At 32.3% G+C, this 72,089-nt stretch overlaps 3 protein-coding genes across 3 annotated transcripts; 1 reads left to right on the plus strand and 2 right to left on the minus strand.

The window, feature by feature from the left end:
* Window positions 1-15,147: 15,147 nt before the first annotated feature.
* On the plus strand, window positions 15,148-21,144 carry LOC139875471 (gamma-tubulin complex component 4-like). The gene is made up of 17 exons (XM_071862808.1): window positions 15,148-15,418; window positions 15,619-15,910; window positions 15,999-16,135; window positions 16,334-16,432; window positions 16,535-16,652; window positions 16,749-16,940; window positions 17,052-17,132; window positions 17,219-17,302; window positions 18,090-18,176; window positions 18,261-18,316; window positions 18,397-18,588; window positions 19,159-19,384; window positions 19,531-19,619; window positions 19,966-20,119; window positions 20,205-20,327; window positions 20,409-20,524; window positions 20,899-21,144. Exons 1-16 carry the CDS (start codon window positions 15,255-15,257, stop codon window positions 20,472-20,474), a joined length of 2,160 nt encoding a protein of 719 aa, XP_071718909.1. The 5' UTR covers window positions 15,148-15,254; the 3' UTR covers window positions 20,475-20,524; window positions 20,899-21,144.
* Window positions 21,145-21,302: 158 nt separating this feature from the next.
* LOC139875476 (O-methyltransferase 1, chloroplastic) lies at window positions 21,303-23,869 on the minus strand. The gene is made up of 7 exons (XM_071862815.1): window positions 23,590-23,869; window positions 23,341-23,501; window positions 23,139-23,259; window positions 22,683-22,807; window positions 22,411-22,539; window positions 21,819-21,983; window positions 21,303-21,593 (listed from the first exon to the last, which is right to left on the minus strand). The coding sequence occupies exons 1-7, from the start codon at window positions 23,813-23,815 to the stop codon at window positions 21,522-21,524; spliced, it is 999 nt and encodes a 332-aa protein (XP_071718916.1). The 5' UTR covers window positions 23,816-23,869; the 3' UTR covers window positions 21,303-21,521.
* A 1,376-nt stretch (window positions 23,870-25,245) lies between these two features.
* On the minus strand, window positions 25,246-26,761 carry LOC139875485 (large ribosomal subunit protein eL22z-like). Its single transcript, XM_071862823.1, has 2 exons — window positions 26,526-26,761; window positions 25,246-25,572 (listed from the first exon to the last, which is right to left on the minus strand). Exons 1-2 carry the CDS (start codon window positions 26,759-26,761, stop codon window positions 25,428-25,430), a joined length of 381 nt encoding a protein of 126 aa, XP_071718924.1. The 3' UTR covers window positions 25,246-25,427.
* Between the last annotated feature and the right edge of the window lie 45,328 nt (window positions 26,762-72,089).

Raw genomic sequence — 72,089 nt, forward strand, 5'->3', positions numbered from 1 at the left:
GGCAGTTGACTTGTAATCATGGCCGATGAGGAACCTAAGCTGCTTAATTATGTGTTAGAGAATGTTCTGAAGAAAAGGAAAAACAATGAGGATACCGTGATAAAGTAAGTATCTTCAAAGGAAAGAACAGTTGGAACAGAGGGTCAAGAGATCCAAAAGTGATGAGTTTGTTATCAAGATCCCCGGAGAGTTTATCAGAGAATACCGTGATAAAGTATCTTCAAAGGAAACTTATAATTATACTTACATTTTTTGAAAATATTTTATGTTTTTGACATTTGAAAACCTTGTGTCCTTGCGTCTTCCGGGAAGAAAGGTCGCAAGAGACACCTTTCATCCGTGCGTATATCAGGAAGCAAGGTCACAAAGAGGACCTTGTGTGGTCAAATTGTCAACTCTTTTTAGAGGTTTTGAGTCAAAAAAAAAAAAGTGAAAAAATGGGCATTTAGGTGATAATCTCATCTCTTAAAGCCAATCATAATCTTCTAAAATAATTAAAATATTTAAATTGGTGTTCTTATTCACTCCAGCTTAAAATTTGTGTAGTAAAGCAATTCGAAATTAAAGAATATGATGATCTCTTCACAGTTGTTGAGCAATCAAGTGAGGACCTCTTCAACGTTACTCTTACTGAACTTGAGATAGGTCAAAGCTTAATATTCTTATTGTGCTGGTATTTAGAGGTTTTATTTATTTCTTTTTCTTTTTTATGTTACGTTATTATGTCCTTAAATAGTGTTAATTTGTCAATTTATTACCAGGAGCAGTCCAAGGATTTAGATGAACACTAGAGAAATATGAAGGCTTACATTGAACTTTTAAAGCTTGCGACCCTTACGGTAACTGCCTCAACACATTTAAGAAGATAATTATGTTTTTATGTTTCAATTCTTATATATTTTCGTCACATAAATGGTGGACAAAGTGTTGATAGATTTCGTAAACTGCACACTGCTGGCAAGGTTGGTGCATTTTCAATAATATATTATAACTTTTCAAACTTGATCTTATAGCATTACCTTTATTAAGTTGGGGCATGTAGTACCTTTTTATTAACTTGTTATAAAGGAGCACCAGTTTCAGACAACGTCTATACAACAAGATGGGCTTAGGGCATACTGATTATACTCTAGACCAATGATACGGTGCTACATGCCTATAATTACATTCAATATGATACATATCATCAATGATCTACACCCTTAATTTTTTCCTAATCTTCTTAATTACCTCATAAATCTAAGCTTGAATTGTTTGATTACAATAATACCCTGCAGACAAAAAAGTGACGGCCTTTTTCAAAAATTTAGGGGTTTCAATTGAGTCGCTACATGAGTCGCAGCACACAGAATTAGGGCAAAAACTCTACAACCTTCATTATACTTCCATCTTTTTTCAATAATCTAACCCAAAAAAGTGTATCAATCAAGGATAGCTGGTTGATTTCTGCTGAACAATCCATTGTTAATCATCAGCGACTATGTTAGAATCAAAAGGTAAGTATATCTGAATTGTTTAGGACATGAATATCTGTTTCGATTTTTGATATCAATTGAACATGATATCTTCATCTAGACGAATTATAATGGGATAATTAAGATTCAATTGATTGAATAATTGTCGATCCACCAAATATATATGTTCAATCTCTAGCATCCGACTATTCCGTTTGTAAAATTGTAATACCCTACAACGTTAAGGGAAGGACGACTTAGATGGTTTGGGCATGTCAGGAGGCGCCCACTTTTAGCCCCGGTTAGGAGAGTCGAGACCCTCGCCGTTGGCGGCGTAAGGAGAAGGGGTAGACCTAGACGTAGGATGGAGGATAGATTGAAGCTGGACATGAAAGAGCTTCTACTGACGGAGGACATGACTTTTGATAGGAGCCTGTGGAGGGGTAGAATTAGGATAATTGAGTAAGTTGTTGTTTTTTCTTTTCTTTTTTTTTTTCAATGTTTTTATTACATTTATTGTACAACTACATACATAACTATAACTAGTTTTTCTATAGTTACACTATATATACCCCTCCACATAGTATATATGCACCTGTATCTATTTATATGTATTTAGGCTATATACATGTACCGTTGCATATGTGTGTATCTATATATGTATCTATGTATCTAAGTAACATGTATTGGTGTATGTATGATTGTCTGTCTTGTTTATATCTACGAATTTATCTATATGCATATATGTTTAAGCATGGGTTTTTATCCATGCTTATGTGTGGTGTGTGTGTGTGTGTATATATATATATATATATATATATATATATATATATATATATATATATATATGTATATGTATATGTATTTATTTTGTTTGTCTGTATGTCTACTTGAATTTAAATGGTTTTGTGCTCTATATGATTCATGCTATTTGCCCTACTGTTGTGCAATACTGCTATATGTGTTCCCTTTTTGGTTACTGTGTTTGGTTGCATCTTGCTAGGCGCACATAACTCTTACAGGTACGTATCTTTTGCCCTATCTATTTCGTTTTTATGAGCACTTCTGGCCGGAAGTCCTTTTTGGAAGCAATCTCTTTTGCTCTAGAGTAGAGGGAGGGACGACCTTATCTAGGCGCAGGTTCTATACTCGCGGGTGGAGTAGCGACTTCCTTCTAATCTAGGGTACGAGGAATGATTGTCTACACCCACCTCTCCCATACCCCACTTTTGTGGGATTGGGTATTGTTGTTGTTGTTGTTGTTGTTGTTGTTGTTGTTAGGTTTAAATACTAAGGTAATCATATATTTACTTCAATTTCGACGATTATAATGTTTATATCGGAAACCATATGGTTTCGATTGTATGGAACCCTAAATCTATTGATAAAATAGTCATGTATTACTCATCTTTAATGTATTGATTATGTTTTAAATCATCATAGAATTACTCTATAATTTGTTAAACTGATAGATTGAGGCGTGATAAATACGTATTGATGAAGTAAATGACTTCATTCGGTTATATTGCGTTCATGTACTATTATTCATCGATGTTCGTGTACTGTTATTCATCGGCTATCACTGGACCGATAAAAAATATTGAAATCAACCTATATTTCTTGATTATGACTTATGAATGATATTTCTGTGAATTCGATATGAATAATATAATTCAAAGTAATTGAAGTAAATATCTGATTACCTTAGTATTTAAATCTGGTGTTGTAGAGTATTACAAGCGGAATAGTTGTCTGCTAGATTTTGATCAGACTTCTTTGGTGGATCGACAGTTGCTAAATTAATCGGATGTTAATTATCCAATTATATTTCGTCCCGATGAAGATATCATGTTCAACTGGAGAAACAGTGGATTTAATCGAGGGTTTGAAATTTACAATATGCGATTTACATCATGAATTGGTTTTTGATCTTGAAGATTGACGTGTATTTTTAGATGTCGAAGGTCTCTTGCTTTTTCCATTTTTCGTTTCTGAATCAAAGTAATCGGATTTTACTTGCGATTGCGATCTACGCTGCGTGTAGGGTTGATAGGAAATTAGGGTTTTTTTGTGTGTGTGTAAGAACAGAGGGAAATCCTTATTTCTTGAAAAGTACCCTGTGAGTTGCAAACCCCTAAAATTTGAATTGGAGGCCACCACTTTTTTTGTCTTCAAGGGTATTTTTATAATCAAACAAATCAAGGCCAAGATTATGAGGTCATTAGCAAGATTAGGAACAAATTGAGGGTTAAGATCATAGATGGTTAATTTAATGGGTGGATAAGATTAGTTTATGCTTTCTAAAATGACCTATTTTAGCTTTTGTTAAGTTTTTATTCGGTGTATTACATATATTTTTTTGTAGTATATTTCAGGTATGCACCGAGATGGTTATGCCAATGTCAAGTAACGGAAACTCGATCATGTTTCGAGAATGGGAATATAATTTTAGATAGTAAAACCTTTTTGTACATACAATGACAATAGAATGCAAGTATGATGCACTTGGGTGTAGTAAATCCAATATTTTTACCCATTTTCACCATTCACTACTAGAATCGGGGTCATCCCGGACGACGAATCGGGACGATTACTCGTCCCCTATAGTGTTCTCGGACGATTATTCGTCCCCAATAAGTCGTCTGGGAAAGTCCGTCCTAGAAAGTATTCCCGGACGACCACGTTTTCATCCCGGACGTACAAGTGGGCCCCACTTTGACTTTCAACGGAACGTTCGTGGACGGTTTTCCCGGACGACTCTTCCCGGACGATTCCTCGTTTCTCCGTTTATTTTATTTAATCGCTCAACAACGCTCGAATAATGACGTCATAATGACGTTGTTTGTCTTCCCGGACGACTCTTCCCAGACGACTTATCGTCTGGGAAAGCTGTTATCTGCATTTTCAGCAGTTTCTGTTTCTGCGTTTCCAGCCGAATAATACGGCACAAAATCGCAGTTTCCAGCACATTTACAAATGAAAAACCTGCTATATAATAACGATTACGAATTCACAAAATACCATAATAATACTAAACAAAAGTCTTGAAACATACACTTGTCCAAACATGCATTATTACAATATCCGAAAAACTACAAAATAAAAGATCGTTTACAAAACATACCAACCATTTCATAATTGTCTTGACGCACACCAAACAAATTACAAACCGGCAAATCCATCATTATACAAATCGTCATCAAAGTCATGGTTCGAGCTCGGGTTAGCGGAAGTGGAAGTACCGGTATTGGAAGTACCGGTAGTGGAAGTACCGGGAGGATAGCCAAATCTTGGTCGAACATCATCCGGGATTTGCATATTATTAAAAGCAATTATTCATTCAATGTCGGCCGCCGTGTAGTATGGTTGTGGTGGTATTTCGGGTTGACGACTCCGACCGGTAGACGATGAAGATTCAGAATTAGATACCGACTTTGGCATCTTCGGGCCCAATCCGCGTTGGTGTCCCGGTCGTTCGCCCAAAACTTGTTCCATGATAAGTTCCTCGTCGGTGCCGGGAAATTCTTTTAACAACCTCTTCATATCTTTCTACAAAGTTAAAAAAATATAAATATTACTAACATATCATTATTTATATATACAACATACGTATAAAAATGTATCACTTACAAGACCATTGTGTGTATATATATATATATATATATATATATATATATATATATATATATATATATATATATCGGGAGTACACCAATTGGCTTATACTTATATTTATAAGAAGTACACTATAATCTATAAAAATGTATCACTTACGTAATTTTTTTTCGGTATGAACGAATCATTCCACTTGGTAACATCCTTGGGTTTGTGCAAGAGCTTGTAATTTTTTATAGGACCGACTCTCGCATCCTTGGCTTGACGTTCGTGCTACAAACACATAAATAAATAACTTAATGTATAAAATCAAATAACCCATTTTCTTACATTTTATCATTTATATAAAACATTAAAAACAAGTAGGTGTAAGTAATTTACCAAATGTTTAACTATCGATTTGGCACCATGCAAACTGTTGTATTTGACTTCAGCCCGGTTTAATTTATTTTGAGCACAACGCTTTCGATATGTTTCGTCAAGCATCATGTCAACAAAAGGCTCCCACTCTCGGGGTTCACAATCCTCGGGTGCGTTCGCACGAATGAAATTTATATCATTCGGATATTCTTCTTCGAGGAATTCGTAATAACCAATATACTCACTTTTTGCGTTTTTCCATCGTGACGCCGCAATCTTGTTAATACCCGCTCGGATTGAAGCCGCATGCTCACCTTCTAGCCATGTATCAATTTGAAAGTAATTCTACGATAAAAAGTAATAAATATATTAAAAGATTATATATAAGAAACGCATATATATATATATATATATATATATATATATATATATATATATATATATATATGTATATATATATATGTATATATATATATATATATATATATATGTATGTATATATATACATATATGTATGTATATATATATACATATATGTATGTAATATATACATATATGTATGTATATATATATACATATATGTATGTATATATATACATATATGTATGTATATATATACATATATATACATATATAAGTGTATATATATACATATATATACATATATAAGTGTGTATATATATATATATATATATATATATATATATATATATATATATATATAAGTGGTAATTAATTAAACTTACGCGTATATCAACCCAGACGTCGTCTTTGAAAGATGATGGCACATCCGCCCAACACTTGTAATATTTTGGGAAGCTTGGTTTCCGAACAACACTAGATATCAAATTAACAAACATTGCACTATTGTCGCCTATCGGATTAATGGTTTTCAACTTAATATCAAAGTCAATCGGGAGTTTTCCATGAGCATTCCTCAACTTTCGCAAACCTATGTTTTGTGTTTTTCCCCGTTTACCCCGATTATTTTGGCCCCCGTCCCCCCCGTCCCCCCGGCCCCCCCGGCCCCCCGGCCATCATTAGGAAAAGCATAGCAAAGAAATTCATCTGCATAAATTCAAAATAAAAGTTAATAGAACAATGATATATACATATACATTTATACAAAATATAGTGAATAGAACAATAATATAGACAATGATATAGGCAATGATATAGAAATACTTATACTAATGCGGAAAATGATATATATTCATATAAATATAATATATTTACAACAACAAGCATATATATATACACACACACATATAAATATATGTGTATATATATACATATACTTATACTAATGCGGAAAATTTAAAAAGTCGTTCATAGAAATATAAATCATTTGATTACAACAAGCATTTTTAATTAACCACTAAACCAAACAATAAGCATACAACAATAAGCATAAGCATAAACATAAACATAAACATAAACATAAACATAAACATAAACCTAAGCATAAGCATAAGCATAAACATAAACATAAACATAAACATAAACATAAACATAAACCTAAGCATAGTCATAAGCATAAACATAAACATAAACAATAACATTGATAATTATATACTTATACTTGTATACTTATAATTATATACCTATACACTTATACTTGTATACTTATAATTATATAATTATATACTTATACTAAATTTTTTAATTAAACTTGTATACCTATCAATTTACTAATTAAAATTAAATTTTAGGACCAATTACAATCAAAACTTAAGCAACTTAACAAACTAAACATGAAAATTTATCAAACTTAAGCAACTAAATTCGGATTTAAGCAACTAAACATGAAAATCATCAAACTTAAGCAACTAAACATGAAAATCATCAAACTTAAGCAACTAAACATGAAAATCATCAAACTTAAGCAACTAAATTCGGATTTAAGCAACTATAATCACAACAATTATCAAATGTTAACCCAATTTTCGGATTTGGAGTTTTAACAAACTAAACATGAAAAAGAATCAAAATTAAAAAAGAAAAAAGTGAAGAACATACCTTGGTAGTGATTGGGATAAAGGATTGATGGATTTGGTGTGGAAGATGCTCGAAATCGCCGGAATATGCTTGTAATCGCCGGAATTGTTTAAGGTTTTTTGGTAGGTGAAATTGTGAAAAAGGAAGCTGAAATTCAGCTTTTCTGCGTCATTTTTTTCCGGACGACTAATCCCGGACGATAAATCGTCCGGGAAGGTGATGGAGGGAAAATGAAATAATTAGGCGCCGGATGAAATTTTTGGTGGAGTGAGTTTTTTTTTTTTTTTTTTTTTTTATTACTTATAAATTATAAAAAATTACTTAACAATAATTTTTAATTACTTAAATATTATTATTAATTACTTATAAATTATAAAATTATTTTAAATTTTAAATAAATTAATAATTTAAAAAACAATATAATTACTTAAGTTATTAATTAAAAATTACTTAATAATAATTTTTGCATAATTTTAAAAAATTATTTTAAAAAAGTTAATTATACATCATGGGCTTACAGGGAAGTAGCTGAGTGTGATAAAGTAATTAAACCTTTTTTTTTAATTTATTTCTAAAAACGGCTATTTTTTCACCTATAAATACACCCTCTAACTCAACTCATTTCACACACTTCTCAACTCAAAATCAAAATCAAAATCAAAACACTTCCAACCAATAAAAATGTCAACACTTCCACCAATGATTGTTTCATTCGATGTTCGTTACGGAGGTGATTTCCGTAATAAAATGAAGGAATACATGTGGGGCAACACAATTTCGTTTGAAGATATCGACATTCGTGATGTTGGTTTACAAGACTTGCTAACCTTTCTGAAGGAAAAAGTTCCGTGTGAATTCACGGCTGTTTACTTTTATAAAGACGATTGTGATGCGGATTTAAGGCCAGCAAGTTATCTCTCTACCGATGACCAATGGTACTTTATAAAAGATACCATTGAAGATCGTGGTAAACGCATTTCTCTGTATGTGGTTCTTGAAGATGAAGAGACGTTAGGTTATCGTTACATCGCTGAATCAGCTGAAGCGGCCGGAGAAAAACCGATGTCTCCTGAGTACCTCACAGATGGTGAAATGACTGGTGAACTCTACTTCGCAGATGATTAATATTTTGTGTTGTATTTTAGTTTAATTTGTTTCGAGTTTAAAAAAATGTAACCGTTTGTGTGATGAATAAAAGTGTTGTTTCGCAATCTTTCCAACGGATAAAATATTTAAAAATAATAATAAATAAATGAAAGGAGGGGTGCAGTAGCTGAGTGCACTGTAAAGTAATTAAACCTTTATTTAAAGCATTGTACAATTTCAGACTAATGACAAAAAGGTGCAGTAAAAAGTTAATTATACATCACCTCGAACAGGGAAGTAGGTGAGTGTGATAAAAGAAATGACATGTCGTCACTAAATATTAAACCCTAATTAAATTCAACCTACCCCTAAACGATCCGGTCTAACTTTAGGTGGGAAATTTTGGGCGGGAAAACGATAGATGGCTTTTGGGCGGAAAAATTCTTTCTATATAATAACCCACTAATAACAACAATATGTGACTGCACAATATGAATCACCATGAATCAGATATGCTTTATTTAAAGTAATATTCAATAGCTGTATTCAATAAACGTGTTTATTGACACAACTACCTACCACCTACTACCTCTATAAATATCACCTCTTAATTATGGAGGGAAATCACCTTATACTTATACCGAGTTTTCTTTCTTCTATTTCCACATTCACACATCACCTTCTTCTTTCCCTCCCACTATCACACAATGAATCCACCAGGAATCGTTAGACCTATTAGTGAAGGTCGTGAGGTCAATGTAGAAGACCTTCCAGAAATTCTACAAGAATTCGAAAGAATGGACTGGCTTCCTTTCGTTCATGTTGATGAGTAATTTTTTCCTCCACTCGTGCGTGAATTCTATAGAAACTTTCAGTTCATTAATGAAGATACAGTGAGGTTTTGACTCTATAACGCTCAACACGAGTATACTCTCCCACAATTCGGTGCACTATTGGGCGTTCCATTTAATGGTAGAAAGATCTATAATCCCGGTTTTGAACTTGAAGGTCTTCCTGATTTTATTCCAAAATATGAAATGACCACACTTCTATGCCGTGATGTTGTTCCATACAGGACCATAGAAAATACGGGCATCATTGACGGTTATCTTCGTCCTGAAGTTGTCACAAGAAATGAAATTATCACGAGTAACATGTACCACCGTGAACCAGATGTTGATAATTTATCAATGACTGAAGCTTGTATTCACTGGTGCATGACTCACAATATTAGAGTTAATATTGCTCATTTAATCGCTTCCAGAATGAACGGGCTTTCTAACTCAACAAGACCTCTTCCATATGGAGCGTTTCTGAATCGTTTATTTACTAATATTGGTGCAGTTAATGGTCGTTTAGGATCTCGTATGTTAAGGACGGTACCTATTACTGCTGAAACTACGACAACATCGAGCTCAGGTTCTGGAAATTCGTCCACTCGGTCGGATGCTCGTAGTCATCCTCGTCACCGTCGTTAGTAGTGTGATTTAATTTGTCATTCACAATCTTTGTATAATATTCCATTTCGTAGTGTGATTTAATTTCGTAGTGTGTTTTAATTTCGTTGTGTGATTTATTTCAGGTTTGTCTTCTGTAGTGATTAATTCACAGTCTATGTATAATATTGAATTCGTGTGTGTTTACATGTGTGATTTATTTAATTTCGTTTATCCAGTGTTAATTATAGTAAATTGAAATAAAACGACAATTTTATTATATATGTGATAAAACGATACATGGCCTACCAGAAAACTAGAATTACCAAACTTAACTAAACTTAACAGTTTAGCTGACCGAAATGATACAACATAAAAACGATACTAATATTACCAAACTTAACTAAACTTAGCAGTTTAGTTGACCGAAATTAAAATACATTTCTTCATCTTCGAAAATCAAATAGAGAGAAATGCGATTGGAACGCCAGAACAGTGTCTCTTTTATACCGTTCCACTGCTCTTCGGTACGGAGATACATAGCGGACAATTCCGGAACATAGTCATCTTCGTAATACAACACATCCGTGTATTCGAACGGAACCATTTCCTGCAAAAACAAAAACAAGTCCTCTAAACTTGCGTGGCGGACGTCAATTTCTCTGAATATAGACTGACAACTACGGGCATAATCGTAATCTCTCCTCTGATTACGGAATTCTCTTCCGTAATACACTTCCAACGAGACAATCATCGGCTCAAGGGTACGCATTTTCGATGTTAATTTCGTATTTATATAGATGATGTGTATATGTGTTTGTGTATATAAATGGTTTGTATATATATATAGCAAAAATTTGGCCTGATCAAGTTTTCGTCCGGAAAGGGTATCCCGGACGATAAATCGTCCGGGAAGAAATTGGCGCGAAAAAATCCCACGTTTTGGACTCAAATGTTTTCAGGCAAAAAAAAAAAAAAAAAAAAAAAAAAATTCTTCCGGGACGATTTCTGGGTCGTCCGGGAAAAACGGTCAAACTTGCAGGTGTTAGTGGCCCCGTTTTTTGGCGTCTAGTACCTCATCCCGGACGATGCCCATCGTCCGGGAAAACCGGCGTCCATCAAAATCGTTTTTCTAGTAGTGATTACAGATTTAACATGGCTGATAATGTTCAATTACCACTTCTATAAACAAGTCTTGGACTTGCCTTAACTTTTATTTTTATTTTTTATGTAATCAGGCTAAAGAATCGCATGCCAGTTATCTCTACCTCATCCTTTTAAGCAAGTGAGTAACTTTCTTCTTTTGTGTTTTGGAAAACTAATTATATTACTTTCCTACTACCGAAGGGGATATAGAAAAACAAATGGTACATCTATGCACAATTATTTATGTTATATGGGCTGAAAGTTGTGTTCTTTATGAAATACATAAATGAAGGTTTCTTACTATATAAATTAGGGTCATAGCAAATTTTTAGGTGGTAAGCTTCTCCTAATGATTATGTTTTATTGGTCACCATTGTTTTAAGGTTTTTAGTTAAATAACAGTTCATGGTTATGTTATTTGTACAAGTCCTTACTTTCGTAAAATTGCTCATCATTTGGTATTCTCTTGTCTAATTTTCATTGTCATTCTCGATAGTATACACTTGAGGTGATGCCAACAACAATAGGAATATACATGGTAGATCAGCTTCTCAAAATGGCATAACTCAAGTACTGAAATATATGAGAAAATTCATATGTGGGCAGGATCGGGATATAATCTAGAAGGGACTAACCCTATTAGAAGAATTATTGAAAAAGATATTTTAAGAGCGAGTTCGTTACGAAGATGATGAAGAAAGATAAGAAGATGTGTAAGGCATGACTCCATTATTGGTGGTCATGAGGTTAGTTTAGTCTTTTACGATTATTAATTTGCATTTTGAAAGTGATTACTTATTAACTAATCATTCTACTTTGTTAGAAACAAATGACATTTTTGTCATCTTATTTGTTAATTTCTTAAATAACTGTAATCTCCTGAGCACTGTATTTGATATCCGTTTTTATTACCAATGAACATACAAAAAGTGTCTAAATTATTTCAAGTGATGGAGAATGATGTTAATATTATGTTTTTATTGCAATAATAACTATAATAAGATGCATTCTTAGAATTGTAGCATGCAGTTGCTTATGTAAATGGAGATGAGTATTATGGAGCTAATGCCAACATAAACTTATGGACGCCTGCAGTTACAGATCCGTATGAGTTTAGTCTTTCACAATTATGGGTCATACCCGGTTCATTTGGCAATGATCTCAATACCATACAAGTCGGTTGGCAGGTAACTTTTATATAGTATTTTTGTAGAAGTATAGTACTGTATGTATTTTACGGAGTCACAACTAAATAAGTAAATTAAGAAAATGTTGTAAGCGTAATATAGTCAAAATGGTCGAAAGTCCCTGAGTCCAGAGATTGTATACCATAACAATAAGTTTATTGGTTATTAAAATAACGTTACTGTAATCGTATTTGTCAAGTGATTATTATTTTTCTAAATAAATGTTTTGGTTAAACCCATCCGAACGAGACCTGTGCAAAAGAAGGTAAAGACCTCTATTTTGCTTATATGTTTTATGATGGTGAAAAGTAAAAAAAAGGTGACACTCAAATTCAATCTTGATAAGGAAAGGTTTGGATGAAAAATTATTCGTCAAGTTGACCATACATACTATGTATATGTTTATAAATAATACTATACACAGTTCCTTAAATCCATTGATCCATTACAATAATTTTTCTTGCAAAATCTCACGAATTCGCGCGTTATACCAAAATTTGTTTGCGAGAAACAGACTAATTAGATTTCTAATGGCTCAAAATTGTCACTTGAACTAATGCATTCGTAAGTGGTTAAAACTATGTTCCTTCTTCTATGTTCAGTCTTCTATGTTTCGTCATAGAAGACAATAAGGTGAATTCAGTTACTTACTGTACTTTTTGCTTTAATCTATTACCAGGAACATAAATTGTATCCGAAGCTACACTAGAGTCACTAAACCCGTATGTTCTCGAAGACGAAGACGAAAGCCTCTATTTGTGTGTTTCACACAAACATTGCTACATTAAGTACTTTATAATTAATACTTGCTTACTCCCATAAAGTAGCCCCGCGAATTCGCGGGCATTAAGCTAGTATTAATTTAAACTAAAAATAATTTCAACTCAAATCGAAAGAAACAGTTCAAGAGACATATATATTTTTGTTCTTCAAAAATACCCAAATCTCTCTTTAAAAAACACAAACACATAACCACTTCCAAGTTCCAAATCACAACTAAAACTTCAAATATGAGAAGTTGCTGTCAAAAAACGCATAGCATAACTTACTCGATTGTTGGAATCCGACTTAGGTTACATGCCTGTCATTGATGGCTGGGAAAAGTAAAGAATGGGATTATGTCAATTAGGATGTTATTAAGTTTTTGTTTTATACTTTTAATAATTAAAACAGTACAATAGATAAATACAATTATAAATTAAGTTTAAAATAACATTATTAATAAAAAATAATTTTATTAAATAACATAAATTTTAAAATGACAATTAAATAATTATATATAAAATAATAATAAAAAGTCATGAGATGTGCTCAAGTTAATAAAATTCGGCTAAATAAATACATCCTCTAGTTAAACCTGCAAAAATAATAATAACGAAGGTAATATAAGTATCCCATTCCACTTCATTCATCAAATTAATATGTTATCCATTGAAAAAAAGTTTAGAAAAAGAATACCATAAAAGATAAGATAATAATAAAAATGCAAAATATTTGTCCCCCCTACGGCGAAAACTCCGTAATGCACGTGTGACGATCAATTGAAACGGAGATTCGGAGTGGGAGATGTTGTCGCCAAGTAAAACGTGGCCAATGGCGGGCTCCAACTCTCACTCCCTGTGTTGTATGATTAAAGGAGACTAAGAATTATGTTATAATATGATGTGATATGATACTAAGATAACAAATAAATACGTAGATTTCTTTTTCAAGTTGCTCAAGTACGAACGAAAAGGAGGACATACTCTCTTCCACGATCCTTTTATTTCCTTTCTTTTTCCCTTAAAAAAAAATTGAATATGAATATTATTATTAAAATCAGTCAATTTCCACTCACTAAAATTTGTATGAAGATGCAGTGTTAGGGTTTTAAATTAGGAGTTGAAGTTTATGATTATATATTGAACAATTTTTATAAGTGTAACAATTTTATAGGAAAAGAAGAATATTTTGATGATCAATACGATAAATATTATACTTTATTTGTTCGAATACAATCAACTTTTTTTTGAGTTGTCTAAAATTAATAATAAACTTGTTTAAATATATAATAATAATCACATAAAATAATAGTTCATCTATTTGTGAGCTATCTTAAATTAATAATATACTTGTGTAAATATATAGAATAATAACATCAAGTTCTCTTATACTCTTATACATGTAACACAAAAAAGTAAAACTATAAATAATAAACAATATACTGTGATAATGATATTTTTTAAATTGTTTATTTTTTTCCCGTGGACCATTAAATTGTGATAAGAGAAAGTATAATTAATTTCGAGCACACTTGTCTAATAAATGCAATCGGTTATCAAAATGTATACATGATTGTTTGAAAATGACAATGATCCGTGTGTTTTTTTTTTTTTTTTTTTTGTCAAATTAGGATGTGAATGCAAACATACATCACAAAGTTAGGTGTTGTTTGTTTTTCTATACCTTATTATGTCTTTATGTTTGCGCATCCGCAGATGTTTTTACCGCAGACAGTTTGTTTTTCTGAAGACATAAGATAAAATAATGTCTTATTATATCTGCAGCCTCGCAGACTTAGAAATGTGCTGTTGCAAACATAAAAACAAACACTCTTCATTATTCAGCATACAGACTTTCAAACCACATCTTCTTAACAGACATGGTCCGCAAATCTTCAGACGAAAACATCTTAAAAAAATAAACATCACCTTACTAATACTAATTTACATTATACAAACATCTTAAACTTGGGATGAAATACTTAAAAAAAAAATAATTACATATTTACATATCTTGATTAGTGTAGAATTTTGGAGGGAACATCACAAACCCCTTAATAAATCTCAAATTAAAAATTGCTTCAAAAGACCCTCGAGCAACAATCTGAAAGAGTGAAACTGTACCTCAATTTTTCGTTTCGTTGATTATAAGCCAAGTTCCCCGTCAAGATCTGAGTGTATGTACCTATTTTAATAACTTAAATTATTGCAATGCTACACGAACTCTTACTGTCACTGTTAGGGTACACCGGTGACCTAATTATCGACGAGAGGGACCACCGATTATCCTCCGGATTATCTCCCGGCGACTCAATCTCCGATCAATGCACTTTCAAACTTGCTTCCGATATATCTTTTATCGAACCAAGCGAAAGGTATTTCCTAATTTATTGCTATTATTCTTACTTTCCCCCAAATTCTAGGGTTTTTGAACGATAATTCTGTTAATAAACCTTTTAAGGGTCAGTGTATAAGTTATATTCAATTAGCTGATCAAATATTGAAATGTAGTGGAACACTAAGTTTGGTCTTCTTCTAGATTTAATAGATGCTTGCTGGTGGTTATGAAATGCAGGGATATTATTGAGAAGACAGTTAAATTAGGGTTTTATTATCGCGAACTTGATCGATTTGCTAGTAAGTCGCGTAATTTAAGCTGGATAAGGTCTGGGAATGAGTCGTCTACGTTAAGCACTTCGGAAGTACTAGACGGAAAAAAGGAAAAGCAGAGTGTTTATAGGAGGGCCATCGCAAACGGTATTGTGGAGATTCTTTCAGTTTATCGATCTGCGGTTTTGCATATGGAGCAGAAGTTGTTATCTGATCCTTTACCTATTTTAGCAACAGTTACTCAATCCTTGAACAATGTACGTTTTTGGGATTTGGTTTTATTTTAGAGTGTTATGTTTGCATTTTCTTGTTGTTTGAGGTTTAAACGATGAAATTTTCTTGTAGTTCTTTGTTCTTTTGCCACCTCTATATGAGCTGATTTTGGAGATTGAACGAGATGATATTTGTGGAGGGAAACTTCTTAATCTTCTGCATAAACGATGCCATTGTGGGGTGCCTGAGTTGCAGGCATGCCTTCAAAGGTATTTTATATTTTCTATTTTCTATCACCAAATAGAATATAATAATACAATTTATACAAGAAAAATAAAGTACTAGGTGTTACCATCATGACATATCTAACATGCATGAACGGGTTTTTAAGGTTGTTTGATACACTGAGAATACATATTTAGTAAACTGTTGTTTCACAAAGTAATGATTGTTTCATTTTTGGACAGACTTTTATGGCATGGACACCAGGTCATGTATAACCAAATTGCTGCCTGGATGGTGTATGGGATCCTTCACGATCAATATGGAGAATTTTTCATATGCGAGTATGAGTCACCTAATTGTCTTACTTCAGTTTTTTATAAATAAGTTGAGATACGACACAATTTCAAGATGTTAACTTAGGATATTGATTTTAATGTTTTTAGGCATGAAGGGAACTCAGAGCGTGAGTCATCAAACACGAACATGGCTGAGAAGTTAGCACGCATGTCAGTCAATGATGGATCTTTAAGTGATTGGCACTTGGGTTTTCATATTTCATTGGTACTATATTGCATGTTAGTTGATGACATTTAAGAGTATAAAATGGGACCCATTTAGAACATATATAACTAACTTCTTTTATACATTTTTTGTCAGGATATGTTGCCAGAATATATACCAATGCACGTGGCAGAATCTGTTCTTTTTGCTGGAAAAGCAATTAGGGTTCTTCGTAACCCTAGTTCCGCCTTTCGCTCTGTAGATGCAAGACATAAAAAGTTGATGGGGGATGAACTACTGCCACAATCAGAGGCCGATAAGATTGAACTAATGCTTACAAATCTAAAGGTTCTTATTTCACATAAATATTATTACCATTACTTTTTACCTGAAAAGGCAGTAAATATTTGAAATGTTATTGTTCAATTTTTTTACCACCCTTGTTGTCCATTTTGGAAGGAATCATCTGAGTTTCACAAAAGATCATTTGAGGGTGCTGTTGATTCAATCAGAGCCATTGCAGCAAGTCATCTTTGGCAGGTAGAAAACTTCGCTTATTTTTCTTTCTTGTTCTTGTAGTCTTGTACAGCGAATATCAGTGTAACCTTTTCTATTCAATGATGCAGCTTGTGGTTGTACGTGCTGATCTTAATGGGCATTTGAAGGCCATCAAAGATTACTTTCTTCTAGCAAAAGGTGATTTTTTTCAGGTAATAAATGAGAAGTTTCTTATGTACCGTGGTTTGCTGATATTTCTTAAAACAAGAGCCATTTTGCATAGCATTACCAGAAACCAATTGTACCAAATAAAATTAGCATATGTGTTTGCTACACCTGGCAACCAAGACCCAAAGCCCAAAAAATGGGTTCATTGGGTTTACTTAAAGACCCAAATGAGTCGAAGCACATAATAGAAAAAAGACAAGTAGGAGTCCATCTTAAAGACTCATCAAAGTCCAAATTCTTTAAAAAGACTAATGGGTCCTAGGCTTGACCCAATTGGTCCTACTAAAATTGAATTGACCCGCGTTTATCAAAGCGCGTCTTCGGCGTGCGTATTCGACCCGCTTTTTCGACGTGCAGTTTCAACGCTCGTTTTCGACACGCATTTTCAACGCGCGTTTTCGACGCGCGATTCCAGCTCGCGGTTTCGGGGCCATTTCGCCGCCCGTTTCACCTCGCGTTTTCGCCGCGCGTTTTTGAAACGTGTTTTCGAGGCGCGCTTACGGGGCATGTGTACGGAAGAGATGCATCAAAAAATACAAACACGAACAATTTTACTAGCCCGACCCGGGTCCCGAACCAACCCGCTCGACCCATTATAATTCTGACCCGCTTCGACCCATGACCCGTTTCGACCCAAACCCATTTGATCTTTGACCCAACCCGACCCATCTCGACCCGTTTGCCAGGTATAGTGTTTGCTACCCTTCTGCATAACTTGTCAAGTTTCATATATCGTTTAAACTGCTTGACAAGATTTTAATCGTTTGACAGAGTTTTCTTGAGGAGAGTCGTCAGTTGATGCGTTTACCCCCTCGGCATTCAACTGCTGAAGCTGATCTAATGGTTCCATTCCGCCTGGTAATTAAAATATTTTGTTATTTCATATAAATATCTATAATCAGTGAGTAAATTGAAAGAAATATTTGCATACTTGTAATGCAGGCTGTAACAAAGACTATCAGTGATGATGATAAATATTTTTCAAGAGTGACATTACGGTAATTTTTTGCATTATCCTATTTTCTTACTAGAAATCGGTCGTGCGCATATACCTTTTAAAGTCCTAAGCAACTTTCAGGATGCCTGCTATTGGGAATAACATAAAACCGTCCAAAGTGGATGTATCAAAGTCTAAACATGCTGATGCTGATTCAAGTTTGTTATCTGATACATCATTAGAGATGTCCCTTGATGGCTGGGATGGTATTGCCCTAGAATATTCTGTTGATTGGCCTTTACAGTTATTCTTCACACAAGAAGTTCTCTCAAGGTATATGCTTGGCTCCCATATATATGTTGCCTTAGGGTGCGTTCGATTGCCTCTTAATTGAACGGTTCAACACTGAATGATGAACCGTTCATCATTTAGTCTGCATCTGAATGACAAATGATGTTGAATCGTTCAGCAATCCGTGTTGAATCATTTAGGGTTGAAATACTGTCTTAATCATTCAACACCTCCATTTCCTTAAATGTCTTCCTCAAATTATATCTAGAGCACTTATCAAACAATTTTATTATTTTATTTATTCATTTGTCACTTGTAAATTGTAATGCTTCTCATAATCTTCTAATTTTATTGGTCATAGGTCATAGAAAATTGCTTTTAATCAAGTTTCTCACATAATACCTAATTAGCTCTAAAAAATCCATCCAAATGTAATTCTCTAATATTTGATGATAGACTGGGTTATCACTTTGTATGATATATTAACAAACTGTTATGATTTAGACCCCAAAACTGATATAGTTATCTTATTCTTTACCTACAAACAAAAGGCTAGTCCACTTTGAGATGGAGTATATATATGTTTTTGAATAGTTTAACCTTAATGGACAGGTACCGTAGGATATTTCAGTATTTACTTCGGCTAAAGAGAACACAAATGGAATTAGAGAAGTCATGGGAATCGGTGATGCAACAAGATCACTCAAACTTTTCCAAACGTCACACTAAAAGTCCAAATGGTTCATCATCTCAACAGAGACGACAATGTTTTAGACCTATGTGGCGTGTTAGAGAGCATATGGCATTTTTGATTAGAAATCTCCAGTTTTATATTCAGGTAGGACTCATAAAAACCAGCACCTTTCAAAATGTTTCATGGAGCATATATCTATCACTGCTTTTATAATTCTTTTGGGTTTGTTTTAGCCTATCCTGACCCGTTTAGGATAATACTAATTTTTTGTTGATCGTAATGACTTTCAGGTGGATGTGATAGAATCTCAATGGAATGTGTTACAAACTCATATAGAGGAGTCACGTGATTTTGCTGAGTTGGTCGATTTCCATCAAGAGTGAGTAATGATTAGTTCCTCTTTTTCATCTTATACAATATATTACTGATGATCCCTCTGGTTTGTATCGGAAATCACTGATGGTCCCTGTACTTATTTCCGTCATGGATGGTCCTGTGATTTGCAGTTTAAATCACCGATGGTCCCTGTGGTGCATATCCACAGGGACCATCCTTGACAAATAAAAATGCAAATCACCGGGACCACCATTGATGGAAAAAAGTACAGGGACCACCGGTGATTTTTGATACTAACCACAGGGACCATTCGTGATATTTTGTCTAAATTTGGTATTAAGGTATTTCTCTTGACCATTATGAAATAATTTGCTTGAAATTATGTACAGATACTTGTCAGCTTTGATATCACAATCGTTTCTGGATATTGGTTCGGTATCAAGGATATTGGATGGAATCATGAAGCTTTGTTTGCAGTTTTGCTGGAAAATCGAGAACCAGGATACCGATGCAAGCACCAATGAATTGGAACGTATAACTGAGGTAATTAATAATTTTAATTCCTGGTTTCTAAAAAAAGAAAGTTAATTAAGGATTTGTTTTCAGCGCTTGGTTTTGTTATATGTAGGAATTTAATAAGAAGTCAAACTCGTTGTATACAATATTGCGTAGCAGTAGACTGGCTGGTAGCCAGCGAGCTCCTTTCCTTAGGCGTTTCCTTTTACGCCTAAACTTCAATTCTTTTTTTGAGGTAACAAACATTTATTATTATTGTATACCTGAGTTGATTACTAAATTTTGGTGTGTGACCTTTTGAATCTAATGTGAATAGCAAACGGCTCAAGGAGTTATGAATGTCATCAGACCACGCCCAGCAATCCCACCCTTGCAACGATAGCACTGTTATACCTTTGCAAAATTCATGTCTGGTATGTGATATGCTAAGAGGTACTAGCAATGCAGTAATCAAGTGTATACTATAAATGGGTGAAAATTACCACCTTTTTAAATTACTTTTACCGTATGGAAATTGCTATGCTTAGACCAGGGCTCTTAGTTTTAGACAAGCGTTTTTATTATACACTAACTGCTGTGATGATATAAAAAATATGCACATACTACCCCGTCCCGTTCTAAGCATCTTTTTCAAAAATACACAATATTGAAAATTTGTACACTGATTCCCAATAAATTCTTAGATTTCTCATGTAGAAACTATGTTGTTGATTGGTTATAACATCAAAGTGAACCAAAATAGCAATGTAAATATTAGAATTGGGCGGAGGGAATAATCAATTGATTTTTGTTTTGGTTTTCTCCAGACCCAGAAGTTGTAATTCGAGCCATACAGCTTTCAGATCCAAGCCTACATGGATCTCTGCTCAAGAATGAGACCCAGAAGGTAGCTCAACCTGATTTTAAGGGCGTTTTGTATTCTTTGTGGTGTGGTGTGATGATACTTCTGTCCCAGTATATTCGTACATGTTATATTCCCAGTGATTGCATCAAATTTAGTTGTAACTTAACGTGTGATATGTGTTTTTGAAGCCCTACAGATATTACTTGAAACAAATGTCTACTAATATCAAGTCATTTGAGTTAGATTGCCAAATTTATGTTTATTCACATATTCAATACCAATAAGTTATTAAATTCAAGCTATTACAAATTGAACCTTACCAAATGTAAGTGATCACTTCGAAACAATATTTTCAATATCCTGCACTACAGTAAATCTCAAAGTTTTGTACTTAGAAATTGCATATAAAATGAACTTCTGAAAAAAGAATCAGGATCCTTCATTAAGCTCTGAAAACACAGAAATTTCAGTTATACCATTCATAGTTATAGACTATAACTTATAGTTATTTTTCTCTGTAACCATATGACAAATATCTTATACATGGATTGCAAACGCTAATGAAAAATCAATATTGGAATCGATCTAGAGCTCCTCAAACCCATCTTCGTCACCATCTTCATCTATCCTCTGAAATTCTCTCCTCCAAATCTCCATCTGTCAGGTTCAAATAATCATGATCAACATTTAAGGGGCTGCATTAAATTTTATAATCACAAACATATACCCCTTGATTATAAACTTGTACCAACATTAAGCCTTTCTTGTTGATTTCGAAAGTTCATTCAATGAATTGAAATTGAATGCAAGGATATGGCATTTAAGTGCAATTATCTCTTTAGTATTTGCTCATTATTATATCTAACTGGATTGTTATCTCACCTCATCCTCAGAAAATCGTAGATGTTCTGCTACAAAAAGCAAGGTATCCGAGTCTCCGACTATATGTTGTTGACCAAGGTTTCTTGCAACATCATCATACCGTTTTATCCGTACTTGAAAACCAAAGCTCATGAAAAGCTCATCCACCCACTTCTCTACAGTTGGCTGTAAAAGAATGACATTAAATTTGTGGCCATTACACACAAAGAGGTTAGGTGAAATTGGTCGGGTACTGGGGTCAGGTTGATCTGTATATACCTAATTACCAATGTCTTCTTATAAACAATTAAATAAAGAAAACGCAGTAATTATATTCACAAAAAATATATTACCAGGATCATGATCTAAATTACTGAATAAAAATGATTAGGGGGCTGATGTGTAGAAATGGATGTTGGGTGTTTAGGAACCTATTTTGACCCATTTGACCTATTACCAATTTAGCTAATATTGTATATTTGACCCATTTGAGATATAATGCAACCCAAAATCAATTTATTCAAAAGTAAATGAGTTGAAATTGACACCCATATAGGAACAAAGAAACCATAGTGAAATAACGTGAAGCTTAGATTTTGCAGTTTGCACTAACCTTGATCTCCACTTGTGTTTCAGCCAACCAAATTGGGAATTCACACACGAACAGACACCCCTTCATGGCTAAATTACTAACCATAAACAGGATCTCTTTAAGACCAGCCAAATCTGTCACCGGAAACCCCTAAAGACCAAAGAATTCGTTGAGTCAAATTAAACTTTTAATACCATTGGTCGTATTAGCAAATACGATGACCGAAATTTGAAAACCGAGGATGAAGAATGCATGAAATTTTACAAAAAAGAAGAAAGGAGATGCTTGTTCACCTGGAACACCCATATACTTGGCCTGGATCCATTAAATCCTTTATCACGTAAAAGTTGTTGCATATCAGATGACTCCGAAGGAACATGAAGCAGCAAGCAGCCTCTCGGAACTTTAGCACCAACATCTAGCAATTTCTAGAAAAACCTTCCATTAGGTCATTTTCAGATATACAATATTCTGCATAACCGAAAAACAATTCACAACATTTGTATCTCGGCTCAAGAAATCATTAACAATATATTTATCCATTAAACAGGTAATTTCAAACTGAATCAGAAGCCATTAAATTAAATAAGTTTATGAAATCAATCATCATATGTTTAAGTTGAGATTTGTTTGGATATGCTTTTGAACTGCATAGTACATTAAAACCACATTAAGCAGTTTTAATAAGCATTTTCAAAGACCACAGAAACCCATAATTGAAACGAACGTAAAATAGCATGTTTAACAACCTTTGAGTTGTTGAGATGCTTTCTTGAATACCATTTGCGGCGATACATCATAGATTACAGTAGAAGAAGGCCAATTAAGCCTATAAGCCCTTGTATCCATTCCATCTGTAAATAAAACAACCTACACATACACATGCTCTTCAACACTCAAAAAACTTATTATCTACTGTATTTTTTATAGTTACGAATAACTAACAGTAACCTGTTTAGCTCCATCAACACCTTTAGTTGCACTAAGCAACTGATCATCAATAAATCTAGTGCCAACACAGTAATGCTTCTGCAAGTTTTGGTCCAAATATTTATCTAAGTCGACGTTAGAAGGCACAAAACAGCCAGCATACGGGTCAACGAAAAGTGGGTCTGCAGTAGACAGTCAAAGTTTAAGTTTGGTAAAACTATTGTATTGAAGGTGTTCGATGAAATGCCTGAAAGAAGATTGGTGTGTTACCTGGGCGAAGAGTTTCTTGGAATCGATATGAAGCATGAGAGAGGGCAGATTGGAATAAAGGGTGGTCGTCTTGTTGGTTGAAATCGCTGGCTTTGGCTGCAATTTTGAAGACGCCATTTTTTCTGTTTCTTATACTTAAATTTGAATAATTTGAATAATAAAAATTAGGAAAAGGTGATTGGTGTAGAGCGAGAGTTGCTTGTGGGCGTACCACCCCAATCTCCATGAAATCCAGAATGTTTCTTCTATCTGCCTGCTTCTATATTGTTTGCAATTCCATTTTTTCTTAAATTTTTATCATTTTAAATTTAAGTATTAGAAATTCAGAGAAATATTCATGTGAAACCAAATTTTAAACAAGGAACCAATCAGAGTGTGATGCAATAATCACATGTGATTGAAAAAAATTTAAAATTTTTTTTTAAATTTTTTTTTTCGAAACTTTTTTTTTTCAAATTTTTTTTTTCAATCACATGTGATTGGATTTGAAATGCAGTAAATCACATGTGATTCTCCATGCCAATCACATGTGATTGTAAAACCCAGTCACATGTGATTCTGCATGTCAAATCCAATCACATGTGATTGAAATTTTTTTTTTGGTAAAATGACGAATTTCAATAAGTTTGTACTAAAACCTTTAAACACAAAGTTTTTTATCAAAACTTGATCAAATCACCAAATTAAAGTCTGAAGTTTTGAAGATATGATCACGAAACGCTAACAAACTTGATCAAATCACTGAATTAAAGTCTGTTTTCGGTTGAAACTTTTTTTTTTTGAAAAAAAAAATTTTGAATTTTTTTCAATCAAATGATTGGATTTGACATGCAGAATCACATGTGATTGTGTTTTACAATCACATGTGATTAGGTTCTACAACCACATGTGATTGGATTTGACATCCTAAATTAAAAAAAGAAAAATTAGAAAAAAAATTTCAAAATTTTTATTTTTTATTTTTTTTCAATCACTGTGATTGTCGCGAAAATTTTTTATTTTTATTTTTTTTCAATCACTGTGATTGTCGCGTCTCATGCCGCGTTCTAATTGGTCTGTTGGATTTCAAACAAATTATTGAATTCAAGAGATTACAACTCTAGAAATTTATTTATTGTTTACGGAGTACATAATTTCACTTTTACACCAGACAAACAATAAAAAAAATCATTTAAGGGTGTGTTTGGAACACGATAAGCTGGGAGCTTATGGTAGCTTATAGAAGCTTGAGCTTATGATTTTAATAAGTTCCAAGTCATAAGCCTAGTTTGATAGGCATAAAAAGTAGAGCATATGAAAATCATAAGCTCTTATACTAGCTTATGGGTGTGTTTATGTGAAACTAGCTAGAGCTGGAGCTTATAGCCGGAGCTTATGGACTAGAGCGGGGCCTTGAGCTTATTTTTAAAGCTTTTCAACCAAAGATTTCCGAAATGCGAACAGCACTGGAAAAATCGAAGGTCGGCCAGAAACCTATATGAATGCTCTTTACTAATCATGATAATTCGTTGCCGGTTAAAGGTTAATGTTCTATGTACTATTTATAATTAATTCAACTTTTTGTTATACAAAATATTTGGCTTTCGTTGAACAGAGTAGACATAAAAACTCAGATAAATCAAAAGCTTGATAATATGAGTATGGGATAAACGAAAGTAGTTTAAAAAGTAACATCTCATAGAAGCGAAATAAAGATTCAGTGCTAAAGCACCTAAAGCTCAAAACTCTTTTACAGTAATACAGCTCTGAAAAGACCAAAGGGACTAAATAAATCTGATATAACATATTCCAAAAGCCAAACAAGGTTCAAACATAAAACAAAGTAAACTGTCTTTTGTTCAATCTTCCTCTTCACCTTCATTCTCAGCAATGTTGAAGTAACGTAACTCATACACGTTACGGTCCTTGTTAGATGAAATCACTCGAAGCCAATCTCTCACGTTGTGTTTCTTCAAGTATTTCTTCGTTAGATACTTGAGGTACCTGAAATGATAAGGCATTTAACTTTAGAAAGCAGCAAAAACTATAAAAGCAGAAGCAGAATAACATCATAAGAATTTTCAGATAATGATTACAAGAGTAAGAAATTACATAGATGCTACCCAAAGGCATCCCACTATTAATGACCATTCACATAAAAACTACAATATGACAGTGAATTCTTAACAGTTAGATGACGAAGGAAAATTATCCTATTTAACTGAGAGAGTAATCAGTTTTGATTCCAGTTTCATGCCTTTAACTAGTATACATATTAAGGAGGCGCTTGGGGCTTATTTTACAAGCTTGTTGCTTATAAGCTTTAAGCCCCTCACAAATAAGCATACTCCACGTTTGACGAAATGAGCACATCCAAACAATAAAATTACACTCATTATGTATAAATAAGCAATCAAAATAACACCACCTAAACACCATCTAAAAGTCGAAAACCATCATCACAAAACACTAGTAGCTTATACTATAACTCAATGTCAATTGACAATTATATATCATCTCACATCACTCAATTTCAGATAAAACACCAAAATCTTTAGTGCATGAACAGTTCAAAAGCAATACTTTACTATATATATATACATCAAATATACCTCAATTGTTTCATAAACTAGTGAAACATTTTACAAAGAGTAGTTTCACAAAAGCTAGTAATAAAACAGTACAGTATAAGATTGTAGCCTAGATCCACAGGTGTATATACAAAAATCAGCTACAATCATGCATAATTTATAATTTATAAATATAATCAAGTAATCAACACCAACCTACACGAAAACTATCAATTATCTATTCACCACTCAAACTAAATCCAACATCACAATACACACATTTCGCAATACTTACAAATACTATAAAAACAGCCTAACACAATAATCCACAAATTAGTCGGAAAATAATAATTCTGATTTCAATATTATTACTAAAAATTAAAGTACCTTTTCGAGAAATTGCTGTCAGCGGTAACAGAGATCTTATTCTTTTCACGTGAAATGGTAACAGAATCGCCAAGATTACCAGCTTTACCACCGACTTTAATCCTCTCTTGAAGAAACTTTTCGAGTGATGCAATCTCCATAATCTTATCTTCAACTGGCTTACCGCAATCGATTACATACGTCGATGTTTTCTTCTTTCCTGCTTTTGCTCCAGCACCGCCTGCTCCACGAACCATTTTTGATCCTAATAATTTCACAAATTCAAACAATCAAATCATAATATACACGGATAAATAGACATATTAGAAGAGAGTGATGTTCGTACCTTCTAGATTTGAGGACGGCGAATTGCAGATGATGAGTTTTGGCTGGAGGTGATATTAGGTCTTTTTAGGGCTTTAATTTAGGGTTATTTTGTGAGTTGGATTGAGAGCGGTTTAAACGGGCCTAAATATGTTGGACTATCTAGCCCAAAATTAATCTTATTTTTTATTCAGGGAAATTAACCATTTAACCCATTTTTTTTTTAAGTTTATAAAAAAATTTCCAAAAAATAATTACAAATTTCCCTCGCAAATAGAAATGGACTTGTGCATGATTCGGAAATGATTTGCGATCTTGCGACTAGTTCAAGACCTAGAATTTTTAGATCAAAATCTTGCGTTCTTGGTCACAATCAAAATTCATTGATACAAAAGTAGTAAGAAGTGTGCGTCAGTCGCAAGCAAGTCCAAAGCGATTTGCGTACTTGCGAATTGCGGTTTATGTCTTTAAGTGCGTAAACAAACAGTTTTCAAAAACCATCACACCCGACGCTTGCAATTTTTGCAACTAGTTTTGCGATCCGATCATTGTTTATTTTCGAAAAATTCACATAAACATAGCCACAAGTTCATCAATCATAACAGGCATTGCAAAATCAAAACACACCCACAGACGTACTCAAACACACATTACGAAATCAAACACACATTGCGAAAATCAAAAGGGTTTCGTGCATTTTTTCTGGATTTAAGTATAAAGGGGATTGATAGTGTACCCAATATCTCAAGCCTAATCCATAAGACATAAAACAATTGCCCGAAGACAATTGATAATGAAGACACCTTAGGTACCAATACTGAATGACTGCAACTAAGTCACATGACTACCTAGGGTGAAGAGATATGGAAAATATTCTTCCAAACAGTATACGGCGCCACCAAGACAAATGAGGAATGCATCTATATGACTTTCCTTGAGTACTGTAGCGCCGCCAACCCATATAGGGAAAGTTTACCAACATTTCCATAATCGTCTTGGAAGTTGGTCAAGACTTCGAAACTGGGGACAAGCTCTCTAACAACACTATAAGAAAAGATGCTTATTCCAGCATCAAGACATCTCATCAATCACTCATACATCAAACTCATTAAATTCGATTCAATGGCAAACAAATACCTTAACGGCGTAAAAGTTCCAAAAGTTACGTTTTTACCCCTGGTATTAAGTCCCAAAAGCATAAAAGTTCAAATCATTGTCGGCATAATAATCATTTTTCGGTTAAATTTGTAGGTAAAGTAATTACGAAGACGATGCAAAAACAATCAAGAGAATCGGAGCTAAAACGAAGATTCTAGAGCGGAAACGGTGAAAGACAAGAAATCAAGTCACGACCCAGTAAAATCAGCTGACCAAGCAAGCCAAACGGCCTGCCAAAATGCCTGCCTGGCTTGCAAACGGCCTGCCACACGCCCAAGTTAAACGGCCCCTGCAAACGGGCTGGTCTGGCAAACGGCCCTTGTAAACGGACTGCCAAACGGCCTGCCAAAATACCTGCCAGCCGTTTGCAGTCAAATTCCAAGTCTATTTAAAGGCTTTTTGGCATCCATTTTCAACACACCTCTCTTCACTCTCTCACTACAATACACTTTCTCTCACTAGAGCTTTCAAGGTCTTCTCACCTCCGAGCGGGAAATTAAGTACCCAGAGGCGAACGCTGAAGATTGTAATAGGAGTAGTCTAGAGGATGTCAGCACTTGTAATGGTCCAAATCTCGTCTGTAAACGGTGAACGCTTTCCTTAATCGAATAAAGTTATCTTAAGTTGCTTTCATCTTGCATGCTTATCTATCCGTTACAAATGTTTATTATATGTTGAATACTTTATCTGAAACTTATGCTACTGTTATGCTGAAACCTTGACGGTTTAGATGTTTAATTTATGGATCACCCTTTCCGCTTATTCATGTGACGACCCGGAAATTTCTGACCAAATTTAAACCTAATCTTAATAGGATTTCGACACGATAAGCAAAGTCTGTTAGGTTGAGTCTCAAAAAGGTTGAACTGTTTCATATATTCAATTGACCTTCGACTGCTCCCGACGATTCACGAACAATTAATTGTAAATAGATATGTGTGTATATATATATAAATAATAATTCGAAATATAATTTAAAGTATTATATGTTGTTGTTATTAAAAATTAATAAAAATAAAAATAAGATATTATAATAATTATTATTTAAAATATATCTCCATACATAAATAAAGTATATTAAAAATAAATATTAAATGATTGTAATACTCGTTTGATGTTTCGATTGATATTAACCAAGTTAAATTCAAACTTATGTAATTTTAAAATAAACGGTGATACAAAAATGAGTTCTATAAATTTTAGACTTATTAAAAATATATTTAAGAACTATTTGTTAAGTTTTAACACTTTTATATTTTACCCATAAATGAGAGGGACAGTTGATGTAATAATTATTTATTAAATTAATGATTGAATTTTATACCATAATGACTAAAATAAATAAAGATACTTAATTTAAAAATTTAGAATTTTTTCGAAGACTTTATCCGCCACTGAATTAATTAACGGAGCACGATTTAGCAGTCCGTGAAAACTGTCGGCACAATCAAACAACTTAGGGGCTTCTAATATTTATTTTCATTATTTGATTTGATTGACACGTTCTTCTATTTCTGATTGATTCAATTAGTTGTTAACCGTTTTTGTCTTTGTGTTATTCTATCAATATCAATTCATATATTATGCACTTACACCGACACCATAATATCTATCTCATCTATCCATTTCTTAATATCTATATAATATATACATATGTTGTGACGACCCGGGAATTTCTGACCAAATTTAAACTTGATCTTTATATGATTTCGATACAATAAGAAAAGTCTGTTAGGTTGAGTCTCAAGAATTTTGAACTATTTCATATATTGAATTGACCTTTCGACCATATCCGACGATTCACGAACAATTGTTTGTATATATTTATATATATATATATATATATATATATATATATATATATATATATATATATATGTATATATATATATATATATATATATATATATATATATATATATATATATATATATATATATATATATATATATAAGACAATTACATCTTCACATTTAATATGCATACACATATTATATAAAGTATTTATAATAGATATAAAACACATGTTATCATATAATATATAATGTATAATTATAATATATAATCTTAACATGTTAAGTGTAATTACAAGTTAAAAATGTAATACTAATATTATTAGTACTTTTATTAATATTAGTATTAACAATATTAACATTTAAAATCAATATTAGTTATATTAGTGAAAGTTAATACATTTAAGTTGCTTATATTATTATGAAACATGAATAATATTAATATCACTATTATTAGTATTGTTATTATTAATAATATATTAGCTTTTTTATACTTAGAATTGTTATTAGTACAATTATAATCTTAGTTATTATTATTATTACTAAAAGTATTATTGTTAATCTGAATACTAAAAAAAAAAAATTACCATTTAAGGTTATGATTATCGTTATTATTATTATTATTTTTTTTATTATTATTTTCATTAGAATTAGTTTCATTATTGTTGTTAATATTAATGTTAAATATAAATGTTGTATTATTAATAAATATTATGTTTCTTTATTATGTAGAATACACATATAAATAAAGATACAGATAAGCAGATGTACATATATATATATATATATATATATATATATATATATATATATATATATATATATATATATATATATATATATATATATATATTAATGACATATACAGATTACATGTAACCAGATAAATTAATAAATAACTATGGTTTATATATAAATATAAATACGGTTATACATAAATAAAAATAAATATAAATAGATACACATGAAACCCAGTTAATTATATATAATACAGATATATACATGATGTTACTGGTTACCAAATTCTTTATCTTTTTCTATATTTTTCTGTTGCCCTGTGAACGTTTGTCTACCACGATCATCACACAAAACAACAATTAACAGATTATATATATATATATATATATATATATATATATATATATATATATATATATATATATATATATATATATATATATATTACATTCATCCTTCAATTACAGATGGAGATTATCTGTTTGCTGTAATTCAAAAAGATTAAACCAAAGTCCAATTAAACAAAACCGACCCCTCTGTTCGTGAGCATAAATCACCATGATTTGATTTAGAACTTTTTGTCAAAATCTATAGATGCCATTGCGTTAGGAATTATCGAATTAATCTATCTGCAAGTTTTTAACTTTTAATTCTTTCTAATGGATTCGAATTACGAAGTCAAAGTTTTAAGAATAAAAAGTCAAACTATTGATTTATCATGAAATTTGTAATTGTTTTAGTGTTTCTGGTAAAATCAATGATTTATAGAGTTTCTATGAAAGATTTCAAACACAATTCATGTTGTAATGTTTATCTAAAAACATCTTAAATTCAAAATCATATTTTTTTTTTCCCTTCATATGCGACGAACAGCAGGAGCAGTTTTTTTTATTTTTCTTTTATTTTTATTTTTATTTTTTTTGCTGTTGTTTGTTGTTTAAATAAACAAGTAATCTGTAAAGGTCACTTATAATTAACATTCAAGTCTTAAATCATTGTTTGATTATGTGTTGGGATTCCTGGTCGGCAAGTATGGAAGAGGAAGGGAGACAGAAACATAAATGGGTTATATTTATCAAAAAGTAGCATATAACAGATAAACACACACAGAGGAACGGTTAAGAAGGGTGTCGGGTTAGCGAGGGGTCTTGGGTTCAAGTCTCGGCTCTGACGATTTATTTCCTTTTAAGCTTTTTAAGGTAGTTCTCATATTTATAACTATTATTATTATTATTATTATTATTATTATTATTATTATTATTATTATTATTATTATTATTATTATTATTATTATTATTATTATTATTATTATTATTATTATTATTATTATTATTATTATTATTATTATTATTTTGAGAATCATTTATATTATCATTATTATTAATGTTATTATTATGATTATTATTGTTATTATTATTATTATTGATATTATCATTATTATTAGTGTTATAACACTTATTATTATTATTATTATTATTATTATTATTATTATTATTATTATTATTATTATTATTATTATTATTATTATCGTAGTTATAAGTATTAAAAACCATTATTATTATTATTAACATTACTAATGTATTTATTATTATAAATTTGTCATGCAAGTATTAGTGATCCTTGATATTACTAAGATTATAGTACAAATAAGCATTTTTATTATTAGTAACATAAGGTTATTATAAAAATTATTATTATTATTATTATTATTATTATTATTATTATTATTATTATTATTATTATTATTATTATTATTATTATTATTATTATTATTATTATTATTATTATTATTATTATTATTATTATTATTATTAGTATTACCATTATTATTATTATTAGCATTAACATCAAAATGATTAATAAAATCAACGTTATTATAACTAACATTAGAAATATAAATATTATTATTAACATTAACAATTTTATAATTATCATATTTAGTGTTATTATAATAACTATCTTCCCAAACAAACTGATATATAATAAAAAAATATATATTAAGGCGCATAACATAACAAAAATTAATATTTTCATGTACAAAAAGAATATTTGAGACATATATATATATATATATCATTAATATAAAAATGATACAACCATTAAATTATTATATAAATATATTGTTCGATTACGATTATGTGTATTAATAAATAAACAAATGATATAGGTTCGTGAATCCGAAGTCAACCCTACACTTGTTAAATGACGTCATATGTATTTTCACTACAAAATACAGTATGGTGAGTTTTATTTGCTCCCTTTTTAATTGCTTTTACAATATATTTTTGGGCTGAGAATACATGCGCTGCTTTTATAAATGTTTACGAGATAGACACAAGTACTTAAACTATATTCTACGTTGAGTTGTACCACCCTGCATATCTTCCCTAATAGCTTGGTAACTACTATTTACATGTGGTATTGTAAACGCGAATCCTGTTGATAGATCTATCGGGCCTGACAACCCCAACCGGGCTGGACGACCAGTATTCAACGGTTGCACAGTACTTCGTTTCGTGACTACACTTGGTACAGTGTAGTGAGATTTCATAATAAAGGGAATATGCGACGTTAATTAAATGTTAAGTATGGTTACCAAGTGCTCAACCACTTAGAATATTTTTATTAAAAATGTTTGTGTATATGAAATCTTGTGGTCTATTAAGATATTGAAATGATTGTTATAATAAACCTATGAACTCACCAACCTTTTGGTTGACACTTTTAAGCATGTTTATTCTCAGGTATGAAAGAAACCTTCCGCTGTGCATTTGCTCATTTTAGAGATATTACTTGGAGTCGTTCATGGCATATTTAAGTCAACGCCTCGCAATGGGACCAAATGTTGATGACTTCGTCCAGGTGGATAAGGATGGGTTGTTAAAGTTGGTATCAGAGCAGTGGTCGTAGCGAACTAGGTCTTGCATTAGTGTGTCTAACTAGGAGTTGTTAGGATGCATTAATGAGTCTGGACTTCGACCTAGTAGTTGTTAGGTTATATTAATGAGTCTAGACTTGAACCTGGTCTGCATGTTAAAAGTTTTGCTTACCACCCTTTGTCGAGAAATATCTACTTATCATTTACAGTCTCGACGCATCTTATTGCAATTAGTGCGTAGATGGTGTACAGACAAATTCATATCCCATCACATTAAATCTTGTCTGACACGTTTCCTTAATTCCCTCCGTAATCTACGGGATCTTCTGTACTATATACATGTATCCTATGTAATTAGAATATCATCCGATATCCGAAAATAATTTCATATCAAAAACCCTTTACCTAACCATACAAGATGGAACTCGCCACTAGTTCAAGTCCCTCGGATTCCGATATGGAGTTTCACCTAAGCTCCAAAAGCAGTGTCACTATAATGAATCAACCAATCAGCCATCCCCAATTCATCTGATGGGTTCGTAGCCTTCTTAATCATTGGAGACAAGAAGAAGGTGATCCCTTCCATCCACCACATTTCCTCTTGGCGAAGAACCTGAAGTACTTACCGGCGAACCTGTTCATAATACCATTTTCTCTATCATTTCCAAAGTATCTCGTCATGATTATATACTATCTCGAATTCTAGATCTTATTCATCTGCTCGTCCGAACCGGCAATCACCCCGGTGTAATAGAAGAAGTCAACGAGTTTCGCGCTCGTGTAGTGGCTTTGGAGAATATGATGCAAAGGTTACAAGCACCAACAGCAACACCGGCAACAACGGTTCCACTATCAACAACCACATCCGCATCGCAAACCTCAACTTCACGATCTGTCCCATGAGCATCAACGTCATACGCACCGTAGATACCAAGGAGTATCAACAACAACAACCGATGAAGTATTAATCTATAACATCATTGGAGAAACATTCTGTGACGATTATATAATCTCCAAAGTCTTAGAGATTATTTATTCTAGCTCAAACCGAAAAGCAAATGAGATTAATATTATATTAACTCATTAAATCCATGATTACATCTGAAGAAAAATATATATGTATATATGTTTTCATAAAGATTGTAATTAAAAAATTCTTTTATACAAATTGTTAATGGTGAAACTATTTTAACGGGTAGGTAATACCCGAGGAATATTTAGATTTCACATTAATAAGTCACACTGTACGTTCTTCGAATCTAATTCAACAGTCAATTACTATCCTACTTACATCCACAAATATACGAATCCGTTCACCACAGAATAACCATTTTCATTCAATTTCATATTTGGATTTTGACCTATCAGAATCCAACAAGTGGCATAATGAAGAAAACATTTAACGGAATAAAATTTGTTAGAAACAAACAAATTGACCATGAGAAATTTTGTTAAGAATCCACGCTAATAAAATCCTAGCTAACTGTTCCTAGCTAACTGTTAATTTCTTATTACATTTTATTTATCGCAATTTATTTATCGCAATTTTAATTCTTGCAATTTTATTTATTGTCATTTAAATACTGTTATTTATTTTACGCACTTTACATATCGTCGGATAAATCGGGACACATGTACACAATACGTCGGATTAATTATGAGACAATAAGTTGTACAATGGGTCATGATACGTATTTATTAATTCGAATATTTGGTACATCCTAACACAACAAGTATACAATACGTTTTGATAAATCCTAAGACAATACGTACACAATACGTCTTAGTTAATTCTAAGACAATACGTATACAATACGTCTCTGGGTTGATGCAAAGACAATACGTCGTGGGATAATTCTAAGATTATACATATATAAACCGATTATTGGACTATCAACATTGGACAATTAAAAAAATGAATTAAAATATTGATTATAACATATGAAACTAAACAACTCTTCAAGTTTGCCACTTGATTTTATCTTAAATCTCATTTGTATCTTGACAATTCGAATCTGAGTTCAAACCTTTCATGATTCTTGAAAACACCTCGATCGAGAGGATGAACCAGCCGCACTTCATCTACGGAAGAAAAGATTGATGCATATAGTTATGCACTTGAAAAACCTTCAGAAACTGAGTAAACGTTTAACACGTAGCTGTGCTAATTCCTTTAGTATTATTATTACCCAAAATAATTTGGTAATCCCTTTCAAAGTAGCAAATTTTGTCACATTTCCAGCAAGTCAACTCCGACTTTTCATCCGAAACAACCTTATTATAACCTTGATATATATGCATACTCTTTATTGTTACTGGGGAACCTTTTATATTCCACCATATTACCATCAGCGTTTAATCATCTAAAAACACAATTCTTCTGAAACCACCCCGGATTGATAACCGATGATTCAGATATCGTAGCATTAAATGCAGAGGAAACAGAAAAATTGTAGATGGTCTAAACGGCCAAAAGTTTGATGATAAAGAAAGGAGTGTTTGGAAACGCTCAATAGAAAATTTAGTACTGAAAAGCGGATTATGCGAAGCTATGAAGGAAGCCGTGGACAAATCACAAAGACTAAACTTGCCTTCAAAGAATCCAAATGTAGTGACCCGAACTTTTCCATGTTTATATATATTAATTGAGATTGATATTTACATGATTAAATGTTTTCAACATGTTAAGCAATCAAACTTGTTAAGACTTGATTAATTGAAATATGTTTCATATAGACAATTGACCACCCAAGTTGACCGGTGATTCACGAACGTTAAAACTTGTAAAAACTATATGATGACATATATATGGATATATATATATAGTTAACATGATACTATGATAAGTAAACATATCATTAAGTATATTAACAATGAACTACATATGTAAAAACAAGACTACTAACTTAATGATTTTTAAACGAGACATATATGTAACGATTATCGTTGTAAAGACATTTAATGTATATATATATATCATATTAAGAGATATTCATACATGATAATATCATGATAATATAATAATTTAAAATCTCATTTGATATTATAAACATTGGGTTAACAACATTTAACAAGATCGTTAACCTAAAGGTTTCAAAACAACACTTACATGTAACGACTAACGATGACTTAACGACTCAGTTAAAATGTATATACATGTAGTGTTTTAATATGTATTTATACACTTTTGAAAGACTTCAATACACTTATCAAAATACTTCTACTTAACAAAAATGCTTACAATTACATCCTCGTTCAGTTTCATCAACAATTCTACTCGTATGCACCCGTATTCGTACTCGTACAATACACAGCTTTTAGATGTATGCACTATTGGGATATACACTCCAATGATCAGCTCTTAGCAGCCCATGTGAGTTACCTAACACATGTGGGAATCATCATTTGGCAACTAGCATGATATATCTCATAAAATTACAAAAATATGAGTAATCATTCATGACTTATTTACATGAAAACAAAATTACATATCCTTTATATCTAATCCATACACCAACGACCAAAAACACCTACAAACACTTTCATTCTTCAATTTTCTTCATCTAATTGATCTCTCTCAAGTTCTATCTTCAAGTTCTAAGTGTTCTTCATATATTCTACAAGTTCTAGTTACATAAAATCAAGAATACTTTCAAGTTTGCTAGCTCACTTACAATCTTGTAAGGTGATCATCCAACCTCAAGAAATCTTTATTTCTTATAGTAGTTTATCATTCTAATACAAGGTAATAATCATATTCAAACTTTGGTTCAATTTCTATAACTATAACAATCTTATTTCAAGTGATGATCTTACTTGAACTTGTTTTCGTGTCATGATTCTGCTTCAAGAACTTCGAGCCATCCAAGGATCCGTTGAAGCTAGATCCATATTTTTCTTTTCCAGTAGGTTTATCCAAGGAACTTAAGGTAGTAATGATGTTCATAACATCATTCGATTCATACATATAAAGCTATCTTATTCGAAGGTTTAAACTTGTAATCACTAGAACATAGTTTAGTTAATTCTAAACTTGTTCGCAAATAAAGTTAATCCTTCTAACTACACTTTTAAAATCAACTATACACATGATCTATATCTATATGATATGCTAACTTAATGATTTAAAACCCGGAAACACGATAAACACCATAAAACCGGATTTACGCCGTCGTAGTTACAACCGGGGACTGTTTTGGTTTGGATAATTAAAAACTATGAAAAACTTTGATTTAAAAGTTGTTATTCTGGGAAAATGTTTTTTATTATGAACATGAAACTATATCCAAAAATTATGGTTAAACTCAAAGTGGAAGTATGTTTTCTAAAATGGTCATCTAGACGTCGTTCTTTCGACTGAAATGACTACCTTTATAAAAACGACTTGTAACTTATTTTTCCGACTATAAACCTATACTTTTTCTGTTTAGATTCATAAAATAGAGTTCAATATGAAACCATAGCAATTTGATTCACTCAAAACGGATTTAAAATGAAGAAGTTATGGGTAAAACAAGATTGGATAATTTTTCTCATTTTAGCTACGTGAAAATTGGTAACAAATCTATTCCAACCATAACTTAATCAACTTGTATTGTATATTATGTAATCTTGAGATACCATAGACACGTATACAATGTTTCGACCTATCATGTCGACACATCTATATATATTTCGGAACAACCATAGACACTCTATATGTGAATGTTGGAGTTAGATATACAGGGTTGAGGTTGATTCCAAAATATATATAGTTTGAGTTGTGATCAATACTGAGATATGTATACACTGGATCGTGAATTGATTCAAGATAATATATATCGATTTATTTCTGTACATCTAACTGTGGACAACTAGTTGTAGGTTACTAACGAGGACAGCTGACTTAATAAACTTAAAACATCAAAATGTATTAAAAGTGTTGTAAATATATTTTGAACATACTTTGATATATATGTACATATTTGTTATAGGTTCGTGAATCGACCAGTGGCCAAGTCTTACTTCCCGACGAAGTAAAAAATATGTGAAAGTGAGTTATAGTCCCACTTTTAAAATCTAATATTTTTGGGATGAGAATACATGCAGGTTTTATAAATGATTTACAAAATAGACACAAGTACGTGAAACTACATTCTATGGTTGAATTATCGAAATCGAATATGCCCCTTTTTATTAAGTCTGGTAATCTAAGAATTAGGGAACAGACACCCTAATTGACGCGAATCCTAAAGATAGATCTATTGGGCCTAACAAACCCCATCCAAAGTACCGGATGCTTTAGTACTTCGAAATTTATATCATATCCGAAGGGTGTCCCGGAATGATGGGGATATTCTTATATATGCATCTTGTTAATGTCGGTTACCAGGTGTTCACCATATGAATGATTTTTATCTCTATGTATGGGATGTGTATTGAAATATGAAATCTTGTGGACTATTATTATGATTTGATATATATAGGTTAAACCTATAACTCACCAACATTTTTGTTGACGTTTTAAGCATGTTTATTCTCAGGTGATTATTAAGAGCTTCCGCTGTCGCATACTTAAATAAGGATGAGATTTGGAGTCCATGCTTGTATGATATTGTGTAAAAACTGCATTCAAGAAACTTATTTTGTTGTAACATATTTGTATTGTAAACCATTATGTAATGGTCGTGTGTAAACAGGATATTTTAGATTATCATTATTTGATAATCTACGTAAAGCTTTTTAAACCTTTATTGATGAAATAAAGGTTATGGTTTGTTTTAAAATGAATGCAGTCTTTGAAAAACGTCTCATATAGAGGTCAAAACCTCGCAACGAAATCAATTAATATGGAACGTTTTTAATCAATAAGAACGGGACATTTCAGTTGGTATCCGAGCGTTGGTCTTAGAGAACCAGAATTTTGCATTAGTGTGTCTTATCGAGTTTGTTAGGATGCATTAGTGAGTCTGGACTTCGACCGTGTTTACTTGAAAAATGATTGCTTAACAAATTTTGTTGAAAACTATATATTTTTAACATGTGAATATTATGTGATATATTAATCTCTTAACGCGTTTGATATTATGTGATAGATGTCTACCTCTAGAACAAGTCCCATTGACTCACCTAATAATAATGAAGAGTCAAATGTAAATTGGAATGATTCGTGGACTGATTCACAAGTTCCCGAAAAGGAACCGGAAGAAGAGTCGGAACCGGAAGAAGAATCAAAACCGGAAGAGGAGGAACCGGAGGAGGAAATAGAACCGGTGGGGGAAATAATAAAACGGTTAAGTAAAAGAAAATCCTCAACCAACCGACCAAGGTTAATTATGGTCAATGGTGTTTCCGCCAAGGAAGCAAAATATTGGGAGGATTACCAATTCTCTGATGAATCGGATTCCGACGAGAATTCCGATGATGTTATAGAAATTACCCCAACTGAATTTAAAAAGGAAAAAGAAAATAATAAGGGAAAGGGCATAAAAATAGAGAAATCTAATTCCAACCCCGATGAACTTTATATGTATCGTCAACCCCCGAAGCCCTTAAGTTGTGACAATAACCCGGGAACCTCTAAACCACCAGGTTTTTCTAAACCAATGTGGAAAACGACGGCTCGTATTAGGGGAACATCATATATCCCTAGAAACATGTCAAAACGAACCAAAACCGAAGAAGAAGAAACGAGCGAGTCGGAATAAGATAGTTGTATTCGTGTGTTGTAATATATGTAATATAGTGTGCTTATGCTTTATGATATATGTAAAAATTGCTTGTATTAATATGTATTTTTTTTATGAATCTAACTCTTGTCTATTTTACAGTATAAAAACACAAAATGGATAGACAACCCAATATTTTAAGAGACCTACCCGGAGACATGATTGATGAAATCTTGTCTAGAGTCGGTCAGAATTCCTCGGCACAACTATTTAAGGCGAGATCAGTTTGTAAGACATTCGAAGAACGTTCCAAGAATTCCTTGGTTTATAAAAGGCTTTCATTCGAAAGATGGGGGATATCACATTGGGAAATCCATAAGTTACGATGTGTTTACTTTGACGCATATATTGCGGGGAACCCAAATGCTATTTTACGCAATGGGTTAAGAAATTATTTTGACTCAATATATCCGAATATTGGACTTCGTGATTTAGAAAAAGCGGCTAACATGCAACATAAAGAAGCATGTTATGCTTACGGATTAGTAATGTTCGCTTCTCACCAAAGTTAGAACAAGAACATCGGACTTGAACTATTAAACAAAACGTTCCCACAAGTGACGGAGTCGGTAATTGGGGTAAGAAATGAGGTTTTTAGATTGTTACGGGACCGTTGGACATTACGTAACCCTCGTCCCTTTGACGACGTTACAACACGCTGTCTTATCAACGGCCATAACGGTTATGTTCCACAAGACCAAGGATGGGAAGTAATCCTAGTAAAACCAGAATGCATGACTTGTTTCTGGACGTATGAATTACGTGTCTTTATTGCCTTTGCTGAACGACTTGTGTACTAGCTAGAATTATCTTCACAACCATCTTGTATCAAATTTATTGTGTGCTATATTTCATGCTATATGTAAAATAAGCGGTATTGTAAGTTTGTAAAATATTGTGTAAAAGTTTGAACGCGAAATATTATTATAATCAGTTTTTCATATAGAATTGTAGTAGTTGAATTGTATATTAGCTACTAAGTATGAACTTAACGGGTAGGTACTACCCGAATTTAAACTTATAAAACGCTAATATGAAGAAAAAGCTTTTATAAATGAGTTCATATTATGCTACGAAATACTATTAACTACTCTTAATATTCTGTATGATTAACTTGTTCCATTTGACTATTTTGAAGGAAATGGCACCGACTACTCGACACACCGTGAATATGAATGAAGAGGAATTTCGTACTTTTCTAGCTTCAAACATAGCCGAAGTACAGGCTGCGCTACATACCAACAATAACCTTGGATCTAGCATTACAGGAAATCGTGTAGGATGCACCTACAAAGAATTCACTGCCTGCAAACCTTTGGAATTTGATGCAACCGAAGGACCGATCGGATTGAAACGGTGGACCGAGAAGGTCGAACCGTTGTTTGCCATAAGTAAGTGTACTGAAGAGGACAAAGTGAAGTACGCTACGCATACCTTCACAGGTTCTGCGTTAACATGGTGGAATACCTATCTAGAGCAAGTGGGACAAGACGATGCGTACGCACTATCGTGGTCAGTATTCAAGCACTTGAGGAACGAGAAGTACCGTCCCAGAACCGAGGTCAATAAGCTCAAGACAGAACTTAGAGGGTTACGAACCCAAGGATTTGATATTACCACGTACGAAAGACGATTCACAGAATTGTGCCTATTGTGTCCGGGAGCATTCGAAGATGAGGAAGAGAAGATCAACGCGTTTGTGAAAGGATTACCGGAAAGAATCCAAGAAGATATAAGTTCACACGAGCCCGCCTCCATACAACAGGCATGTAGAATGGCTCACAAACTAGTGAACCAGATTGAAGAAAGAATTAAAGAACATACTGCTGAAGAGGCCAATGTGAAGCAAGTCAAAAGAAAGTGGGAGGAAAACGGTGATAAGAATCACCAATACAACAACAACAACAATTACAACAATAATCGCAACAATTATCCCAACAATCGCAACATCAATCGCAACTACAACAAACGGCCCAACAACAACAACAACAACAACAACAACAGCAACTACAACAATCATTCCAACAACAATAATAACCACAACAACAACAACAATCAGAAACATCTATGCCAAAGGTGTGAAAAGTATCACTCGGGGTTCTGCACCAAATTTTGCAACAAGTGTAAAACAAATGGTCATAGCGCGGCGAAGTGTGAGGTCTACGGACCAGGGGTTAATAGAATGAAAGGAACAAATGGTGTCGGAACGAGTAATGGCGGAGCAAGTAGTGTCGGAGCAAGTTATGCCAATGTAGTTTGTTATAAATGTGGAAAACCGGGCCACATTATTAGAAATTGCCCGAACCAGGAGAACACGAATGGACAAGGCCGCGGAAGAGTTTTCAATATTAATGCGGCAGAGGCACAGGAAGACCCGGAGCTTGTTACGGGTACGTTTCTTATTGAAAATAAATCTGCTTACGTTTTATTTGATTCGGGTGCGGATAGAAGCTATATGAGTAGAGATTTTTGTACTAAATTAAGTTGTCCATTGACGCCGTTGGATAGTAAATTTTTAATCGAATTAGCAAACGGTAAATTAATTTCAGCAGATTATATATGCCGGAATCGAGAAATTAAATTGGGTAGCGAAATATTTAAGATTGATTTGATACTAGTAGAGTTAGGGAGTTTTGATGTAATAGTTGGCATGGACTGGCTGAAGAAGGTGAAAGCAGAGATCGTATGTTATAAAAATGCAATTCACATTGTACGAGAAGAAGGAGAACCCTTAATGGTGTACGGAGAAAAGGGCAACACGAAGCTACATCTTATTAGTAATTTGAAGGCACAAAAACTAATAAGAAAAGGTTGCTATGCTGTTCTAGCACATGTCAAGAAAGTACAAACTGAAGAAAAGAGCATCAATGATGTTTTTGTCGCAAAAGAATTTCCCGATGTATTTCTGAAAGAATTACCGGGACTACCTCCACACCGATCTGTTGAATTTCAAATAGATCTTGTACCAGGAGCTGCACCAATAGCTCGTGCTCCTTACAGACTCGCACCCAGCGAGATGAAAGAACTGCAAAGCCAATTACAAGAACTTTTAGAGCGTTGTTTCATTCGACCAAGCACATCACCGTGGGGAGCTCCTGTTTTGTTTGTCAAGAAGAAAGATGGTACATTCAGGTTGTGTATCGACTACCGAGAGTTGAACAAACTTACCATCAAGAACCGCTACCCACTACCGAGAATCGACGACTTATTTGATCAACTACAAGGCTCGTCTGTTTATTCAAAGATTGACTTACGTTCCGGGTATCATCAAATACGGGTGAAAGAAGATGATATTCCAAAGACTGCTTTCAGAACACGTTACAGTCATTACGAGTTTATGGTCATGCCGTTTGGTTTAACTAATGCACCAGCTGTGTTCATGGACCTTATGAACCGAGTGTGTGGACCATACATTGACAAGTTTGTCATTGTTTTCATTGATGACATACTTATTTACTCAAAGAATGACCAAGAACACGGTGAACATTTGAGAAAGGTGTTAGAAGTATTGAGGAAGGAAGAATTGTACGCTAAGTTTTCAAAGTGTGCATTTTGGTTGGAAGAAGTTCAATTCCTCGATCACATAGTGAACAAAGAAGGTATTAAGGTGGATCCGGCAAAGATAGAAACTGTTGAAAAGTGGGAAATCCCGAAAACTCCGAAACACATACGCCAGTTTTTAGGACTAGCTGGTTACTACAGAAGGTTCATCCAAGACTTTTCCAGAATAGCAAAACCCTTGACTGCATTAACGCATAAAGGGAAGAAATTTGAATGGAAGGATGAACAAGAGAAAGCATTCTAGTTATTGAAGAAAAAGCTAACTACGGCACCTATATTGTCATTGCCTGAAGGGAATGATGATTTTGTGATTTATTGTGACGCATCAAAGCAAGGTCTCGGTTGTGTATTAATGCAACGAACGAAGGTGATTGCTTATGCGTCTAGACAATTGAAGATTCACGAACAAAATTATACGACGCATGATTTGGAATTAGGCGCGGTTGTTTTTGCATTAAAGACTTGGAGGCACTACTTATATGGGGTTATAACTATTATATATACCGACCACAAAAGTCTTCAACACATATTTAATCAGAAACAACTGAACATGAGGCAGCGTAGGTGGATTGAATTGTTGAATGATTACGACTTTGAGATTCGTTACCACCCAGGGAAGGCAAATGTGGTAGCCGACGCCTTGAGTAGAAAGGACAGAGAACCCATTCGAGTAAAATCTATGAATATAATGATTCATAATAACCTTACTACTCAAATAAAGGAGGCACAACAAGGAGTTTTAAAAGAGGGAAATTTAAAGGATGAAATACCCAAAGGATCGGAGAAGCATCTTAATATTCGAGAAGACGGAACCCGGTATAGGGCTGAAAGGATTTGGGTACCAAAATTTGGAGATATGAGAGAAATGGTACTTAGAGAAGCTCATAAAACCAGATACTCAATACATCCTGGAACGGGGAAGATGTACAAGGATCTCAAGAAACATTTTTGGTGGCCGGGTATGAAAGCCGATGTTGCTAAATACGTAGGAGAATGTTTGACGTGTTCTAAGGTCAAAGCTGAGCATCAGAAACCATCAGGTCTACTTCAACAACCCGAAATCCCGGAATGGAAATGGGAAATCATTACCATGTGAAAGGATCCGAAACTAATCATCCGGACATCGTCCATATAGATTAAAAACAAATTACAATAGTTGATAACATCGCGAGGTACTTGACCTCTATATGATACATTTTACAAACGTTGCATTTATTTCTTAAAGGCAATCTATTATTACATCGAGAGTTGACATATTAGCCTAACATTTTATAACAACCAAATGATCTAATCTGCCATTTGCATAACAATAGTCTTTAATGAACTTCAATGACTCGAATGCAACGTCCTTGTATCATAGCTTAAATGGTCCCAAACAATATCCTTAATATGAGCTAATGCACAGCGGAAGACTTAATTCGTACCTGAGAATAACATGCTTTAAAACGTCAACATAAAGTTGGTGAGATATATAGGTTTGTTGCTAGCAGCGTTATAACAATGGACCACAAGATTTCGTATATAATCATTTCAATAAAAATATTCTAAGTGGTTGAGCACTTGGTAACCATACTTAACATTTAATCACGTCGCATATTTCCTTTATTATGAAATCTTACTACACCGTACCAAGTGTAGTCACAAAACGAAGTACTGTGCAACCGTTGAATACTGGTCGTCCAGTCCGGTTGGGGTTGTCAGGCCCGATAGATCTATCAACAGGATTCGCGTTTACAATACCGCTGTAAATAACAGTTACCAAGCTACAGGGAAGTATGCCAGTGGTACAACTCAACGTAGAATATATTTTTCAGTTACTTGTGTCCATAACGTAAAACATAAAATACATGTATTCTCATCCCGAAATACTTAGAGTTTAAAAGTGGGACTATATACTCACTGTTGTCTCGAAGATATATATATTTTTGACTTGGTCTTCCGGTTGATATCACGAACCTATCCATATATAATATATCAATATATTTTCATTTTAAACAAACGTCTCGTATATATATTTATAATACTTTTAATACTTTGAATAATTCCTTAGTCCGTAGTTAGCGTTTCGATGTTAGTAATTCAATTTTAATGGTTCATTTTTAGATGTTTAATATACCCGCAATAAATAAACCCCCAACGAAATAAATAAAACTCCCATAAAACCCCATCGTATATGTGTTGGTCGAGATTAATCTTGACCCATGGTACCGGTGTTGTCAAATGACGTGTTGCGTACATAAAGTACCGGTGTTGTCAAATGACGTGTTGCGTACAATCATGGGATCTTATGATTAATCTTCTCGTGTTGTTTACGGGTGATCCTGAACCATATAAAATTGAATTATAAGTACATATATATAAAATATCATGTTATCTTAGAAATATGTGATTTATATCATTTTTTCCAATTGATCCCGTAGTTGAAATGATCTAGGATAACCAATTTTGTTTCGGTCATAGTTTCTTCGTTACAAATCCGTTTTCGTTGATTCAAATTGCCATCTTCTTGGATCGAGTTCTTCTTTAAGACTATGAACTGTAAATACCTTAGTTTGTATTCAAAATCATACGGCATAAGTGAAACATTAGTGAAACATATGAAGTTAAACATTTTTGTTACAACAAAATCATTAAATGACCATTTTTCTAAAAATACTTATACTTTGAAAAACCAAGTTTTACCTTGTTAAATTAGCATATACATAAGTTATATTACAGGTCTTGAAGTATTTTAAAAGTTAAGTTAGAAGGATCTATTTAGTTTGCAAACAAGTTTGAAAACATTCAAACTATGTTCTTGTTGTTAAACTTTTGTACCACAAAATATGATAGCTATATATATATGAATCGAATAAGGTTATGAACATAGATTCTACCTCAAGTTCCTTGGATGAAGTTGCTGTAAGAGAGAAGTAAGAAGCTAGAATCAAAAGGGTGATAGAAGTGGATGAAAGATTGGAAGTAAGTTGGTGTTCTTGGAGGGTTTTCTTGAAATGTTTTTGTATGGTTTTCTTATGGTGTTTTAGTATGGTTTTTGAAGCTAGATCTTCTTGGTAAGTTGCTGAAGTGTTATGGAGTTTAGAGAGTAAGAAAGAGTGTGTGTTTTTAGTTAAGAGATTGAAGTAAAAATGAATCAAAAATGATGATACATATATACTCCTAAAAATGTGATCTTTAAGGATAACATGACAAAATTCTAGTTTGTATTTTTGTAATTAGTCTTGCAATGATTCAAAAGTAATTACCTAGCTCTAAGGGCATGTACAATGGCTGGTTAGGTAGTGATTTGACATGTATTTACTATTAGTAAATACGTATAGAAGCTAGGTATGATACGAGTACAAATACTCTAAATATACGTATAGAAATTTTGTGAAAAATGGAATGAGGATTCAAATATAGCTATCTTTTGTGAATACACTTATATGGTTTTATGTATTTAAGTTCTTAAAAGTGATTAAATACATTACTTATACGATATATGTATACATATTATAAGTCTTAAGTATTTATGTCAAATAACGTTACGTATTGTTATCATTTTGAAAACTTAAGTTAGTAGTTTCAAAATATACTCATAACTTATTGTTATTAATACAAAATGAGATATTAAAACATTCATTAATCATGTTAAATATGTATATATACATATATATACGCAAACGTATAATTATCATATATTGTATAGTTCGTGATATCGTCGGTCAAACTAGACGGTCAAACGTTGTGTAAAACTCTTTTCGAAAATATAAGTCTCAACAATTTGGATTGCTTATCATGTTGGTAAGGTTTAATTTATGTAAATATTAATCTTATAAGTATAGAAAGATTGAAAAGGTGCGGGTCAACTTTACGGTTTTTGCTTATCGTGTCGGAACCATATAGAGATTAGAGTTTAAATTTGGTCGGAAATTTCCGGGTCGTTACAGTACCCATCCGTTAAAGAAATTTCGTCCTCGAAATTTGGTAGAGGTTGTCATAAATAACCATAGGAATGTTTTCATGACGAATATGAGGTAATAATGAAATTTTATCATTATTGAAAGATTTAGATAAAACGATTTGGTTATGTGAGACGCACGAGCGAAGCTATCACAAAAAAAAAAAAATGAAATGAGTAAATATGGAATCGTTTTTAATCGATGACGTGGTTTAGAATTGATTTCCGGGATTTAAGGGATTTAGGAAAAATCTTACGTAATAAGATTTGGTTATTCGGCGATCAGAATCTTCTTTGATTTAATGCGGTAATCTGTTTCGATTTCTCTGTCGGATATTTCACTATAAATCCACCCCTTCGTTTCCTTATTTTTCACAACTCGCATCTTCTACTCTTTCTCCTTAATTCCTACTTTAAGGTATCCTTTGAAATGCTTCATCCCGTTCTGATTTTTGTTATACTTCTAACTTTTATATCTTTCATTCTTCTCTTCCATCTACCGCCAGAAGAATCTATTCACTTTTATGATTTTCTTGGAATTATAATGTTTCTAATTCTCCCGTGTCTTTACGTCGCCATACGTATTGATATACACGGTTTGTAGTTTCTGGGTGGTTGTTGGGTTTGATATCTTTCCTTATACTTCGATGCTCCTGCTTCTGTTTTCCATAATCATTGTCATCCATAGTTAATATTCTCTCCTATTTGCTGTGATCTATACCCCAATTTCTATTTTGGGACTTTGTCCCTTCGTTTCTTCTTCCCGTCCTTGAGTCCAGCGATCAATAGTTCGGAATTCGTAGGTATAAAATTTGGAATGAACCTAGCTATTGGTTTTAGAATAAAATTGTAATGGCACGATCTTGATTCGTTAAATTACTCGAATATTCCGGAAAAATAGAACTATCAAGGTGATACGTTCTAATATGTTTGGAGACTTGATAGAATGTAAGAGCCGTGTAACATGGCACATGATGACGGTACTGTGAATCATCACATTCCATTAGAAACTTAATATGACTTACTGTAATATAATGAAGTTGATCAAGTTTCATTATATTATACTAATTCATGTATCAGTTCCCAACACTACTTCAAAACATTCCTATTTTAAACTTGAAGGTTTTAGAACTTAGAAACTAACACAGTTTCTTTTATATTGTAACGCAGATATTACGGAGAAATACATGATTTTGGATAAGAACAGTTGTGAGAATATCTCCAGAAATATGGAGGATATGTATAACGAAAGATATGAAGATATCTTATAATATCTAAGATAAGATGATGATGAAGAATATCATCGGGAAAGGTTTAGGATAAGGGGTAGGGTTTTTACTAATGGTTTCAGCAGGCACTGAATCGTTTGAATCCTTTGAAAGCAGATTCAGTTCTTGTGATTTATCTACATCCTCCTTCATACTTTGCTCAATCCGTTTTCCAGTTCCAACTCTCCTCTTTTTCTAAGCTTTACCAACACAATGTACTTCATCATTAAACTTTTGACTGTTAAAGTCGTTTACAGTTTTTGCTGCTTCTTTAGCATTTCAAGAACTACTTCATAGTCCAGGATGTTTTTTTTTTTTTTCAGAACTTCACATTCGAAATATGTAATTCTTAGGGGTAGTCGTTCTTGGTATAACTGGGAGAATTTCTACGAGATTTTCAAAATACTGATTGCGGATTTTGCCAAAGAGATAACGAGTTGCTGGTACGTCTGCTGATGATGTTGTGAAAAAGGTTCTCCGGTAACAACGGCGAAAGGTCAAAGTATAAATATCGAGATTATAATAGGAGTAGTCTCACTGAGAAGTCAAAGTGGAGCTGTGACAAACTTAGCTTCTTGAAAAGGAATTGTAGGGTTGTTCTTGCTAATAAATGGCAAAGGATTCAATACGTTATGTGTTAAATTATGAATTTGGGTTCGAGAGTTCTTCAGGTGTATAACTGTATGTATAAATCTTCATTCCGTAGGCGAGGTGCGGCGGGTTCAACTTCTCGGTCGAGGTGTTTTCAGGAATCATGAAAAGATTTAAATGAGGATTATAATTGTCGAAGTACAAATGAGGTTTAGGATGAAATCAAGTGGCAAACTTGAAGAATTGTTTAGTTTCATATGTTATAATCAACATTTTATTTCATTTTAATTGTCCAATGTTTCTTCTTTATGCCACTTGTTGGATTTGGATAGGTAAAAAAAAAAAAAAATTCAAATATGAAATTTAAATGGAAATGGTTATTCTGGGGTGAACGGATACGTATATCGATGGTTGTAAGTAGAATAACAAATGACCGTTGAATCAGATTCAAGAATGTACAATATAACTTATTAATGTGAATTCTAAATATTCCTCGGGTACTACCCACCCGTTAAAATATTTTCATCATTATTAGTTTGTACGAAGGAATTTTTAATTACTATCTTTATGAAAATATACTTGCATATATATTTTCTTCAGAGATAATCATAGATTTAATGAGTCAATAAGATAATAAACTCATTTGATTTATCGTTAATTCTAGATTACATAATCTCTAAGACTTTAGAAATTACATAATCGTCATACGATACGTAAAGCGAAGATAATCGATGTAGAACGATATATAGAACGAAGATCATACTCGAAGTACAGATATTGAGTCGTGTGATGTTGATATTCGAGATACAGATTGTGATGTTGAGATTTTGGGGGTGACAAGAGTACTGTCGGCGTTGATGATGGTGGTATAGATTATGCTGCTGGTGCTGCTGCTGGTGTTTGTAACCTTCGCACCGTATTTTCTAAAGCCACTACCCGAGCGCGAAGCTCGTTGACTTCTTCTATTATACCGGGATGATTGACGGTTGGAACGAGCGAATGAACAAGATTCGAAATATGGGATAGTATGTAATCATGACGAGATACTCTAGAAATGAGCGAGAAAATGGTGTTTCGAATAGGTTCGCCGGTAAGTGCTTCAGGTTCATCGTTAAGAGGACAATTTGGTGGATGGAATGGATCACCTTCTTCTTGCCTCCAGAGATTTAGTATATTACGAACCCATCCCCAATTCATCCAAAATAGATGATGGGAAATTGGTTGATCCATTCCGGTGACGCTGTTCTCGGAGCTCGAATGGAAATCCATATCGGCGTAGCTATCGAAGTCGGAGGAATTCGAACTGGATGAAGAATCCATCTTGTATGGTCGGAGAAATGAATTTTTGGTTTGGAATAGATTATAGGAGTTGGGTTTGGTACTCTTCAATACATAATTTACATATGTATATATATAATATCAAAATCCCATGAATTACGGAGAATCTTTGAAATACGTCAGACAATGTCTATAATAACAGATACGCTAGGATATGAATTTTGTCTATACACTATCGATGCACTAAGTGCAGTAAGACGTGTCTAGACTTAAGAATGATAAGCAGGAAGTTCCCTAAGAAAGATAAGCAGATGATTTCCGACTAGGATTGATAAGCAAAACTTTTGACAAGCAGACACGGTCAAAGTCCAGACTCACTTAATGTATCCTAACAACTACTAGTTAGACACACTAATGCAAGGCCTGGTTCGCTAAGACCAACGCTCTGATACCAACTGAAAGGATCCGAAACTAATCATCCGGACATCGTCCATATAGATTAAAAACGAATTACAATAGTTGATAACATCGCGAGGTACTTGACCTCTATATGATACATTTTACAAACGTTGCATTTATTTCTTAAAGGCAATCTATTATTACATCGAGAGTTGACATATTAGCCTAACATTTTATAACAACCAAATGATCTAATCTGCCATTTGCATAACAATAGTCTTTAATGAACTTCAATGACTCGAATGCAACGTCCTTGTATCATAGCTTAAATGGTCCCAAACAATATCCTTAATATGAGCTAATGCACAGCGGAAGACTTAATTCGTACCTGAGAATAACATGCTTTAAAACGTCAACATAAAGTTGGTGAGATATATAGGTTTGTTGCTAGCAGCGTTATAACAATGGACCACAAGATTTCGTATATAATCATTTCAATAAAAATATTCTAAGTGGTTGAGCACTTGGTAACCATACTTAACATTTAATCACGTCGCATATTTCCTTTATTATGAAATCTTACTACACCGTACCAAGTGTAGTCACAAAACGAAGTACTGTGCAACCGTTGAATACTGGTCGTCCAGTCCGGTTGGGGTTGTCAGGCCCGATAGATCTATCAACAGGATTCGCGTTTACAATACCGCTGTAAATAACAGTTACCAAGCTACAGGGAAGTATGCCAGTGGTACAACTCAACGTAGAATATATTTTTCAGTTACTTGTGTCCATAACGTAAAACATAAAATACATGTATTCTCATCCCGAAATACTTAGAGTTTAAAAGTGGGACTATATACTCACTGTTGTCTCGAAGATATATATATTTTTGACTTGGTCTTCCGGTTGATATCACGAACCTATCCATATATAATATATCAATATATTTTCATTTTAAACAAACGTCTCGTATATATATTTATAATACTTTTAATACTTTGAATAATTCCTTAGTCCGTAGTTAGCGTTTCGATGTTAGTAATTCAATTTTAATGGTTCATTTTTAGATGTTTAATATACCCGCAATAAATAAACCCCCAACGAAATAAATAAAACTCCCATAAAACCCCATCGTATATGTGTTGGTCGAGATTAATCTTGACCCATGGTACCGGTGTTGTCAAATGACGTGTTGCGTACATAAAGTACCGGTGTTGTCAAATGACGTGTTGCGTACAATCATGGGATCTTATGATTAATCTTCTCGTGTTGTTTACGGGTGATCCTGAACCATATAAAATTGAATTATAAGTACATATATATAAAATATCATGTTATCTTAGAAATATGTGATTTATATCATTTTTTCCAATTGATCCCGTAGTTGAAATGATCTAGGATAACCAATTTTGTTTCGGTCATAGTTTCTTCGTTACAAATCCGTTTTCGTTGATTCAAATTGCCATCTTCTTGGATCGAGTTCTTCTTTAAGACTATGAACTGTAAATACCTTAGTTTGTATTCAAAATCATACGGCATAAGTGAAACATTAGTGAAACATATGAAGTTAAACATTTTTGTTACAACAAAATCATTAAATGACCATTTTTCTAAAAATACTTATACTTTGAAAAACCAAGTTTTACCTTGTTAAATTAGCATATACATAAGTTATATTACAGGTCTTGAAGTATTTTAAAAGTTAAGTTAGAAGGATCTATTTAGTTTGCAAACAAGTTTGAAAACATTCAAACTATGTTCTTGTTGTTAAACTTTTGTACCACAAAATATGATAGCTATATATATATGAATCGAATAAGGTTATGAACATAGATTCTACCTCAAGTTCCTTGGATGAAGTTGCTGTAAGAGAGAAGTAAGAAGCTAGAATCAAAAGGGTGATAGAAGTGGATGAAAGATTGGAAGTAAGTTGGTGTTCTTGGAGGGTTTTCTTGAAATGTTTTTGTATGGTTTTCTTATGGTGTTTTAGTATGGTTTTTGAAGCTAGATCTTCTTGGTAAGTTGCTGAAGTGTTATGGAGTTTAGAGAGTAAGAAAGAGTGTGTGTTTTTAGTTAAGAGATTGAAGTAAAAATGAATCAAAAATGATGATACATATATACTCCTAAAAATGTGATCTTTAAGGATAACATGACAAAATTCTAGTTTGTATTTTTGTAATTAGTCTTGCAATGATTCAAAAGTAATTACCTAGCTCTAAGGGCATGTACAATGGCTGGTTAGGTAGTGATTTGACATGTATTTACTATTAGTAAATACGTATAGAAGCTAGGTATGATACGAGTACAAATACTCTAAATATACGTATAGAAATTTTGTGAAAAATGGAATGAGGATTCAAATATAGCTATCTTTTGTGAATACACTTATATGGTTTTATGTATTTAAGTTCTTAAAAGTGATTAAATACATTACTTATACGATATATGTATACATATTATAAGTCTTAAGTATTTATGTCAAATAACGTTACGTATTGTTATCATTTTGAAAACTTAAGTTAGTAGTTTCAAAATATACTCATAACTTATTGTTATTAATACAAAATGAGATATTAAAACATTCATTAATCATGTTAAATATGTATATATACATATATATACGCAAACGTATAATTATCATATATTGTATAGTTCGTGATATCGTCGGTCAAACTAGACGGTCAAACGTTGTGTAAAACTCTTTTCGAAAATATAAGTCTCAACAATTTGGATTGCTTATCATGTTGGTAAGGTTTAATTTATGTAAATATTAATCTTATAAGTATAGAAAGATTGAAAAGGTGCGGGTCAACTTTACGGTTTTTGCTTATCGTGTCGGAACCATATAGAGATTAGAGTTTAAATTTGGTCGGAAATTTCCGGGTCGTTACACCATGGATTTCATCACTAAATTGCCAAGGACTGCAAGTGGTTTTGATACTATTTGGGTAATAGTTGATCGTCTCACCAAATCCGCACACTTCCTGCCAATAAGAGAAGATGACAAGATGGAGAAGTTAGCACGACTGTATTTGAAGGAAGTCGTCTCCAGACATGGAATACCAATCTCTATTATCTCTGATAGGGATGGCAGATTTATTTCAAGATTCTGGCAGACATTACAGCAAGCATTAGGAACTCGTCTAGACATGAGTACTGCCTATCATCCACAAACTGATGGGCAGAGCGAAAGGATGATACAAACGCTTGAAGACATGCTATGAGCATGTGTTATTGATTTCGGAAACAGTTGGGATCGACATCTACCGTTAACAGAATTTTTCTACAACAACAGCTACCATTCAAGCATTGAGATGGCGCCGTTTGAAGCACTTTATGGTAGAAAGTGCAGGTCTCTGATTTGTTGGAGTGAAGTGGGGGATAGACAGATTACGGGTCCGGAGATTATACAAGAAACTACCGAGAAGATCATCCAAATTCAACAACGGTTGAAAACCGCCCAAAGTCGACAAAAGAGCTACACTGACATTAAAAGAAAAGATATAGAATTTGAAATTGGAGAGATGGTCATGCTTAAAGTTGCACCTTGGAAAGGCGTTGTTCGATTTGGTAAACGAGGGAAATTAAATCCAAGGTATATTGGACCATTCAAGATTATTGATCGTGTCGGACCAGTAGCTTACCGACTTGAGTTACCTCAACAACTCGCGGCTGTACATAACACTTTCCACGTCTCGAATTTGAAGAAATGTTTTGCTAAAGAAGATCTCACTATTCCGTTAGATGAAATCCAAATCAACGAAAAACTTCAATTCATCGAAGAACCCGTCGAAATAATGGATCGTGAGGTTAAAAGACTTAAGCAAAACAAGATACCAATTGTTAAGGTTCGATAGAATGCTCGTAGAGGACCCGAGTTCACCTGGGAGCACGAAGATCAGATGAAGAAGAAATACCCACATCTATTTCCAGAAGATTCGTCAACACCTTCAACAGCTTAAAATTTCGGGACGAAATTTATTTAACGGGTAGGTACTGTAGTGACCCGAACTTTTCCATGTTTATATATATTAATTGAGATTGATATTTACATAATTAAATGTTTCCAACATGTTAAGCAATCAAACTTGTTAAGACTTGATTAATTGAAATATGTTTCATATAGACAATTGACCACCCAAGTTGACCGGTGATTCACGAACGTTAAAACTTGTAAAAACTATATGATGATATATATATGGATATATATATAGTTAACATGATACTATGATAAGTAAACATATCATTAAGTATATTAACAATGAACTACATATGTAAAAACAAGACTACTAACTTAATGATTTTTAAACGAGACATATATGTAACGATTATCGTTGTAAAGACATTTAATGTATATATATCATATTAGGAGATATTCATACATGATAATATCATGATAATATAATAATTTAAAATCTCATTTGATATTATAAACATTGGGTTAACAACATTTAACAAGATCGTTAACCTAAAGGTTTCAAAACAACACTTACATGTAACGACTAACGATGACTTAACGACTCAGTTAAAATGTATATACATGTAGTGTTTTAATATGTATTTATACACTTTTTAAAGACTTCAATACACTTATCAAAATACTTCTACTTAACAAAAATGCTTACAATTACATCCTCCTTCATTTCATCAACAATTCTACTCGTATGCACCCGTATTCGTACTCGTACAATACACAGCTTTTAGATGTATGTACTATTAGTATATACACTCCAATGATCAGCTCTTAGCAGCCCATGTGAGTCACCTAACACATGTGGGAACCATCATTTGGCAACTAGCATGAAATATCTCATAAAATTACAAAAATATGAGTAATCATTCATGACTTATTTACATGAAAACAAAATTACATATCCTTTATATCTAATCCATACACCAACGACCAAAAACACCTACAAAAACTTTCATTCTTCAATTTTCTTCATCTAATTGATCTCTCTCAAGTTCTATCTTCAAGTTCTAAGTGTTCTTCATATATTCTACAAGTTCTAGTTACATAAAATCAAGAATACTTTCAAGTTTGCTAGCTCACTTCCAATCTTGTAAGGTGATCATCCAACCTCAAGAAATCTTTGTTTCTTACAGTAGGTTATCATTCTAATACAAGGTAATAATCATATTCAAACTTTGGTTCAATTTCTATAACTATAACAATCTTATTTCAAGTGATGATCTTACTTGAACTTGTTTTCGTGTCATGATTCTGCTTCAAGAACTTCGAGCCATCCAAGGATCCGTTGAAGCTAGATCCATTTTTCTCTTTTCCAGTAGGTTTATCCAAGGAACTTAAGGTAGTAATGATGTTCATAACATCATTCGATTCATACATATAAAGCTATCTTATTCGAAGGTTTAAACTTGTAATCACTAGAACATAGTTTAGTTAATTCTAAACTTGTTCGCAAATAAAGTTAATCCTTCTAACTACACTTTTAAAATCAACTATACACATGATCTATATCTATATGATATGCTAACTTAATGATTTAAAACCCAGAAACACGATAAACACCATAAAACCGGATTTACGCCGTCGTAGTTACAACCGGGGGCTGTTTTGGTTTGGATAATTAAAAACTATGAAAAACTTTGATTTAAAAGTTTTTATTCTGGGAAAATGATTTTTATTATGAACATGAAACTATATCCAAAAATTATGGTTAAACTCAAAGTGGAAGTATGTTTTCTAAAATGGTCATCTAGACGTCGTTCTTTCGACTGAAATGACTACCTTTATAAAAACGACTTGTAACTTATTTTTCCGACTATAAACCTATACTTTTTCTATTTAGATTCATAAAATAGAGTTCAATATGAAACCATAGAAATTTGATTCAATCAAAACGAATTTAAAATGAAGAAGTTATGGGTAAAACAAGATTGGATAATTTTTCTCATTTTAGCTACGTGAAAATTGGTAACAAATCTATTCCAACCATAACTTAATCAACTTGTATTGTATATTATGTAATCTTGAGATACCATAGACATGTATACAATGTTTCGACCTATCATGTCGACACATCTATATATATTTCGGAACAACCATAGACACTCTATATGTGAATGTTGGAGTTAGCTATACAGGGTTGAGGTTGATTCCAAAATATATATAGTTTGAGTTATGATCAATACTGTGATATGTATACACTGGGTCGTGGATTGATTCAAGATAATATATATCGATTTATTTCTGTACATCTAACTGTGGACAACTAGTTGTAGGTTACTAACGAGGACAGCTGACTTAATAAACTTAAAACATCAAAATGTATTAAAAGTGTTGTAAATATATTTTGAACATACTTTGATATATATGTACATATTTGTTATAGGTTCGTGAATCGACCAGTGTCCAAGTCTTACTTCCCGACGAAGTAAAAAATCTGTGAAAGTGAGTTATAGTCCCACTTTTAAAATCTAATATTTTTGGGATGAGAATACATGCAGGTTTTATAAATGATTTACAAAATAGACACAAGTACGTGAAACTACATTCTATGGTTGAATTATCGAAATCGAATATGCCCCTTTTTATTAAGTCTGGTAATCTAAGAATTAGGGAACATACACCCTAATTGACGCGAATCCTAAAGATAGATCTATTGGACCTAACAAACCCCATCCAAAGTACCGGATGCTTTAGTACTTTGAAATTTATATCATATCCGAAGGGTGTCCCGGAATGATGGGAATATTCTTAAATATGCATCTTGTTAATGTCGGTTACCAGGTGTTCACCATATGAATGATTTTTATCTCTATGTATGGGATGTGTATTGAAATATGAAATCTTGTGGACTATTATTATGATTTGATATATATAGGTTAAACCTATAACTCACCAACATTTTTGCTGACGTTTTAAGCATGTTTATTCTCAGGTGATTATTAAGAGCTTCCGCTGTCGCATACTTAAATAAGGACGAGATTTGGAGTCCATGCTTGTATGATATTGTGTAAAAACTGCATTCAAGAAACTTATTTTGTTGTAACATATTTGTATTGTAAACCATTATGTAATGGTCGTGTGTAAACAGGATATTTTAGATTATCATTATTTGATAATCTACGTAAAGCTTTTTAAACCTTTATTGATGAAATAAAGGTTATGGTTTGTTTTAAAATGAATGCAGTCTTTGAAAAACGTCTCATATAGAGGTCAAAACCTCGCAACGAAATCAATTAATATGGAACGTTTTTAATCAATAAGAACGGGACATTTCACCAAATAATTCAATGCCCGATGAAATCTTTAGAGAATATTCTACTCCGAAGTCATGTTAAAATCTTGCGAAAAATTTTTCTTCATCAACTTTCGAACTTAGAAGTTCCAAAATATCATCATAAATATCTTCGATATTTCTGAAGATATTTTCATATATATTCTCGTCCGAAATTATATACCTCTTCGTGCTATCTGTATTACATTATATCGGAAATTTCTATAAAACCTAAGTATGAATTATGAATGTTTCTGGAGTAGTGTTGGGAATTGAAGCAAGAGTTAGTATAATATAATGCGCTTGGCCAACGTGATTATATTACAGTAAGTCATGCTGGAAGTTCTATTGGAACATGATGATTCACAGATCATAACGTCATCATGTACCATGTTACATAACTCTTTCATTCTGCTTAACTTCTGCACATATCAAGAAAATATATTCTTGATAGTTCTATTCTCAAAGATTCTGGTAATTTGACAAATCAAATTATGCTATTATGTTCTTTCTTGATTAGAACATTAAGTTCATTCGAAACTCCATACTTACGAATTCTGGACCGTTACTCGCTTTACTAGAGGTCGAGAAGAGAAGAAAAAGGCAAAGAGCTCCGAAACATAAGGGAAGATATAAAACCCGACAACAACACAGAAATCACAAATCATGTACATTAATATGAATAGCAATATAAAGACAAGGGAGTATGATAAACACAATAACCCAAAGGTAATAGTAGTAGTGAATAGATTCCATCGGCGGTAAATGGAAAAGAAGAATGACAGATACGAAAGTTAGAAAAATATCAAGAATCAGAACTGGATGGAGCATTTTCACAATATTTTGGAAGTAGGACTAGAGGAAGAAAGTATAGGAATGGTGAAAATAATGGAACGGGAGAGTTTAATTTATAATGGAAATATCAGACATAGCAATCGAGGCAGATCATCGCATTTAATTATAGAGATCTTAATTTCCATAAATTCCGAAGAATCATATCTTATAGATTTTCAAGATTTTCCATTTAAATCCCTTGAATTCCGGAATTCAACCAAGACAGCATCAAAAGTTAAGATGCACCCTATTTTCTGAATTCAAACGTGACTACGTCAACAACTAAGACAAATCTTTACTTCTTTATTTCACCCTTTTGTGACAGCTTCACTCGTACGTTTCACATAATCGAATCGTTTTATCTATATTAATCAATAATGATAAAACTCTATTTATCAACTCATATTCGTCATGAAAACATTTTTATTGATAGCCATGACTACCTCACTCAAATTTCGGGACGGAATTTCTTTAACGGGTAGGTACTGTAACGACCCGGGAATTTCCGACCAAATTTAAACTTGATCTTTATATGATTTCGATACAATAAGAAAAGTCTGTTAGGTTGAGTCTCAAGAATTTTGAACTATTTCATATATTGAATTGACCTTTCGACCATATCCGACGATTCACGAACAATTGTTTGTATATATATATATATATATATATATATATATATATATATATATATATAAGACAATTACATCTTCACATTTAATATGCATACACATATTATATAAAGTATTTATAATAGATATAAAACACATGTTATCATATAATATATAATGTATAATTATAATATATAATCTTAACATGTTAAGTGTAATTACAAGTTAAAAATGTAATACTAATATTATTAGTACTTTTATAAATATTAGTATTAACAATATTAACATTTAAAATCAATATTAGTTATATTAGTGAAAGTTAATACATTTAAGTTGCTTATATTATTATGAAACATGAATAATATTAATATCACTATTATTAGTATTGTTATTATTAATAATATTAGCTTTTTTATAATTAGAATTGTTATTAGTACAATTATAATCTTAGTTATTATTATTATTACTAAAAGTATTATTGTTAATCTGAATACTAAAAAAAAAAAATTACCATTTAAGGTTATGATTATTGTTATTATTATTTTTTTTTATTATTATTTTCATTAGAATTAGTTTCATTATTGTTGTTAATATTAATGTTAAATATAAATGTTGTATTATTAATAAATATTATGTTTCTTTATTATGTAGAATACACATATAAATAAAGATACAGATAAGCAGATGTACATATATATATATATATATATATATATATATATATATATATATATTAATGACATATACAGATTACATGTAACCAGATAAATTAATAAATAACTATGGTTTATATATAAATATAAATACGGTTATACATAAATAAAAATAAATATAAACAGATACACATGAAACCCAGTTAATTATATATAATACAGATATATACATGATGTTACTGGTTACCAAATTCTTTATCTTTTTCTATATTTTTCTGTTGTCCTGTGAACGTTTGGCTACCACGATCATCACACAAAACAACAATTAACAGATTATATATATATATTACATTCATCCTTCAATTACCGATGGAGATTATCTGTTTGCTGTAATTCAAAAAGATTAAACCAAAGTCCAATTAAACAAAACCGACCCCTCTGTTCGTGAGCATAAATCACCATGATTTGATTTAGAACTTTTTGTCAAAATCTATAGATGCCATTGCATTAGGAATTATCGAATTAATCTATCTGCAAGTTTTTAACTTTTAATTCTTTCTAATGGATTCGAATTACGAAGTCAAAGTTTTAAGAATAAAAAGTCAAACTATTGATTTATCATGAAATTTGTAATTGTTTTAGTGTTTCTGGTAAAATCAATGATTTATAAAGTTTCTATGAAAGATTTCAAACACAATTCATGTTGTAATATTTATCTAAAAACATCTTAAATTCAAAATCATATTTTTTTTCCTTCATATGCGACGAACAGCAGGAGCAGTTTTTTTTTATTTTTATTTTTATTTTATTTTTATTTTTTTTGTTGTTGTTTGTTGTTTAAATAAACAAGTAACTTGTAAAGGTTACTTATAATTAACATTCAAGTCTTAAATCGTTGTTTGATTATGTGTTGGGATTTCTGGTCGACAAGTATGGAAGAGGAAGGAAGACAGAAACATAAATGGGTTATATTTATCAAAAAGTAGCATATAACAGATAAACACACACAGAGGAACGGTTAAGAAGGGTGTCGGGTGAGCGAGAGGTCTTGGGTTCAAGTCTCGGCGCTGACGATTTATTTCCTTTTAAGCTTTTTAAGGTAGTTCTCATATTTATAACTATTATTATTATTATTATTATTATTATTATTATTATTATTATTATTATTATTATTATTATTATTATTATTATTATTATTATTATTATTATTATTATTATTATTATTATTATTATTTTGAGAATAATTTATATTATCATTATTATTAATGTTATTATTATGATTATTATTGTTATTATTATTGATATTATCATTATTATTAGTGTTATAACACTTATTATTATTATTATTATTATTATTATTATTATTATTATTATTATTATTATTATTATTATTATTATTATTATTATCGTAGTTATAAGTATTAAAAACCATTATTATTATTATTAACATTACTAATGTATTTATTATTATAAATTTGTCATGCAAGTATTAGTGATCCTTGATATTACTAAGATTATAGTACAAATAAGCATTTTTATTATTAGTAACATAAGGTTATTATAAAAATTATTATTACTATTATTATTACTATTATTATTATTATTATTATTATTATTATTATTATTATTATTATTATTATTATTATTATTATTAGTAGTATTACCATTATTATTATTAGCATTAACATCAAAATGATTAATAAAATCAACGTTATTATAACTAACATTAGAAATATAAATATTATTATTAACATTAACAATTTTATAATTATCATATTTAGTGTTATTATAATAACTATCTTCCCAAACAAACTGATATATAATAAAAAAAAATATATTAAGGCGCATAACATAACAAAAATTAATATTTTCATGTACAAAAAGAATATTTGAGACATATATATATCATTAATATAAAAATGATACAACCATTAAATTATTATATAAATATATTGTTCGATTACGATTATGTGTATTAATAAATAAACAAATGATATAGGTTCGTGAATCCGAGGTCAACCCTACACTTGTTAAATGATGTCATATGTATTTTTACTACAAAATACAGTATGGTGAGTTTCATTTGCTCCCTTTTTAATTGCTTTTACAATATATTTTTGGGCTGAGAATACATGCGCTGCTTTTATAAATGTTTACGAGATAGACACAAGTACTTAAACTATATTCTACGTTGAGTTGTACCACCCTGCATATCTTCCCTAATAGCTTGGTAACTACTATTTACATGTGGTATTGTAAACGTGAATCCTGTTGATAGATCTATCGGGCCTGACAACCCCAACCGGGCTGGACGACCAGTATTCAACGGTTGCACAGTACTTCGTTTCGTGACTACACTTGGTACAGTGTAGTGAGATTTCATAATAAAGGGAATATGCGACGTTAATTAAATGTTAAGTATGGCTACCAAGTGCTCAACCACTTAGAATATTTTTATTAAAAATGTTTGTGTATATGAAATCTTGTGGTCTATTAAGATATTGAAATGATTGTTATAATAAACCTATGAACTCACCAACCTTTTGGTTGACACACTTTTAAGCATGTTTATTCTCAGGTATGAAAGAAACCTTCCGCTGTGCATTTGCTCATTTTAGAGATATTACTTGGAGTCGTTCATGGCATATTTAAGTCAACGCCTCGCAATGGGACCAAATGTTGATGACTTCGTCCAGGTGGATAAGGACGGGTTGTTAAATATGTGCATACAAGAGAACATAAACACTCAATTGAGTTTCTCTTTTACTTCTTCTTTTTCAAATACTACCACAAACCCACACTACCATATTACATCTTTCATCGCTACCTTTACTAACTATAAATGATCACCAATTCAAACTGTAACCATATAAATCTGTCTCTATTTCGGTTTAACTTCGCAACCAAGATCAAGCCATCTTGACCACCAAGTTTGATCACCATTATTAACCATCGGCTCCCATTCCACCAACTTAGACCATCACTAAAACCATTACTACCATCACCATAGATGCTACAACTCTTTTCTGTTATAAATCGAAAACAAATGCTATACAAACACCCACTTGAACTTGCTCATTTTCTGTTTCATCCTTGACACCACAACCACCACCAAACCGCTAGCAAGCTTCTTCTTGTACGAAACCCACTTGGGTGTTGAAGCACCATCAAAATAATACTCAATACTACCGTTTTCTTTTCCTATATTCTATTTCATTTCTTCCTCAAACAACCATCACAACTATAGTGCTTGCTACCGCCATATTAATACGGTTAGTATACGTTTCTATTCCATTCGAAAACGAGCACAAACTGTCACCTTCTATTCGGTTTTTGTTGTTATTATTTTTATTTACTTTACGTTACTATTGGGTCGACACCTAAAACCCACCACATTCGGTTCATCAAACGAACGAAGACCACCATCGCCACTCTTGATAACCACCCTTCGGTTATCACCACCCCATCACAACCCTCACCCAAACCACTATCTGAATATCGCTGCTACAAAACCGAACACCCTTATCTGCAACTGCAGCTTTTCAATTCATGTTTAAACTATAAACCGCCTCATATTAAACCGCATATTGCTACAGCCATTCAGATTGTTCCTTTTTCTGTCTAGTCCCAAACATAAACCTGCTACAGCTATTTTTTTTTCCGTTTCAAGCAGGCCCAAACCACCATCATTTGTGATAGTGCTCCAAATGAACATATATTTAGTAGTAATATCCTTTCAATATGTAAAAATTTTAGTTGCAATTGTTCTATTTTTATGTAATAATCGTTTAAATAAATAAGTCCGAAGACGAAGATAAAAATGACGATTTGAAGACGCAAATGACCAAAAAGCTCAAATGTACAAGTTACAATCCAAGTGGTTCAATTTATTGATAAGAAACGTCTAAAATTGACAAGAGTACAAGCCGCGAAATGCAAAGTACAAGATATCTAAGCGTACGAAAAGACGTTCGAAAATTCGGAACCGAGACATGAACCAACTATCAACGTACAACTCAACGGAGCTAAAATTACAAGTCAACTATGCACAAGAATATAATATATATATATATATATATATATATATATATATATATATATATATATATATATATATATATATATATATATATATATATATTATACAAAGCCGCCCACGTTTTGTCCAAAAGTTTGTGAGCTGGAATCTTGACCTCCGCGATCGTGGAGGTTTTACCTCTGCAGCTCCGCGATCGTGGAGCTACCTGGGACAAAAATGCCTATAAAAGCCAGCCTTCTTATCGACGAAATACACACCAGATTGAATCATAATTCAATCTTTTCTTTCTCTCTATATTTATAATTTATATTTATAATTATAATTAAGTTTAATTTAAGATTAAAAATAATAATTGGGTTATTGTAACGAATGTTTTACGGGTTTTAAAGTCTGAACTCTGTCCGTGTAACGCTACGCGATTAAATACCACTGTAAGCTATATTCTTCCTTTTTAAATTAATGTCTCGTAACTAAGTTATTATTATGCTTATTTGAGCCGAAGTAATTGTGATGTTGGGCTAAATATTAAGATGGAGTTATTGGATTTTGTACCATAATTCGAGTTTGGACAAAAGACCGACACTTGTGGACATTGGACTATGAACTATTAATAGATGGGGGGTATTGTCTAATCGAATGACAACTCATTGAAATCTGTCGAACCTATCTTCAAATTAGTTAATCTAATAATTATTAAAATGATTATGTGTAGTGACCCGAACTTTTCCATGATTATATATTAAATGAAAACTATATTTGCATGATTAAATATTTCTAACATGTTAAGCAATCAAACTTGTTAAGACTTGATTTATTGAAATGAGTTTCATGTAGACAATTGACCACCCAAGTTGACCGGCGATTTACGAACGTTAAAACTTGTAAAAACAACGTGATATATATATATATATATATATATATATATATATATATATATATATATAGAGAGAGATATATATATATATATATTTAACATGATATTATGATGAGTAAGTATCTCAGCAAGTACATTAACAATGAGTTATATACATAAAATGTAAGTAGTGAATTAAGAAACACGAAACGATATATATAACGGCTATCGTTACAACAACGTCTTACTAAATACATATGTATCTTGTTAAGATATTAATACACTATGTTTAACATCATGAAATGATAATTACATATATCATTAAGCGTATTAACAATGAACTACACGAGTAAGATGAGACTACTAACTTAAGGATTTCGAAACAATACATATATGTAACAATTATCATTGTAATAGTATTTTACACATATTTATATGATATTAAGATATATTAATACACCATGTTAACATGTTAACATAACAATTTAACATCTCATTTAAGTGTAATAACAATGGATCAATTACATTTAACAAGATCGTTAACTTAAAGGTTCCGAAACAACACTTACATATAACGACTAACGATGACTTAATGACTCAGTTAAATGTATATACATGTAGTGTATTAAGATGTATTAATACACTTTTGGAAGACTTCATGACATATATCAAAGTACTTCTACTTAACAAAAATGCTTACAATTACATCCTCATTCATTTTCATCAACAATTCTACTCGTATGCACCCGTATTCGTACTCGTACAATACACAGCTTCTAAGATGTATATACTATTGGTATATACACTCAATCATCAGCTCCTTAGCATCCTATGTGAGTCATTAAACATGTGGGAACCATCATTTGGCAACTAGCATGGAATATCTCACAAAATTACAAAAAATATTATAAATCATTCATGAATTATTTACATGAAAACAAACTTACACATCCTTTATATCTAATCCATATACCAACGACCAAAAACACCTAAAAACACTTTAATTCTTCAATTTTTTTCATCTAATTGATCTCTCTCAAGTTCTATCTTCAAGTTCTAAGTGTTCTTCATAAATTCTATAAGTTCTAGTTTCATAAAATCAAGAATACTATCAAGTTTGCAAGATTACTTCCAAGCTTTCTAATCCAATCCAAGTAATCATCTAAGCTCAAGAAATCTTTCTTATTTATAGTAAGATATCTTTCTAATACAAGGTAATACTCATATTCAAACTTTGATTCAATTTCTATAACTATAACTATCTTATTTAGAGTGAAAATCTTACTTGAACTTGTTTTTGTGTCATGATTCTACTTCAAGAACTTTCAAGCCATCCAAGAATCCTTTGAAGCTAGATCAATTTTTGTCACTTACAATAGGTTTACCTAATAAACTTGAGGTAGTAATGATGTTCATAACATCATTCGATTCATATATATATAAAACTATCTTATTCGAAGATTTGAACATGTAATCACTAGAACATAGTTTAGTTAATTCTAAACTTGTTCGCAAACAAAAGTTAATCCTTCAAACTTGACTTTTAAAATCAACTAGACACATGTTCTATATCTATATGATATGCTAACTTAATGATTTAAAACTTGGAAACACGAAGAACACCGTAAAACCGGATATACGCCGTCGTAGTAAAACCGGGGGCTGTTTTGGTTTGGATAATTAAAAACTATGATAAACTTTGATTTAAAAGCTATTCTTCTGGAAAAATGATTTTTCTTATGAACATGAAACTATATCCAAAAATCATGGTTAAACTCAAAGTGGAAGTATGTTTTCCAAAATGGTCATCTAGACGTCGTTCTTTCAACTGAAATGACTACCTTTACAAAAATGACTTGTAACCTATATTTCCGACTATAAACTTATACTTTTTCTGTTTAGATTCATAAACTTAAATTCAATATGAAACCATAGCAACTTGAATCACTCGAAACGGATTTAAAACGAAGAAGTTATGGGTAAAACAAGATTGGATAATTTTGCTTGTTGCAGCTACGTGAAATTTGTAACAAATTTATACAAATCATAACTTAACTAACTTATATTGTATTATACATATATTCTAATATATATTATGTAATCTTGGGATACCATAGACACGAATATAATATTTTGACATATCATATCGACCCATCTATATATATATATATATATATATATATATATATATATATATATATATATATATATATATATATATATATACATATATATATATATATATTTCGGAACAACCATAGACACTCTATATGCAGTAATGTTGAAGTTAGCTATATAGGGTTGAGGTTGATTCCAAAATATTATATATACTTTGAGTTGTGATCTAGCCTGAGACTTGCATACACGAGGTCGTGGATTGATTCGAGATAATATATATTACTTTATTTCTGTACATCTAACTGTGGACAACTAGTTGTAGGTTACTAACGAGAACTGCTGAATTAACAAACTCAAATCATTAAAACGTAATAAAAAATGTTGTAATTATATTTTGATCATACTTTGATACATATGTACATATTTTTTATAGGTTCGTGAATCGACCAGTGGCCAAGTCATACTTCCCGACGAAGTAAAAATCTGTGAAAGTGAGTTATAGTCCCACTTTTAAATATAATATTTTTGGGATGAGAATACATGCAGTTTTGTAAATGTTTTACAAAATAGACACAAGTACTTGAAATTACATTCTATGCTGGATAATGAATACCGAATATCACCCTTTTAGCTTGGTAACCTAAGAATTAGGGAACAGACACCCTAATTGACGCGAATCCTAAAGGTAGATCTACGGGCCCTAACTCCCCCCATACTGGAAAATGGTATGCTTTAGTACTCCGAGTTATTAATACAGATGGATTTCTGTTTTGGGGATATTCTATATGCATTTTGTTAATGTCGCTTACCAGGTGTTCAACATATGAATGATTTTTATACAAATTGTATGTTATTGAAAGATGAAATCTTGTGGTCTATTATTACGATTTGATATATATAGGTTAAACCTATAACTCACCAACATTTTTATTGACGTTTAAAGCATGTTTATTCTCAGGTGATTATTAAGAGCTTCCGCTGTTGCATGCTAATTTATGGACAAGAGTTGGAGTCAGCATGCTTGTATAATAATGTTTAAAAACTGCATTCGAAGATTTAAATTGATGTGTAATATTATTGTAAACCATTCTGTAATAATCGTGTGAAAACGCTATATTTTAGAATATCATTATTTGATAATCGTCGTAATATTTTTAAACCTTTATTGATAAAATAAAGGTTATGGTTTGTTTAAAAATCGAATGCAGTCTTTGAAAAACGTCTCATATAGAGGTCAAAACCTCGTAACAAAATCAATTAATATGGAAAGTTTATAATCGATATGAACGGGACATTTCAGTTGGTATCTGAGCGTTGGTCTTAGAGAACCAGAATTTTGCATTAGTGTGTCTTACCGAGTTGCTAGGATGCATTAGTGAATTTGGACTTCGACCGTGTTTGATATTGTGTGATAGATGTCTACTTCTAGTACAAATCCCATCGACTCACCCAATAATAATGAAGAGTCGAATATATTTTGGAAAGATTCACAAAATCCCGAGGAGGAACCGGAAGAGGATGAACCGGAAGAGGAGGAACCGGAAGAAGAGGAACCGGAAGAGGAGGAACCAGAAGAAGAAGAGGTTTCAGAGGAAGAAATATTAATACCTACAGTTAAACGATTAAATAAAAGAAAATCCTCAACCAACGGACCAAAGTTAATAATGGTCAATGGTGTTTCTGCCGAGGAAACAAAATATTGGGAAAATTACCAATTTTCTGATGAATCGGATCCCGACGAGGATTCCGATGATGTTATAGAAATTACCTCGACTCAATTTGAAAAAGCAAAAGAAAACAATAAGGGAAAAGGTATCAAAATAGAGAAACCTGATTACAACCCCGATGAGCTTTATATATATATATATATCGTAAACACCCGTACTTCTTAAATTTTAACAATAACCCGGGAACCTCTAATCCACCAGGTTTTTCTAAACCATTTGTGAAAATGACGGCTCGTATTAGGGGAGAACCATATATCCCTAGGAAATTAGCGAAACAAACCAAGTCCGAAGAAGAAGAAACAAATGAGTCGGAATAAAGAGTTGTAATCATGTGATGTAATATATGTAATATAGTGTGCTTGTGCTTTTATGATAAATGTAAAAATTGCTTGTATTATTTGTTAAGTATCTTTTATGAATCTACTATTTTTACAGTATAAAAACACAAAATGGATGTTAAGGATAGACAACCAAAAATTTTAGAAGACCTACCCGGGGACATGATTGATGAAATCTTGTTTAGAGTCGGTCAGAATTCATCGGCACAATTGTTTACGGCAAAATTAGTTTGTAGAACATTTGAAGAACGTTCCAGGCATGCCTTAGTTTATAAAAGGCTTTCTTTTGAAAGATGGGGTATATCATATTGGGGAGATATTAAGTTACGCCGTGTTTTCTTTAAAGCGTTAAATGCGGGGAACCCAAGTGCAATTTTACGCTACGGGTTAAGAACCTATTTTAACTCAACATATCCCAACATAGGACTTCGTGCTTTAGAAAGAGCTTCTAACATGCAACATAAAGAAGCATGTTATGCTTACGGGTTAGTGATGTTCGCTTCTGACCAAAGTGAGAAAAAGAACATCGGATTACAACTTTTAAATAAAACCTTCCCACAAGTGACGGATTCGGTAGTTGGGGTGAGAAACAAGGTTTTTAGATTGTTACGGGGCTGTTGGGCATTACGAAACCCTCGTCCTTTTGATGACATTACAAAATGCTGCCTAGCTAACGGTCATAATGGTTATCTGCCACATAACCAAGGATGGGAAATAATATTAGTACAACCAGAATGCATGACTTGTTTCTGGACTTATGAATTACGTGTTTTTATTGCCTTTGCTGAATGACTTGCATATTAACTAGGATTGTTGTCACAACTGTTTTGTATCAAAATTATTGTGTGCTATATTTTATGCTATATGTAAAATAGCGGTATTGTAAATTTGTAAATATTGTATAAAAGTTTGAACGTGAAATTTATTGTAATCAGTTTTTCATAGAGAATTGTAGTAGTTAAATTGTATGTTAGCTACTAAGTATGAACTTAACGGGTAGGTACTACCCGAATTAAAACCTATAAAATGCTAATATGAAGAAAAAGCTTTTATAAATAAGTTCATATTATGCTACGAAATACTATTGACTACTCTTAATATTCTATATGATTAACTTAATTCTTTTGGCTATTTTTGAAGGAAATGGCACCGACTACTCGTCAGAACTTGAACATGACCGAGGAAGACTTCCGTGTTTTCCTTGCTACGAACATAGCCGCCGTGCAGGCCGCAATGCAAAATAACAACAATAACTCTGGTTCTAGCAGTGGAACTAATTCCACAAGAAATCGTGTAGGATGCTCCTACAAAGAATTCACTGCCTGCAAACCTTTGGAATTTGATGGAACCGAGGATCCAATCGGATTAAATAAAACTTGTGTAATTTCGTCGTATTTCGTAATAAACAATAATAGTATTTCGTATACTCCGCTGCATTATCAATTTGTCATTATTTTGTTTCCAGTTTACTGACAAACCCATAACTCACCATTTCATTCATCACCATCATAAATCGATTACTATATCTCACTACTGTTTAGTTACTACTAAACCCACTGCTGCTGCTGTGCTTTTTCTTTAAAACAGCTGCGAAACAACACTAGATGTTAATGACTATGATGAATTATGAAAAAGGAAAAAGAAACATAATATTATACTTCGAATATAGTAAGGGAAGGTGGCAGACATTTTTTGTTGTTGTTGTTGGTCATTTCCTTTTTGTGGTGGGCCGATGGAAAAACCCACTCATTCTTTATTTATAATCATAAGATTAAAAAGGAGAAACTTACATCATACCAAATGAGCTTGTGAATAATTTAGGCTGTGAACTGTTTTGGTTGAGGCCACTATGTGTTTTAAATGTTATTTTGGACCGTGATTCTTGGGCCGATTAGATTATGAAGATGATATATGTCATAAATGGTGATGGGTCGATTTATACTAATGATGATGGCGTATGTGATACATGATGATGATATGGTTATGGCGACTTTTGATGATGATGGTGACGGGGCACGATGATGATGATGGAAGGTGTATACACATAAAGGGACTGATTTTTGTATTGGGCTTCTTTAAGGTAAATGAATTGATTGAATGGGTTCCATTTTTAGGATGAAATAATGGGGTGGGCCGAAGTTGAACTTGGGCCAAAATAATGGAGATGGGCTGAGATCCAATTTCTGTTTTCGGTGGGCTGAAATAAGGGCAATGCATTAAATACGGGATATAAGAGATTAAAATCCGTAATTAAAACAAAAGGCATAGACAGTGGAATGGTTAAAGGTGTTATCGGGTTAGCGAGAGGTCGCGGGTTCAAACCCGGACTTGGGCATTATTTTTCATGGCTACTTCTTTGAGGTAGTTTACTTACTGTAACATCCCGCCTTTTTCCGTTAAATTTATTTTTAACACCGTCTTTTTTTTTAAATAATACCTTTCGTTATTTAAATTTGTAGTTTCCGTTGACTAACATTCATAATAATTCCGTCATTTAATTATAACATCACTCGTTTACTCGAGCGTTTTCAAAATA

This window comes from Rutidosis leptorrhynchoides, chromosome 1, assembly GCF_046630445.1.
Source record: "Rutidosis leptorrhynchoides isolate AG116_Rl617_1_P2 chromosome 1, CSIRO_AGI_Rlap_v1, whole genome shotgun sequence".
Lineage (NCBI taxonomy): Eukaryota > Viridiplantae > Streptophyta > Magnoliopsida > Asterales > Asteraceae > Rutidosis > Rutidosis leptorrhynchoides.

Bases quoted from the DNA above. Each gene is read 5' to 3' on its own strand.
- LOC139875471 (XM_071862808.1), top strand. From the start codon at position 15,255: ATGCTACACGAACTCTTACTGTCACTGTTAGGGTACACCGGTGACCTA. The intron at 18,177-18,260 runs GTAATTAAAATA...CTTGTAATGCAG, and splicing joins TAATGGTTCCATTCCGCCTG to GCTGTAACAAAGACTATCAG. The intron at 19,620-19,965 runs GTGAGTAATGAT...AATTATGTACAG, and splicing joins TTGGTCGATTTCCATCAAGA to ATACTTGTCAGCTTTGATAT.
- LOC139875476 (XM_071862815.1), bottom strand. From the start codon at position 23,815: ATGGAGATTGGGGTGGTACGCCCACAAGCAACTCTCGCTCTACACCAA. The intron at 23,260-23,340 runs GTTACTGTTAGT...GTGTATGTGTAG, and splicing joins GTGTTGATGGAGCTAAACAG to GTTGTTTTATTTACAGATGG. The intron at 21,984-22,410 runs GTTAGTGCAAAC...ATTCTTTTACAG, and splicing joins AAACACAAGTGGAGATCAAG to CCAACTGTAGAGAAGTGGGT.
- LOC139875485 (XM_071862823.1), bottom strand. From the start codon at position 26,761: ATGGTTCGTGGAGCAGGCGGTGCTGGAGCAAAAGCAGGAAAGAAGAAA. The intron at 25,573-26,525 runs GTACTTTAATTT...TTATCATTTCAG, and splicing joins GACAGCAATTTCTCGAAAAG to GTACCTCAAGTATCTAACGA.